This window comes from Pristiophorus japonicus, chromosome 25, assembly GCF_044704955.1.
Source record: "Pristiophorus japonicus isolate sPriJap1 chromosome 25, sPriJap1.hap1, whole genome shotgun sequence".
Lineage (NCBI taxonomy): Eukaryota > Metazoa > Chordata > Chondrichthyes > Pristiophoridae > Pristiophorus > Pristiophorus japonicus.
This window is the reverse complement of record NC_092001.1, coordinates 26646657-26718745: the sequence shown is the minus strand read 5'-3', so window position 1 is coordinate 26718745 and position 72089 is coordinate 26646657. Positions and strand designations below refer to the sequence as shown.

Below are 72089 nucleotides of genomic sequence, written 5' to 3'. Positions count from 1 at the left end.
ACCCACAGCAGACATCACCTCTTTCGAACCCGCAACACACACCCAAAAGATCAACGACACCACCACGGACCAGGAAATCGAACCCATCACACCCAACAGCCCAGCAAGGCCAGACTCACCCAGTTTCCCTGCAGGGCCAACAACACGCCAGCCTAGCGAGGGCACAGCCAATACACAAGAACAGACATTTGTACCGAGGCAGTCCACCAGGGAAAGAAAGGTTCCCGACCACCTCACCTTGTAAAAAGTTTTCACTTTGACTTTGGCGGGGGAGTGATGTTGTGTCTCTGTAAAGCATGCACTCCCATGTTCCACCACCAGGGAGCGCATCCCCTGAAGTTCCAAGGGATCCCAAGAGACTGTTGGATGCTCTAGTTTCAAGTCATTACACTGGAAAGTTTCAGACCGGGCACTTGTTCAGTGTTGCTGGAAGGCCCAGTGACCGGGATATCCTCTACCCGGGGTTTTCCTGCGCCTGTGCTCGGTGTACGGGGAGCTTTGGTCCGGGTCCGAGATAGCTTGCATCATGTGACAATGTACCCCGGACTTCTCTTGTTCCATTTTATCGTCCACAAGTTTTCATTTCAAAAATGTTTCCGCCAACAGGCGCTCAATCCCTCTCCCTGCAAAACGTTCCTTTCACAAACATTTCTCTGACCGGAACTGCACCAAACAACAATGTTCCTTTCAAATTCATTAAAGTCCCCAATTTACACGTCCGCAATTTTAAGGACAATGACTGAAAGCGCATTGCGATCAGAAAATTGCCGGAGCCCCTGTTGTTAATGACAGAGCTTTTGATGGTTGATCTCCGTACACACCTTGGAATTCAGGAGAACCTGTTTCGTGGTTTGAAGTTCGAGATAAACCCACGCGGCGGAGCCAACAGGCGCCTGGCAACAATCAGCGACAGGAAGATGCAACTTAAGCAGGCCCGGCAATCAACGGCATTACCATCGCCGAATCCCCCGCCATCAACAGCCTAGGATCAGCATTGACCACTAACTGAAGTGGATTGACAGGAGTGATGTTGAGAAGCCCGGCTAGCTCAGTCGATAGAACATGAGGTTGTTAATCTCTAGGTCATGGGTTCGAGCCCCACGTCGGGTGAAATATTTTCCTTAAACTTTTATGTTGCTTTCAAGGGAATTAATCTTCTTTTGCACAATGAAAGAAGTGCGAACAGTTTTGGTCTCCATATTTAAGGAGGAATATACTTACATTGTAGGCAGTTCAGACAAGGTTCACGAGGATGCAGGAAGAATGTTCCCGATGACAAGTTGACAAAAATAATTCAAGTCTGTAAGATACCCAATCATTATTTCAATCATTAATCCACCCACAACATTTGAGATACCACAAGGATCCACAGCTTTGCCAAGCCCAGCAAGCTCAATTGGTCAAACATAAAACTCTTAATCTCAAGGTTGGGGTTTTGAGCCCCACGTTGGGTAAATATATTTTGTTGCAAGCCAGTAATGACATGGACTCTTTCACTAATCCACCCCAACTTACAGTAAAACAGTCCCGCATAAAGAATGAGGAATTGTGGGTGACTGCATGGTGATCAGCAGAGAACTTCCTCCTCTCCGATTCCACTAAGGCTCAGCCTCCCACGATCTCCACTCGACAGTACAGGCTGCTGTCCAGATCGATTATACAGAGGCTTGGAATACAAGAGCAGGGAGGTTATTCTTGAACTGTTAGGCCACAGCTAGAGTACTGCATGCAGTTCTGGTCACCACATTACAGCAAGGACGTGATTGCACTGGAGAGGGGACAGAGGAGGTTTTTGAGGATGTTGCCGGGACTGGAGAATTTTAGCTCTGAGCAGAGATTGGAAAGGCTGGGTTTGTTTTCCTTGGAACAGAGAATGCTGAGGGGAGACCTGATTGAGCTGTATAACATTATGAAGGGCCTGGATAGAGTGGACAGGAAGGACCTGTTTCCCTTAGAAAAAGGATCAACAACCAGGGGCACAAATTTAAAGTAATTGGTCGAAGGTTTAGAGGGGATTCGAGGGGAAATTACTGGAACTCACTGCCTGAAAGGGTGATAGAGGCAGAAACACTCAGCACATTTAAAAAGTACTTGGATGTGCACCTAAAGTGCCGTAACCTACAGGGCTACGGACCGAGAGCTGGAAAGTGGGACTGGGCTGGGGAGCTGTTTGTCGGCTGGCACGGACACGATGGGCCGAATGGCCTCCTTCCGTGCTGTAAATTTCTCTGATTCCATGATGAGCAATTAACATTTTAAACCAGTCTCCTAAAACACAGAGTGAGTAAAGTCAGATAGGGGATAAAAATTCCCAAGGGACACATAGGTTAAGATAAAGGAAAAAGGGAAGCTGAGGACAGATAGCGAGAACTCGACACTGCAGAAACTCGAGAGGAGTATAAAAAGAGCAGGGGTGCAGGATCAGAACAGCCACGATATTATTGGATGGTGGAGCAGGCTCGGGGGTCCGAATGGCCAACTCCTGCTCCTTGTGTACTTATGTTAATTGTACGCAATTTACTTGAGGTGTCTAATTCAGAATGTTCATTGTAACATGTAATGAACATGTAACAGTGTAATATCTTCAAGTTTGCAGATGACACTAAACTGGGTGGCGGTGTGAGCTGTGAGTGGGACGCTAAGAGGCTGCAGGGTGACTTGGACAGGTTAGGCGAGTGGGCAAATGCATGGCAGATGTAGTATACTGTGGATAAATGTGAGGTTTTCCACTTTGGGGGCAAAAACACGAGGGCAGAATATTATCTGAATGGCGGCAGATTTGGAAAAGGGGCGGTGCAACGAGAGCTGGGTGTCATGGTTCATCAGTCATTGAAAGTTGGCATGCAGGTACAGCAGGCGATGAAGAATGCAAAAGTATGTTGGCATTCATAGCGAGGGGATTTGAGTATAGGAGCAGGGATGTTTTACTGCAGTTGTACAGGGCCTTGGTGAGGCCCTACCTGGAATATTGTGTTCAGTTTTGGACTCCTAATCTGAGAAAGGACGTTCTTGCTATTGAGGAAGTGCAACGAAGGTTCACCAGACTGATTCCCGGGATGGCAGGACTGACATAAGAGGAGAGACAGGATCAACTGGGCCTGTATTCACTGGAGTTGAGAAGGATGAGAGGGGATCTCATAGAAACATTTAAAATTTGGACGGGCCGGGACAGGTTAACTGCAGGAAGAATGTTTCGATGTTGGGGAAGTCCAGAACCAGGGGACACAGTCGAAGGATAAGGGGCAAGCCGGACTGACATATGAGGAGAGACTGGATCAACTGGGCCTTCATCCATTGTAATTTAGAAGGATGAGCGGGGATCTCATAGAAACATTTAAAATTCTGATGGGAATGGTTAGTGCCAACTTTAGCTCAGCCGTTACTTCGTAAATCTAACTTTGTGAAAAGTTTGAATTTGTCTTAATGTAGTCGCTGCCTGGTGTTTTTGTTGTCATTTTCAATCTCCTTCTTTCACACTGAAACAAATGGTAACCTTATTTGTAAATTAGGAATGCAAGATTTTTAGAGAGCATATTGAAATGCTTCACAAAAACATTCTGATCACGACAGCTACCGGGGTTCGATTCCCAGTTGGTGAAGTAATTTTGCTCGCACCGTTTTTAATTAAAGTGAAGTAATTTAATTAAATTACACAGAGGACCCAAAGCACTTCAGAGTGGTGTCAAAACAAATGAGTTGGAAATTAGCAATAAGGAATGTCAGAAGTTGGATTTGAGTTTCTTGGATGGAGTATAAATAACCATCTGTGCACTGGAACGAGGAAGGGTGAATAATGAATAAGTTGATTCCGGGTTTGAAATGCGGCTTATATCTGCTGGTATTAACCGATAGCATTGTTTAGCAGAATGAAAGAAATGCTAACATGATCACTGAGGGACAGTCGAAACTTCAACAACTTAATTTTAATAATTTGTGAAACTTGAATCATTGAGGAAGTTTTATTACCTTTCTGATTTTACACATTCTCTATTTTAGGAGACTGGTTTTAAATGTTCATTGCACATCATGGAATTAGAGAAGTTTACAGCACGGAAGGAGGCCATTGCCACATGAACAATGAACATTTAAAACCAGCTTTTGTTTCAGAAATAATGTTTCCGCCCGGGCTTGAACCGGGGACCGTTCGCGTGTGAAGCGAATGTGATAACCGCTACACTACAGAAACTGATGCCTAATTCTGTGCCCAGAGAGAAGTGTTCAGCAACAAGCTGAAATATTCAATCCCTCTCTCTGCAAAAAGTTCCTTTCACAACATCTCTCTGACCGGAAGTGCACCAAACAAAAATATTCCTTTCAAGTGAGCAAATTATTTGCGTTTAACTTTTATTTTGCTTTCATGATATAACATCGTTAATGAATCGATAATCTTCTTTTGTACAATGAAAGAAATGCTAACTGACGGAAAGTCAGTTGGTCAATAATTGGTTCTGTGCTCGACATGTTGGTAATGTATCGAAGATGATCCAAAGATCGGTGGGAAAGCAAGTTGTGAGGAGGACACAAACAATCTGCAAAGCGATATCGATAGGCTCAATGGCTGGGCAGTAATTTTTCAGATGGAGTATAATGTGGGAAATATGAGGTTATCCACTGCGGTAGGGATACCAGTCAGGCCATCCTGACTATTCAGTGCTGTGTGTAGCCACCTGCAGGTTGATTTTGAATTTTTGTGTCCTGTCACATGAAATAAATGAGGACAGCAGGCGTATCTCTGCCTGACACCGGGGAAACAGTGAGACAGACTTGGAGCAAGGGTCTGGTTATTGTCAAACAGCAAAGGAAATACTAATTCTGGAAAAAAAATGTCTGAAAGAATAGTGACCCCGACTTGAACACACAACCTTCGGATCTGGAGTCAGACACACTACCGTTGCGCCACGAGGCCTACACAGTGTAGTCGAGATTTTCGTCGAAATGAAGGTTCTGCAATACAAGGGGCTTGGAAATTCGGAGAACCAGTTTCGAGGTTTGAAGTTCGAGATAATCCCATGGCGCGGAGCCAACAGGCCCCTGGCAGCCATCAGCGACAGGAAGATACAACGTAAGCAGTCCTGGCTAGCTCAGTCGGTAGAGTATGAGACTTTTAATTTCAAGGTTGTGAGTTCAAGCCCCACGTTGGCCGATTTATTGTCCTTAAATTTTTATGTTGCTTTCACAGGAAAACATCATTAATTAACCCATAAATTATTTTGCACAATGAAAGAAATGCGAACTGAGGGAGAGTTGATCATTTAATCATTTGATCTGTGCACTGTATCAGAACACATGAACCAGGAGCAGGAGTCGGCAATTTGGCCCTTCGAGCCTGCCTTCTTTTGCACTGAAACAAATTGTCACCGTGTTTTTAAATGAGCAGTGCGAGATATTTAGAGGGCACCTTTCAATGCTTCACAAATCCATTCCTTTCGTTACAGCCACCCGGGATTGATTCCCGGCTTGGGAAGTAACTTTGATATCGCTGTTTGAAATTGAAGTGAGGTCATTTTATTAAGTTCGATGGAAGTCCCAAAGCACTTCAGAGTGGTGTCCAAACAAATGAGTTTTATAATTAAAAACACTGAATGTCAGTAGTGGGATTTGAACCTGCTTTCAGAGGAGACCGCTCGTCCACCTTGACAGTTGGATGCTTCAGTTGCAAGTTATAACACTGGAAAGTTTCAGACCGGTCACTTGTTCAGTGTTGCTGGAAGGCCCAGTGACCGGGATATCCTCTCCCCCGGGGTTTTCCTGAGCCTGTGCTCGGTGTACGGGGACCATTGGCACGGGTCCGAGGTAGCTTACATGTGTAGGCTGCTTGCTGGCTTGAGGTGGTCTCTTACCAGTGTGCTCAATTCTTCAAACGACTTGCTTGCTTGTTTCTCGGGTGCCAGCAGGTCCTTCATTAAAGCCTATGTTTTCGAGCCACAGCTAGTGAAGAGATGGACTCTTCTCTTGTCTGCCTTATTGTCGCCTAACCAGTCTTTGTTTACAAAGCTTTGCTGGAGCCTTTCTATAAAGTCCTCCCAATTATCTCCAGCATTGTATTTTTCACCTGAGCCGTTGGTCGCCATTCTGTGGATTCTGTAATCCCATAACTCGTCGCCACTGTAAAGTCCTGACCCTGTAGTACAGACTCACACGAGGCACATACTGAAGTCAAGGTCACTCAGAACCTGCACCTTTATTACGCAGCTCTCGAATGCCACACTTGCCTGCGACCTGTCCTTATATACCTGTCTGGGAAAGGTATCCAGTGTCTCCTGCAAATACACACCTTGTGGTAAGGCAAGCTTGTGGTTACAGGTCATCTCTGGTTACAGTCATGTATGGCATGGTAAGGTACAGTTATGTACAGTAGTGTGAGATACATGACAGTACTGGTATTCATGGTGATTACAGCAATTATTAATCGTCTCACAGACCTCAATTATTTTTATGTGATGAATTGATCGAGGATTGAAACCAGGTTGGTGCGCCAGATCTTAAACCCTCGACCACCAGGGAACAGTTACGATACATGTCGATATATTTGTATATATTCATATATGAACTTGAAAATCAACGGCTACCTACCTAGACCTCATGGTGCAACGGTAGTGTGTCTAACTTTGTGTCAGAGAAATTGTTCCACAGTGACACCCATTTCATCTTTTGTTCCCTTTTAAACACTAGAAACTGAGACAGGGGAATAAATAGGGAAGCCAAAGCACAGGGATATTGACAAGAGGAAGAGAGAAGGGGAAAAATACTGTCCCCTCTAGAACTAATGCAGAAACCCCTCTGCAGCGCCCGGGGTGACCACCCGCAGCCTGGATACACTAATGTCCCAACAGCTCATTGACTGTCGGAGTGGGACCGTGCGGTGCTTCAGAAGACAGTTCGAAAAAGCAAAGTCACTGATTCCGTCTCATGTGCACCTCCGATCAAGAACAGCAACACACTAAAAATGCTTCAATAATGGTTACAACTTATCTTCATATTTGTTAAACAGTTGGCTCGTTGGTCTAGGGATATGATTCTTGCTTCAGGGTTGATACTTGAATTTTGCGAGAGGTCCCGGGTTCAAATCCTGGACGAGCCCTCAGTTTCGCCAAGAATTTTGAAATTGCATCGAACTTTTGCAAAGAAGGACTTGCATTTCTATAACACCTTTCAGGAACTCATGACGCCCCAAAGCGCTTTCCAGCCGTTGAGTTATGTTTGAAGTGTTGTCGTGTGGGGAAAGATGTGCCCAAATCACCCCACACGAACCGCAACTCTTTGCGAAGGAGTTCGGTGCAAATAATCAGGTGCCTCAGGGACTTGGACTTTCTATGAATGAGTTCTGCTTGTACCTGCGTTCAAGCTTGAAACAGTAACTGGGTTTCCATCTCACGGGAGCAGCGTGTCTCGGTTAGTGAGTCGGTGACCAGATTGATGTGCGCCGCTTTCAATCTTTGAAATTTCACCAAACAAAGAAACGGTGAATCCAACTGTCCCTGTAAGCGACGGATTGAAGGGGTCGTTGCTCCAAACAGAGCTGGAACAGGCACAGTGCAGTAATAGGGTCCGCAACATTAAATGTCAGAGTTATTAAGCAGACAATAATTAAACATACACCTAACAACAGTACTTACACCCAAACCTTGCGAATGTTAGCCGAAGAACTCCAACACGTTACAGTTCCCAGGTCGGTGTACAAATTGATCAAACATTAATCGGATCCGAAACTATCTGTTCCAAAATCCACATTTTATATCTTTTCCTTACCCCTGCTATGTGACAATTGAAACTTTTAATAGTATTACCTAACACAACTGCCCAACTTCTGATGGAAGGTCATTAACCTGAAACGTTAACTCTGTTTCTCTCTCCACAGATGCTGCCTGGCCTGCTCAGTGCCTCCAGCATTTACTCTTTAATTCACCAAACTTATAATCAGAGTATCACTTCCCTTGTCATCTAACTACACTCCTTCCTGATATGTAGCCTTGTCCTACAAACAGGCTCCTTTCGCACGATATAGGCATTCATTGGAATTATAACTTCTTAACGATAACAATTATGTGATGTATGTAACTCTGTAATACTTGCCACCAGAGGGCGCGACTGTTGGAATCCGAATGGTCACCTGCCCACACAGGGCCAGTATAAAAGGTAGGCTGCCATGATGTTCAGGCACTCTGGAGTTGTAACAAAGAAGAATAAGGTCACACTAAGTTTAGGTTACAGTACTCAGCCTCGGGGAGTTCTTCTATACACAACAATTGGCGATGAGTAACAGAATACGAAACTTCACGCAACCATGGCTGCTGTTGGAATATTAGAGAGATCCGTAGAGGGTGATGATTGTGAAGCCTTCGTCGAGCAGCTCGACCAGTACTTTGTGGCCAACGAGCTGGAAGGAGACACTAACATGGCCAAGCACAGGGCGGTTCACCTCACCGTCTGTGGGCCTAAAATATACAGCCGCATCAAGAATTTGCTCACACCGACAAATCCAACGGAGAAGGAATATTCAGAGTTGTGCACACTGGTTTGCGACTTCCTCAAGCCGAAGGAGAGTATCCTCATGGTCAGATGTCGTTTTTACACGCACCATCGCTCCGGGGACCAGGACCTGGCGGATTATGTCACCGACCTGAGACACCTAACGGGACCTTGCGATTTTGCAGCTGCGTTGGGGCAAATGCTGTGGGACTTTTCCGTGCTGGGCATCAGCCACGAGGTCATTCTTCGAAAGCTGCTGGCTGCTGAAACCCGAGACCTGAGCAGGGCCATCGCGATCGCCCAGGCATACATGGCCACGGACGAAAACACCAAACCGATACCTTCTCAACAACGAAGCTCACCCGCAAGTACTGTGCATAAAATGATGTCGCTAGCAGGCCGAACTGCATATGGCAGGTCTTATACGTCTGTGGCTGCAAGACCTGTGATGACTCAGAGTGCGCCATCGGGGGTGAATGTAAATCTATTAGCACCGTGTTGGTGCTGCGGGGGTAATCATCGTGCCCATCCATGTCGATTCAAGCACTATGTGTGCAAAGGCTGCACAACGATGGGCACCTCCTGTGAATGTGCAAACGTGCTGTGACAAACCACGTGGCAGAGGATGATCGATCCGGCATAGATCACGCAGCACAAGCAACTCAACCCGAGGAACAAAGACTCCCAGGTGCCGGTAGGGATGTTACATTTTATTAGGGAGGCTTTGAGTGTGTGCCCGATACGTTTCCTCTGCCTGTAAAATCCAGACCCTTGCAGTACAGACATGCACGAGGCACATGATGAAGTCAAGGTCACTCTGGACCTGCACCTTTATTTCACAGCTCTCAAGTGCCACACTTGCCTGAGACCTGCCTTTAAATACCTGTGTGGAACAGATATGCAGTGTCTCCTGCAAGTGCACCCTGGTGGTAAAGTACGCTTTAGTTACAGGTCATATCTAGTTACAGTAATGTATAGCATGGTAAGGTACAGTTATATACAGTAGTGTGAGATACATGACATAACCCTCCCCCAAGGTCTTATTGTCTTTATAGGTTCAGTCTCTCAGGTGGTCTACGCTCTCGCGTGGAGCGTCTTAGTTGTGGTTTAGTTGTTTGCCTTGGTGCCTGTTTTTCTTTCGGGTGTGATTGCTGGTATCTCGCCTGGGCTGTCTGTTGAGACAGCCCTTTTCTCAGGTTGTTCCCTCTGTCTGTCCACCAGGTGTGGTGTGAGTTCCAATTTGTAGTCTGCCTCTGGTTCTGCAGTGTTATCAGTGAATCTACTTTTTACTTGGTCTACATGCCTCCGGCAGGTTTGGCCATTGTCCATTTGTACCACAGTAGCCTGTTTACTTCCTTATCTGTTACTGTCCCTGCAAACCATTTGGGACCCCGGCCATAGTACAGCACAAACACTTTGTCCTCTATCTCATTCCACCTCCCCCTCGAATTTCGGTCATGGTACTCAGTTAGCTTCCGGCGCTTTGCCTCAACAATTTCATGCATGTCTGGAAGGATTAAAGGGAGTCTCGACTTTAAGGTTCGTTTCATCAATAGTTGCGCGGGGGGAACCCCAGTCAACGAATGCGGACGAGGTCTGTATGTCAGCAGCAGTCGCGGCTCTGCAGCGTGGGACCTTGAATTTTTAGCATTCTTGTTTCACGATTTGTACTGCTCGTTCCGCCTGGCCATTGGAGGCCGGCTTGAACGGGGCCGTATGAACGTGATTTATGCCGTGGTCAACTTTGAAATCTTGAAATTCTGCGCTGGTGAAGCACGGACCATCATCACTGAGCAATATGTCAGTGATTCCATGCGTTGCAAACATGGTTCTAAGGCTCTCCACAGTGGTGGAGGTGGTGCTCGAGTTTAAAATGCTGCATTCGATCCACTTTGAAAATGCATCGACGACTACGAGGAACATTTGCCCATGAATGCGCCCGCATAGTCTACATGCACCAGCGACCACGGTTTGCTGTGCGAGGGCCAGGGGCTTAGGGGGCTTCCTTGGTGTATTAATGCGTTGGGCACAAAAGGTGCACCGCCAGACGCAGAGCTCCAACTCCGCGTCAATGCCAGGCCACCAGACGTGGGATCTGGCTATGGCCTTCATCAGGACGATCCCTGGGTGCTCGCGGTGGAGCTTCCAGACAAACGCCTCTCCACCTCGCAAGGGCATAACTACTCAGCTGCCCCACATCAGGCAGTCTGCCTGTAGTGATAGTTCATGCATGCGCCTCTGGAAAGGTTTGATCTCCTCGGAGCAGGCATCACGAGTCTCTGCCCAGTCAACAGTTAAAACACATCTTTGGACGAAGGATAACGTGGGGTCGCTGGTCGTCCAAGCTCTGATTTGGCGAGCCTTCAAGGGTGAACCTGTGGATTCAAAGGCATTGATTGCCATGACCATCTCACAGTCCTGTTCGTCGGACCCTTCCGTGGTCGCCAGGGATAGCCTGCTAAGCGCGTCGGCACAGTTGTCTGTGCCTGGTCTGTGCCTTATTGTATAGTCGTAAGACGCTAGCATGAGTGCACACCGCTGAATGCGCGCCGAGGCATTGGCGTTTATTGCCTTGCACTTGGATAGCAGGAACGTGAGGGGTTTGTGGTCAGTTTCTCACGCGAACTTGGCCCCGGAAAGATATTGGTGCATCTTTTTGACACCGTACACGCACACGAGCGTCTCCTACTCAACAATACAGTACCCGAGCTCCGCCCGCGAAAGTGACCTTTGAGGCGTAAGCTATGGGTTGTAATTTACCCTCATCATTGACATGTTGTAAAACGCACCCGACCCCATACGCTGACGCATCACATGTGAGAACTAGCTTTTTACCTGGAGCAAAGAAAACCAAAACACTGTTGGAACATAGAAGGTTGCATGTCTTATTGAAGGCGCGTTCCTGGGTGTCCCCCCAAAACCAATCGCACCCCTTCCTGAGTAGCACATGGAAAGGCTCCAGCAGCGTGCTTAAGTTCTGCATAAAGTTTCCAAAGTAATTGAGTAGACCGAGAAAGGCGCACAGTTCTGAGACATTCCAGGGATTGGGTGCCAGGCGAATTGCTTCTGTTTTGGATTCTGTTGGGAAGATTCCATCAGCGGCAATCCTTCTGCCCAAAAATTCAACCTCGGGCGCGAGAAACAGAGACTTGGATTTCTTAACTCTTAGGCCTACCCGATCCAATCGACTTAGTACTTCCTCCAAATTGCAGAGATGGGAGTCGGTGTCCCTGCCCGTGATAAGTATGTTGTCTTGAAATACAACCGTCCCTGGGATGGACTTGAGCAGACTCTCCCTGTTGCGCTGGAATATAGCAGCTGCCGACCTGATGCCAAATGGGCATCCATTGTACGTGAAAAGGCCTCGATGTGTGTTGATGGTGGTGAGTAGCTTAGTCTCTTTGGTCAGTTCTTGCGTCATATACGCAGATGTGAGAACTAGTTTCGAGAAAAGTTTTCCTCCAGCCAATGTGGCAAATAGATCCTCCGCTCTGGACAGCAGGTAGTGGTCCTGTAGGGAGACCCTGTTTATCGTAGACTTATAATCCCCACATATTCGTCCGGATCCATCAGGCTTCATGACGGGGACGATGGGACTTGCCCAGTCGCTTAATTCCACGGGTGAGATAATGCCTTCCCGCAGAAGCCGGTCCAGTTCGTGTTCAGTCTTTTCCCTCATCACATAAGGCACAGCTCTGGCCTTGTGATGGACCGGTCTGGCATCATGTGTGACGTAGATTTTAACTTTCGCCCCTTTGAAGGCTGAAAGAGATGTTCAAAATGACTTGGAAATGTTGAGCAGGAGGTCCGTTCCTCTGACGACATGGTGTGAACATCATCCCATTTCCAATTTAGTTTTGCCAGACAGCTTCTTCCCAACAACGTTGGGAGATGTCGGGGGACAATCCACATGGAAATCGGTTCACTGTCCCTTTGTGTGTGACAGAGAGCATGCCGCTGCCAAGGACTGGGACGATTTCTTTCGTATAGGTCCTTAGTTTTGTGTCGATCCTTGTGAGTATTGGTCTGTTGCTTTTGTGTGGCCACAGCTGTTCAAATTGTTGAACGCTCAAGAGGGATTGACTAGCTCCCGTGTCCAGTTCCATGTTGACGGGTATCCCGTTGAGTAGGACCCTCATCATTATTGGAGGCGTCTTGTTGTAAGAACAGTGGACATTGATCGTGTTGACCCGCTGTATATCGGTGTCCCGGGCACTGTCCCCACCTTCTTATGGTCCGCTTTCCGACCCTTCTGATTCGTATACCAGCCGAGCTACTGTTTTTTTGCACGTGAGCCAGATGCCCTGGAAAGTTGCAGTTTCTGCAAACAGCATGCTGAAATCGACACCCCCTTGTTGAGTGCCTTCCCCCACATCTCTAGCACAGACCGCTTCCATTGTTGCCAAAGGATGAGCTGCGTCTGGCTGATCTCTCTTGAGCTTCTCTCATTCTGAAGATGATTGATCGCATTGTGGGTTGATGAGGTGTGAATGGCCGTTCATTTCGCCCTTCATGGCTTCTGGCGCCACTGCCTGCTGTTGAAAGCCTGCTCTCCTGCCTTTGTCTGTGTGTGGGTGTCGCGGCTTGTTTCAAGCTGTGAACCCCTTGTTCCAATGTTTCGTTAGTTGTCGTACCCGCAGTGTAGATCAACCTTGTTTCTTCTTCTCCTGCCAAGAATGTCTGTATGATCAGTGCTGCTGCCTCTAGGGTCAAGTTCTTGGTCTCTATAAGCTTTCGGAATATGCCTGCGTGGCCTATTCCTTCAATAAAATAGTCTCTCAGTACTTCTCTCCTTAGTTCATTGGAGAACACACATAAACTCGCCAACGTCCGAAGTTCCGCCACAAAGTCGGGTATGCTCTGGCCCACACAGCGTCTGTAGTTGTCGAACCTGTGCCTGGCCATATGTAGGCTGCTCGCTTGCTTCAGGTGGTCTCTCACCAATGTGCTCAACTCCTCAAACGACTTGCTTGCTGGTTTCTCGGGTGCCAGCAGGTCCTTCATTAAGGCGTATGTTTTCGAGCCACAGCTGGTCAAGAGATGGGCTCTTCTCTTGTGTGCCTTATCGTCGCCCAACCAGTCTTTGGTTACAAAGCTTTGCTGGAGCCTTTCTATAAAGTCCTCCCAATTGTCTCCAGCATTATATTTCTCATCTGAGCCGTTGGTACCAATTCTGTGGATTCTGTGATCCCGTAACTCGTCGCCATGTAAAGTCCTGACCCTGCAGTACAGACTTACACGAGGCACATGCTAAAGTCAAGGTCACTCTTGACCTGCACCTTTATTTCACAGCTCTTGAGTGCCACACTTGCCTGAGACCTGCCTTTATATACCTGTGTGGAACAGGTATGCAGTGTCTCCTGCAAGTGCACCCCTGGTGGAAAAGTATGTTTGTGGTTACAGTTCATATCTAGTTATAGTCATGTATAGCATTAAAAGGTACAGTTATATAGAGTAGTGTAAAATAAATGACACTGCTCACCTGGGGCTCGCTTACCGTGTCGAAGTTCTGAGCAGAGCGCTTGCTTAGGCAGTCTCGTGTGGGGCATGTGGGCAATGTGGCCCGCACAGCGGAGCTGGTCGAGTGTGGTCAGTGCTTCAGTGCTGGGGATGTTGGCCTGAGCGAGAACACTGATGTTGGTGCGTCTGTCCTCCCAGGGGATTTGCAGGATGTTGCGGAGATAGCCCTGGTGGTATTTCTCCAGTGATTTGAGATGTCTGCTGTATATAGTCCATGTCTCGGAGCTATACTGCGGGGCAGGTATCACTTCCGCTCTGCACACCATAAGCCTGGTGCCAGATTTGAGGTCCTGGTCTTCAAACAGTCTCCTCCTCTGGTGATCTAAGGCTGTGCTGTATTACTGGAGGCGGTGTTGGACCTCGTCATCGATGTCTGCCCTTGTGATAGTAGGTTCCCACGGCACGGAAAATGATCCACGCTGTCGAAGGTAACACATACAGCCTTCTTAAATATAGCACCCTCATTCTATTCTCTTAAAACAAGTTCTGGAATTCTCGGCTAGCTGTGTAGGTTAGAGCTGCGGTTTTATCCTCAGATAGATTCTATCACAGTGTTTCCGTAGTGTAGTAGATATCACATTCGCCTCACACACGAAAGGTCCCCGGTCCGAAACCGGGCGGAAAGATCTTGAAAACTTGAAAATGAGACGAATGGCTGACTCCTGTTCCTAACTCTTACGTTCTTATGATCTCTTGACCTTTCACAGGAGAACAAACTCTCCTCTGAACATGCATGAGAAAGCTCCAGAAAATATTTTCCCCCGAGGTGCTTTCGCGTGTGAGGCGAACGTGTTAACCGTTACACTGCGGAAACATGTCCACTTTCAGCACCAGATTACCAAAATTAAACCCAACGAGATCGGGATAAAAGTTCCTCACATGCTCAGGGCAAAATATATGATTGCCGGTCTACAAAACAATGAACAAACTTCAGTACCAGGTCAGACGGAAATGTAAAGCGAGCAGGTGGACTGCTGAATCGTACTTTTAAGGAGTTGGTGGTGATAAAACAAATGGGTTCTGCTCAATGATTAAATATAAGAAATGGGACATAAACCGACATTTCCAGAGGAAACAGTGACCTGAACACAGCACCTTAGAGCGCTCGGCCATCCTGAAACTCTTTAGAAGAAATTTCACGCAGCGAGCTTAGTTGACCAAAGCATGACTCGAACCTGCAATTTTCTGATAACTTCGCGGTTATAATCGAAGTCATACGCCTTATCCATTGGGTCATGCGTCCTCTGCCACTCTGAATATTCAGTGGTGCTTCTGGCCACCTGCAGGTTGATTTTGAACTTTTGGGTCCTGTCACATGAAATAAATGAGGGCAGAAGGCGTATCTCTGCCTGACACCGGGGAAACAGTGAGACAGACCTTGGAGCAAGGGCCTGGTTTTTGCCAAACAGCCAAGGAAATAATAATTCTGGAAGAAAAATATCCAAGAGAACAGTGACCCCGAAGTGATTTGAACACACAACTTTCTGATTTGGAGTCAGACACACTACCGTTGCACCATGAGACCTACACAGTAAGCTGGAGATGTTCGTCTATATGAAGGTTCTGCAATACAAGGGGCTTTAAAATCCCTGCCCATTGCCACCAGGTATCACAAGCAGCGGTCACCTGACAGGCACCGTATGATTTCTTCTTAAACTTTTCTCTTGCTTTCACGGGAAACCATCAATAATTAACCCCTCACCTTCTGTTGCACAATCAAACAAATGCTAACTCAGGAACAGTCCATACTTCAATCATTTTTCCTGTGCTTTGCATCTTAACTCGAAAACCATATCGCATTTTAATCACTGTATTTTAGCTTTCTGGTTCAAAGTCTTCAGGGATCTGGGGCAAATTTATTATCAAATTTAACAGCATCAGTTATTCCTATCGTGCACAGAAAATACAATCAGTAGTGAAGGTAATATCCCACCGTGCGTATTTGCAGTTTCAACGCAATAGGATTTCAAATAAATTGAAAGAATTTTACACTGAAAAGATTTGCAAGTGTTACTTGTATTTGTGTCTTTAATTAAACTTTGTGGCGTCTGACTCCCGTTCATGCCTCTGCTGAATAAGAAAGGAGGGTGTAACGTTGACCAGACTGTACTGCCCCTGATATTTGTGAGCTCATCCTTTATATTCAGTGGTTTCTCGCCCTTTGATGGGCTGCAGTGTAGCGGATATCACGTTGGCCTCACACGCAAAACGTCCCCGGTGGATCCGTTTTCTCTCAGTCAATGTTATCCATTTATTGAAGTGAAATAAAGAGGAATGAATAAATAAGGGAGCCCTTTTGCCAGGAGAATAAATAGCAAATAAAAACAGCAAATGCTGGAAATTTCAGCAAGTCAGGCAGCATTTGCCAGGAGACTAAAATCGCCTCTGATTGTTCATCCACATAAAGTTTAAACATAATGTTTCTGCCTGGGATTGAACCAGGGACCTTTTGCGTGTAAAGCAAACGTGATAAACACCACACAAGTTTCAACAGCAAGTTTCAACATCTGGGGCGGAGCCAACAGGCGCCTGGCTGCAATGACCGATAAAAACCTGCGTTGGGCAAAAGCCTGGCTAGCTCAGTCGGTACAGTATGAGACTTTTAATCTATGGGTCGTGGGTCCGCGCCCCACGTTGGGTGATTACATTTATTTTAATTTAATGCAGCTTTCATGGAAAAACATCATTAATGAACCCACAATCTTCTTTTGCACAATTAAAGAAATGCTCATTGAAGGACCTCCATAATTCATGTCTGTGAGATACTCAATCATGATTTCAATCATCATTAATCCACCCACAATATTTGACATACGTCAAGGATCCCACATTTGCCAAGCCCGGCTAGCTCAGTCGGAAGAGCAGGAGACTTTTAATCTCAGGGTCGTGGGTTCAGGGTTGGGCGACTAAGTTTTGTTAAACTTTTATGTTGCTTTCACGCGAAAACATCATTAATTAACTGATCAATTGGTGAGGCTGGGTCCGTTTCCTTTGGAACAGAGTATTTGTCCTCCAGGATCGATAGTTTCCTTGCTGAATCACAATAACCAGACCCTATATCTCCCTCTGGGTGTTCGGAGGTCTCTCGTACATTCCCAGTAGTGTGATCGCCCCTTTTCCTTTCTCCAATTCAATCCATATGGCCTCATCCAAAAATCTGTCTATCTCCACCTGAAATATATTCAATGACCCAGCCTCTGGGGCAGAGAGCTCCAAAGATTCACCACCCTCTGAGAGAAGAAATTCCTCCTCATCTCCGTTTTAAATGGGCGACCCTTAAACCTTCAGGGAATAAGGGGTTATGGGTGGCCTACTCCTACTCCGAATTCTTATGTTCTTATGACCCCTTATTCTAAAACTTTGCCCCCAAGTTCTAGATTCCCCCACAAGGGGAAACATAGAAACATAGAAAATAGGTGCAGTAGTAGGCCATTCGGCCCTTCGAGCCTGCACCGCCATTCACTATGATCATAGCTGATCATTCTCTCAGTACCACTTTCCTGCTTTGTCTCCATACCCCTTGATCCTTTTAGCCATAAGAGACATATCGAACTCATTTTTGAATGTGTGGGTTAAATCCCGTGAAAGCAACATAAAAGTTTAAGGAAAATAATTCACGCAAGGTGGGGCTCGAACGCATGACCTTAAAATTAAAAATCTCATGTTCTGCAGAATGAGCAAGCCAGGCTTGCCCACATCTACTTTGTCAATGATGACCCTCAGGATGTTGATGTGTATAAGGAACATAAGAAATAGGAGCAGGAGTCGGCCATACGGCCACTCGAGCCTGCTCCACCATTTAATAAGATCATGGCTGATCCGATCATGGACTCAGCTCCACTTCCCCGCCCGCTGCCCATAACCCCTTAACCCCTGATTGTTTAAGAAACTGTCTATTTCTGTCCTAAATATATTCAATTTCCCAGCATCCACAGCTCTCTGGGACAGTGAATTCCACAGATTTACTACCCTCTGAGAGAAGAAATTCCTCCTCATCTCAGTTTTCAATGGGCGGACCCCTATTCTAAGATCATGCCCATAGTTCTAGTCTTCCCCATCGGTGGAAACATCCTCTCTGCATCCACTGTTCGTGAAAATACATTGACATAGACTCTGGTAAGGGACGAGAGACAACTTTATTGCTAACAGAGCTCTGGGAGAAGAGTTGAGATCCAGCGATCTCCCCGAGTGCCTTGTGCCGCATGGTTCTAAGCAGTTTACAGGGGGCGGAATACAATCATTTAAATTCATTTACAAAAAACCAATCGATCCATATGGCAACGCAATTCATTTACATTCAACTTTTTAGTCCTAGTGAAAGCTGATAGCATGGTGCGAGTTTGCGGGCCCTTCCTCTTTATCTTCTTTTGTGGTTAGTTATTCTGTTGCAAAGCTTTCGATGAAACAGTGGCCCGCACCTGGCCAGGAGTCACTTGTTGCTGCAGAGTTCATATCAGGGACAGCAGATAGGCTTCTTGGTGCAAAGTTCATTTCGTGGTGGCTTACCCCATCATGCTTTGCTTTGTCTGAAAATCCACTCCAACACCGTCATTGTATTCTCGTAAAACCAGCTCCTGAAGTTTCGGCCAGCTGGGTAGGTTAAAGCTTTGATTATATTCCTAAGATGACTTTCGGCACAACGTTTCTGTAGTGTAGCGGTTTTCACACTCGCCTCACATGCGAAAAGTCCCTGGTTTAAGCCCAGGCAGAAACATTATTTTGGAGGCTATTTTTACTGTAAATAAATTGAACAAAAGTCGCCCAAAGTTCCTTGTCGCATGAGCAGTGAATATTTTAAACCAGTCTCCTAAACACAGAGTGTATAAAGTAAGATAGGGGAGAAAACTTCATCAATGATTCAAGCTCCTTAAATGATTAACAAAAGAACAGAAGAAATAGGAACAGGAGTCGGCCATTCGGCCTCTCGATCCTGCTCTGCCATTCAATAAGATCATGGCTGATCTGACCATGGACTCTGAGTTAAGGGACTCGGGGGCCTGTTCTCTCGCCCGGATAAGGTTCACTTTCTACAGTCCAGCCTCTAAAAGGCACCACTCTGTGCACAGTAGTTTCCGGGTTTGAGTCCTGAGGATGAGTCATCTGCCAAGAGCCACAGATCGAGGTCATGAATGCTTGGCTCACGGAGATGGACTTCTGCAGTGTGACTGTGGTATCCGCTGACAGTAGCTTATGAAGAAGGCCCTCGTGGCCGATTCCGATGACAAAGATATCCCGCAGTGCTTCGGTGAGGTGGTCACCAAAATCCCATGGTGCCGCCAGCCTCCTGAGGTCTGCAGGATATTTCGTGATCTCCTGGCAATCGGGCCGTCGGTGTGTTTAAAACCGCTGTCTGGCTGTGAGGATGCTCTCTTTGGGCTTGAGTTGTTCTTGGATCAGTGTTACAAGCTCCTCATACATCTTGGTCATTGTCTTCGCTGGTGCCAGCAAGTCCCTGACGAGGCCGTAGACGGTGGGCCCACAACTGGTTAGCAGGATAGCTCTGCACTTATCAGCCAGTGTGACCGGGTTGTCACCTGCCAGATAGTTTTCTGTGAAGAAATGGACAAGCCTCTCCACAAAGGCTTCCCAATCATCACCATCGGCGAACTGCTGCAACGTACCAACGTTAGCCATTTTCGTATGAAGGTCCGTAATCGCGTCGCCAATTGTTATACCTTCAGATGCTCTGATAATGCCTCCACGAGACAATATGTAGTGCTTTAACTGTAGTGACCTTAGTCCTTTATTGATAACCACAGAGTGAGGATCACACCTGATGGCTTGCCTTTTATACCAGGCCAGGCACACCTGAACAGGTAAGCTACAAGGCTCGCACTTCAGTGCCCTCTGGTGCACAACTTGCAATAGTACAAGCAATAACCATGTAGGACACATAACAGGTGTCACTGTGGAACCGTTTGTCTCACTCAAAGTTAGACACACTACCATGGGCACCACGAGGTCGAGGTAGGTAGCCATTGACATTCAGGTTCATATAAAAATATATATAAATATATCGACATGTATCATAACTATTCCCTGGTGGTCAAGGGGTTAAGATCCAGCGCACTAACCTGGTTTCAATCCTCGATCAATTCATCGCATAAAAATAATTGAGGTCTGTGAGACGATTAATAATTGCTGTAATCACCATGAATACCAATACCTTCTGTGATAGACCGAGCATACAGACGATCTGGCTTCTCCTGCCCTTTGCCAGGCACGTGTTCGAGGTATAATTTTGTAAACTGGGTGAATTCGCTGGTCGCGGGAAGATGGTATGAGCCTCTGTGGCCCCTCTGTGAGGAAGTGAACACGGTGGCTGGGTGATTGGTGACATTTCTGTAAAAGGCAGCTGAGGAGAAGGATTGAGAAGTTTCAGTGTGGGACAGAAGTTGTTTAAGGTGAGCCAACACATTCCCGATCAGCACAGAGGGAGCTCACTGGTCATTGTACTTTTGGATATTGTTCTTCCAGAATTAATATTTCCTTTGCTGTGTCGAAATAACCAAACCCTTGCTCCAAGGCCTGTCTCACTGTTTCCCCGGTGTCAGGCAGAGATACGACTGCTGCCCTCATTTATTTCATGTGACAGGACACAAAAGTTCAAAATCAACTTGCAGGTGGCCACACACAGCACTGAATCGTCAGGATGGCCGAGCGGTCTAAGGTGCTTTGTTCTGGTCACTGTCGACTTTGGAGATGTGGGTTCATATCCTATTTAATCATTAAGCGGAACCCATTTGTTTTGTCACCACCAACTCCTTAAAAGTACGATTCAGCAGTCCACCTGCTCGCTGAACATTTCCGTCTGAACTGGTGCTGAAGTTTGTTCATTCTTTTGCAGACCATCAATCATATATTTTGCTTTGAGCATGTGAGGAACTTTTATCCCGATCTCATTGGGTTTAATTTTGGTAATCTGGTGCTGAAAGTGGAGATGTTTCCGCAGTGTAACGGTTGACATGTTTGCCTCACACGCGAAAGTACCTCGGGGGGAAATATTTTCTGGAGCTTTCTCATGCATGTTCAGAGCAGAGTTTGTTCTTCTGTGAAAGGTCAAGAGATCATAAGAACGTAGAGTTCGGAACAGGAGTCAGGTATTCGGCCCATTTTGAAGTTTCCAAGATCTTTCCGCCTGGTTTCGGACCGGGGACCTTTCGTGTGTGATGCGAATGTGATAACTACTACACTACGGAAACACTGTGGTCGAATCTATCTGAGGATAAAACCATAGCTCTAACCTACACAGCTAGCCGAGAATTCAGGAACTTGTTTTAAGAGAATAGAATGAGGGTGCTATATTTAGGAAGGGTGTAAGTGCCTTTTCCACGCCTCGGGAACATTTTCCACGCCTCGGGAACCTACTATCAGCAAGGGCAGACATCGATGACGAGGTCCAACACCGCCTCCAGTGTGACAGCACAGCCTTCGATCACCTGAAGAGGAGAGTTTTCGAAGACCAGGACCTCATATCTGGCACCAGCCTTATGGTCTGCAGGGCGGTGGTGATACCTGACCCGCGGTATGGCTCCGAGACATGGACTATATACAGCAGACATCTCAAATCACTGGAGAAATACCACCAGGGCTGTCTCCGCAAGATCCTGCAAATCCACTGGGAGGACAGATGCACCAACATCAGTGTTCTCGCTCAGGCCAACATCCCAAGCATTGAAGCACTGACCATACTCGACAAGCTCCGCTGGGCGGGCCACATTGTCCATATGCCCAACACGAGACACCCTAAGCAAACGCTCTACTCAGAACTCCGACAAGGAAAGCGAGCAACAGGTGGGCAGAGGCAACGTTTCAGACACACCCTCAAAGCCTCCCTGATAAAATGCAACATCCACACCGGCACCTGGGAGTCCTTGTTCCTCGGGTTGAGTTGCCTGTGCTGCGTGATCCGTGCCGGATCGATCATCCTCAGCCACGTAGTATGTCACAGCACGTTTGCACATTCACTGGAGGTACCCCATCGTTGTGCATCCACCAGGTCCTGGTCCCGGAGCGATGGTGCGTGTAAGAATGATATCTGGCCATGAGGATACTCTCCTTCTGCTTGAGGTAGTCCCAAACCAGTGTGTACAACTCTGAACATTCCTTCTCCGTTGGTTGTGTCGGTGTGAGCAGATTCTTGATGAGGCTGTATATATTAGGCCCACAGACAGTGAGGAGAACCGTCCTGTGTTTGGCCACGTTATTGTCTCCTTCCAGCTCGTTGGCCACAAAGTACTGGTCGAGCTGCTCGACGAAGGCTTCCCAACACATAGTGCTTGAATCGACCTTGATGGGCCAGAAGATTACCCCCGCAGCACCAACACGGTGCTAATAGATTCACATTCAGCCCCGATGGCGCGCACTCTGAGGCATCACAGGTCTTGCAGCCACAGACGTATAGGCCCTGCCATATGCAGTTCGGAGTGCTAGCGACATCATTTTATGCACAGTACTTGCCGGTGAGCTTCGATGTTGAGAAGTTATCTGTTGGTGTTATCGTCCGTGGCCATGCATGCCTGGGCGATCGCGATGGCCCTGCTCAGGTCTCGGGTTTCAGCAGCCAGCAGCTTTCGAAGAATGACCTCGTGGCTGATGCCCAGCTCGTAAAAGTCCCACAGCATTTGCCCCAACGCATCTCCAAAATAGCAAGGTCCCGCGAGGTGTCTCATGTCGGTGACATAATCCGCCAGGTCCTGGTCCCGGAGCGATGGTCCGCGTAAAAACGATATCTGGCCATGAGGATACTCTCCTTCGGCTTGAGGTAGTCCCAAACCAGTGTGCACAACTCTGAACATTTCTTCTCCGTTGGTTTTGTCGGTGTGAGCAGATTCTTGATGAGGCTGTATATTTTAGGCCCACAGACAGTGAGGAGAACCGTCCTGTGCTTGGCCACGTTAGTGTCTCCTTCCAGCTCGTTGGCAACAAAGTACTGGTCGAGCTGCTCGACGAAGGCTTCCCACTCATCAACCTCCATGGATCTCTGTAATATTCCAACAGCAGCCATGGTTGTGGAAAGGTTCGAATTCTGTTACTCGTCGCCAATTGCTGTGTACAAAAGAACGCCCCGAGGCTGAGTACTGTGAGCTAAACTTAGTGTGACATTAGTTTTTTTATTACAACTCCAGCGTGCCTGAACAACATGACAGCCAACCTTTTATACTGGCCCTGTACGTGTGGGCAGGTGACCATTAGGATTCCAACAGTCGCGCCCTCTGGTGGAAAGTATTACATAGTTACATACTTCAAATAATTGTTATCGTTAAGAAGTTATAATTCCAATGAATGCCTGAATCATCCGAAAGGAGCCTGGTTTGTAGGACAAGGCTACATATCAGGAAGGAGTGTAGTTAGATGACAAAGGAAGTGATATTCTGATTGTAATTTTGGAGAATAAAAAGAGTAAATGCTGGAAACACTGAGCATGTCAGGCAGCATCTGTGGAGAGAGAAACAGAGTTAACGTTTCAGGTTAATGACCTTCCATCAGAAGTTTGGCACTTGTGTTAGGTAATATTATTACAAGTTTAAATTGTCACGTAGCAGGTGTAAGGAAAAGATTTAAAATATGGCATTTGGAACAGATAGTTTAAAATCGGATTAATGTTTGACCAATTTGTTCACCGAGCTGGGAACTGTAACGTGTTTGAGTTCTTCGGCTAACATTCGCATGGTTTGGGTGTAAGTACTGTTAAGTGTATGTTTAATTATTGTCTGCTTAATAACTCTGACATTTAATGTTGCGGACCCTATTCCTGCACTGCTAGTGTTCCAGCTCTGTTTGGAGCACCGATCCCTTCAATCCGTCGCTTACAGGGACAGTTGGATTCACCGTTTCTTTGTTTGGTGAAATTTCAAAAATTGAAAGCGGCGCACATCAACCTGGTCACCTACTCACTAACCGCTACACACTGCTCCCGTGAGATGGAAGCCCAGTTACTGTTTGAAGCTTGAACGCAGGTACAAGCAGAGCTCATTCATAGAAAGTCCAAATCCATGAGGCACCTGATTATTTGCATTGAACTCCTTCTCAAAGAGTTGCGGTTCGTGTGGGGTGATATGGGCACATCTTTCCCCACACTACAACACTTCAAACATCACTCAACGGCTGTAAAGTGATTTGGGGCGTCATGCGTTCCTGAAAGGGGTTGTAGAAATGCAAGTCCTTCTTTGCAAAAGTTCGATGCAAATTCAAAATTCTTGGTTAAACTGAGGGCTCGTCCAGGATTTGAACCCGGGACCTCACGCAAATTTCAAGTAACAACCCCGACGCAAGAATCATACCACTAGAACAACGAGCCAACTGCTTGATAAATGCGGAGGTAAGGTTTAACCATTATTGAAGCATTTTTAGTGTGTTGCTATTCTTGATCGGACGAGCACATGGGACAGAATCAGTGACTTTGCTTTTTCGACCTGTCTTCTGAAGCACCGCACGGTCCCACTCCGACAGTCAATGAGCTGTTGGGACGTTAGTGTATCCAGGCTGTGGGTGGTCACCCCGAGCGCAGCAGAGGGGTTTCTGCATTAGTTCTGGGTGGGGACAGTATCTTTCCCCTTCTCTCTCCCTCTTGTCTATATCCCTGTGCTTTGGTTTCTCTATTTAGTCCCCTGTCTCAGTGTTAAAAAGGGAACAAAAGATGAAATGGGTGTCACTGTGGAACAATTTCTCTCATACAAAGTTAGACACACTACCGGTGCACCATGAGGTCTAGGTAGGTAGCCGTTGATATTCAGGTTCATATATAAATATATATAAATATATCGACATGTATCGTAACTGTTCCCTGGTGGTCGAGGGGTTAAGATCTGGCGCACTAACCTGGTTTCAATCCTCGATCAATTCATCGCATAAAAATAATTGAGGTCTGTGAGACAATTAATAATTGCTTTAATCACCATGAATACCAATACTGTCATGTATCTCACACTACTGTACATAACTGTACCTCACCATGCCATACATGACTGCAACCAGAGATGACCTGTAACCACAAGCTTACCTTACCACCAGGGGTGCATTTGCAGGAGACACTGGATACCTTTCCCAGACAGGTATATAAGGACAGGTATCAGGCAAGTGTGGCATTCGAGAGCTGTGTAATAAAGGTGCAGGTCCTGAGTGACCTTGACTTCAGTATGTGCCTCGTGTGAGTCTGTACTACAGGGTCAGGACTTTACAGTGGCGATGAGTTACGGGATTACAGAATCAACAGAATGGCGATAACGGCTCAGATGAAAAATACAATGCTGGACAGAATTGGGAGGACTTTATAGAAAGGCTCCAGCAAAGCTTTGTAACCAAAGACTGGTTAACGACAATAAGGCAGACAAGAGAAGAGCCCATAACTTGACCAGCTGTGGCTCGAAAACATACGCTTTAATGAAGGACCTGCTGGCACCCGAGAAACCAGCAAGCAAGTCGTTTGAAGAATTGAGCACATTGGTAAGAGACCACCTAAATCCAGCAAGCAGTCGACACATGTAAGCTAACACGGACCCATGCCAAAGCTCCCCGTTTCCCGAGCACAGGCTCAGGAAAAACCCGGGGGAGAGGATATCCCGGTCACTGGGACTTCCAGTAACACTGAACAAGTGCCCGGTCTGAAACTTTCCAGGCTGTTGATGGCGGGGGAATTCAGCGATGGTAATGCCGTTGATAGCCGAGCCTGCTTAAGTTGCATCTTCCTGTCGCTGATTGCTGCCAGGCGCCTGTTGGCTCTGCCCAGTGAGTTTAGCTCCAACTTCAAACCACGAAAAAGGTTCTCCTGAATTCCAAGGTATTTACGGAGATCAACCATCAAAAGCTCTGTCATTAACAACAGGGGCTCCGGCAATTTTCTGATCGCAATGCGCTTTCAGTCCTTGTCCTTAAAATTGCGGACGTGGAAATTGGGGAGTTTAATGATTTTGAAAGGAACATTGTTGTTTGGTGCAGTTCCGGTCAGATAAATATTTGTGAAAGGAAGTTTTTGCAGAGAGAGGGATTGAGTGACTGTTGGCAGAAACATTTTTGAAATGAAAACATGTGGACGATAAAATGGAAGAAGAGCAGTCCGGGGTACATTGTCTTATGATGGAATCTAACTCAGGCCCCGACCAATGCTCCCCGTACACCGAGCACAGGCTCAGGAAAACCTCGGATAGAGGATATCCCGGTCACTGGGCCTTCCAGCAACACTGAACAAGTGCCCGGTCTGAAACTTTCCAGAGTAAAGACTTGTAACTAGAGGCTGTAGGTCGGTGCCCCTCAGACTGTGAGGAGGACCGCTCTCCTTTTTGCAGCACTTCCTTCTCCGTCCAGCTCATTGGCTACAAAGTACTGGTCCAGCTGTTCGACATCGGCTTCCCAGTCCTCACCCTCAGAGAACTTCTCCATGATGCCTACAGTTTGCTGCAAGTTTGTGTTGGATTCGTATACTCGTCGCCAGTTATTGTCTTCCTAACACAGATGATGCTGCATAGAGGGAGATTAAAGTAACAGTGACCTCAGTCTTTCATAAGACACTCCAGAGTGAGAAACTGGCCAGAGGGGCCGGCTTAAATTCAGTGCTCCCAAGGGGTGCTAGGATCCCTTGGGACTTCAGGGGATGAGCTCCCTGGTGGCGGAACATCGGAGTGCATGCATTACAGATACACAACACATACATTGCCTCAACTTTGATTTCTGCCAACATCCCTCGTGTTTAACCTTCGCCGCACCTCCCTCCGCCACGATCTCTCACCATTCCTCCACCACGACCTCTCACCGTTCCTTCACCACAATCTCTCACCGTTCCTCCACCACGATCTCTCATCACTCCTCCACCACTACCTCTCACCGTTCCACCACCACGATCTCTCGTCACTCCTCCACCACGACCTCGCACCGCACCTCCACCACGACCTCTCACCGCTCCTCCACCACGACCTCTCACCGTTCGACCACAACGATCTCTCACCGCTACTCCACCACGACCTCTCACCGCTCCTCCACCACGACCTATCACCGCTCCTCCACCACGACCTCTCACTGTTCCTCAACCACGATCTCCCACCGTTCTTCCACCACGATCTCTCACCGTTCCTCCACCACGACCTCTTAACGTTCCACCACCACGATCTCTCACCATTCCTCCACCACGATCTCTCACCGCTCCTCCACACTGTCCTTCCTGCTCCTCCGCTGTACCACGGTCCAGCCGATGTTCCTGCCCATGCACCAAACGGCGACCTGTATTTTGATGACGTGCGGCAGAGCAAGTCTTCAGCCGTCCTGGTTAACCCTTGCCACTGTACCAAGACCTCGCTCTGTCAAGCCCGTGTGGTGGCTGGTGTACAATGGTCGCACCACGTTAACACAATCCACCCACAGGCACCTTCCACCCTTTGATTGGAGTTCAGGACTGGAACATCGGGTCCTTCATTGAAACACCTGTGAACCCATGTGGAAGTAAGCCTTCCTCGGTCGAGGACCCGCCTATGATGATGATGATGATGATGTGTGGGACCTTACCAAATGCCTGCTGAAAACCATCAGATTAAATCTATAAGACCCGTCCCTTGATTCAGTTTTCACTGACCTTGCCTTAGGAAGGCTATATTGGCTTTGGAGGGAGCACTGTGTCAGTTTCCCAGCATTATACCTGGATTCCAAGGTTTAAGTTAAGATATGAGATTACACCCACTGGAAATTAGAGGGTCGAGCAGTGATTTGATCAAAATTTTCAAGATAATAAGGGAACAGATAGAATAGATAGAGAGAAATGATTCCCGCTGGTTGGGGAGTCCCAGACTTGGGGCCATAGTCTAAACATTAGAGCCAGACGTTTCAGGAGTGAAATTCGGAAACATTCCTACACACACAAAAGGTGTGAGAGGTTTGGAACTCCCTTCTGCAAAGGACAGTTGGTGCGGGGTCAGTTGTTCATTTTACATCGCATTTTGACCAAAAGTATTCAGGAATATGGGCCAAAGGTGGGTATATGGAGCTTGGTCACAGATCAGCCATGATCACATTGAATGGCGGAACCGGCTCGAGGGGCAGAATGACCTCCTCCTGTTCCTGTGTAACAGGCTCGAGCAGCTGAATGGACTCCTCCTGTTCCTGTGTCACAGGCTCGAGGGGCTGAATTGGCCTCCTCCTGTTCCTGTGTAACAGGCTGAAGGGGCTGAATGGGCCTCCTCCCGTTCCTGTGCAACAGGCTCGAGGGGCTGAATGGGCCTCCTCCTGTTCCTGTGTAACGGACTCGAGGGGCTGAATGGCCTCCTCCTGTTCCTGTGTAACAGGCTCGAGGGGCTGAATGGGCCTCCTCCTGTTACTGTGCAACAGGCTCGAGGGGCTGAATGGACCTACTCCTGTCCTGTGTAACAGGCTCAAGGGGCTGAATGGGCCTCCTCCTGTTCCTGTGTAACATGCTCAAGGGGCTGAATGGGCCTCCTCCTGTACTTGTGCGTAAGGTCTGGGAAACAAAGGGAGGTGATATGAGAAAACATAAACTAAATGGTCTTGTGTTAAAAGGGAAACAGAAGGATTGAGTGATTTACACAGATAAATCTTTGAAGCTGGGTAGATAAGTTGCTCAGTTGTTTAAAAAGAATACAGGGCCCTTGGCTTTATATGTAGAGAAATAGAGGACACCAGCGAGGAAGTTATACCATACCTTTTCAATCCCGGTTTGGGCCTCAGTTGGAGACCTGTTTACAGTTCTGAGCACCACAATTTGGGAAGGATATCAAGGCATTGGAGAGAACGTAAGAAATATACAAGAAACATTTTCTGTTGTTGTTGAAGACACAAACACAGGCATTCATCGAGAATCAACCTGCAGGTGACCACACATAGATTAAAGAGAGCCAGAGAGACTGACAGAATCGGGAAACACGGGCAAATACACAAGAGATATTGACAAGGACTGAAAGCACTTTGCGATCAGAAGATTGACGGCCCAGCTGTGGTTAATGACACGGCTTTTGAAGATTGATCTCCGTACACACCTTGAAATTCAGGAGAACTTGTTTCGTCGTTTGAAGCTCGAGATAAACCCAAAAGACGATGCCAACAGGTGTCTGGCAGCAATCAGCGACAGGAAGATGCAACTTAAGCAGGCCCGGCTAGCTCAGTCGGTAGAGTATAAGACTATTAATCTCCGGGTCGTGGGTTCGAGCCCCATGTTGGTGAATTATATTCCTGAAACTTTTATGGTGCTTTCACAGGAAAACATCATTAATGAACCCATAATCTTCTTTTGCACAATGAAAGAAATGCGAACTGAGGGAGAGTTGATCATTTAATCATTAATTCTGTGCTCTGTATAAGAACACAAGAAACAGGAGCAGGAGTCGGCCATTTGGCCCTTCGACCCTGCCTTCTTTTGCACTGAAAGAAATTATAACTGTGTTTTTAAATGAGCAGTGCGAGATATTTAGACGGCACATTTCAATGCTTCACAAAACCATTCCTTTCGTTACAGACACCCGGGATCGATTCCCGGTTTGAGAAGTAACTTTGATATCACCGTTTGTATTTGAAGTGGGATCATTTTATTAAGTTCGATGGATGTCCCAAAGCACTTCAGAGTGGTGTCCAAACAAATCAGTTTGTAATTAAAAACACTGAATGTCAGGAGTGGAATTTGAACCCACGCCTCCATACAAGACTGCGACCTGAACGCAGCACCTTAGACTGCTCGGCAATACTGACTGTGAGATGTTCCAGTTACAAGTTATTGCACTGGAAAGTTTCAGACCGGGCACTTATTCATTGTTACTGGAAGGCCCAGTGACCGGAGTATCCTCTCCCCCAGGGTTTTCCTGAGCCTGTGCTCGGTGTCCGGGGAGCTTTGATCCGGGTCCGAGGTAGCTTGCATCATGTGACTATGTACCCCAGACTGCACTTGTTCCATTTTATCGCACATTCGTTTTTGGTTCAAAAATAGTATCAAAAGTGGGACATGAACCCACATCTCCAGAGAAGACATTGATCTGAACACAGAACCTTAGACCGCTCGGCCATCCTGATTATTCAGTACTGTGTGTGGCCAACTGCAGGTTGATTTTGAACTTTTGTGTCCTGTCACATGAAATAAATGAGGGCAGCAGGTGTCTCTCTGCCTGACACCGGGGAAACAGTGAGATAGACATTGAATTGCGTTCAGGTTTAATCACAGCAATATCCGCAGTCAGGAGATGAAAAGGACGAAGACCTGAAAAAACACAAGAAAAAAGCGAAGAAATGTCAGCAATTGTGGTCAACTCTTTAATGTGTTTCCTGCTCGTTTAGTGTTGCGATGCTGACAGAGGGAGCCCGGATTCAGAAAGTAACTCTTTCATTCAAAATCTTTAAAACAATGACATGCAACTAATCAAACTCTGTGTCGGGGGATGGGGATGGGTGAAGATTATTTGTTTTATTCCGCATTCATTAACCGACAGCGTTGTTTTGTAAAATTGTTACTGAGGGACAGTGGCAACTTCAGTAACTGAACTTTAATTATTTAAGAATTTTGAATCATTGATTAAGTTTTCTCCGCTATCTGACTTTACACACTCTGTATTTAGGAGACTGGTTTAAAATGTTCAGTGCTCATGCAACAAGGAACCTGGGGCGACTTTTGTTCAATTTATTTCACAGCAAAAATAGTCTCCAAAATAACCTGTTCACCTGGGCACCTTTCGCGTGTGAAGCAAACGTGATAACCATTACACTACTGAAACACTGTAGTTAAAGAAATCTTATGTATATAACCAGAGCTTTAACCTACACAGCTGGCCGATACTTCAGGAGCTGGTTTTACGAGAATAGAATGACGGTGCTATATTTCGGAAGGCTGTGAGTGTGGCAGGAATTGACCTCGTGTTTCCCAGACTTTACACATAGGAACAGGAGCTGGCCATTTTGCAGCGAGTGGTTAGGATCTGGAATGCACGGCTTGAAAGGGCGGTGGAGGCAGACTCAATCTTATCTTTCAGACGCGAGTTGGATCAGTGTCTGAAGGAAACAAAATTGCAGGGCTACGGGGAAAGGGCGGGGGAGTGGCACTCGCTGAGAGTCGGCACGTGCTCGATGGGCCGAATGGCCTTCCGTGCTGTAACCATTCCATGATTCGATAAGTTAGTGGCACATTTCATAGTGTGGGTGGGAGTACAACATTGCAAAGGGACATGGATTGAGTCGGCAAAACTAAAGGCATCTGATTCAGGAGATTCGCGGGGAGTGGAGATTTCGGAGTTCAATGACTTTGAAAGGAACATTTTTGTTTTGTGCCGTTTCGGTCAGAGGTTTTCTATGAAAGCAACATTAAATGAAAATAAATGCAATCGCCCAACCTGGGGCTCGAACCCACGACCCTGAGATTAAGAGTCTCATGTTCTACAGGCTGAGCTAGCCGGGCTTCTGTCCAGCATCGGTTTTTATGACTCATTGCAGCGAGGCGCCTGTTGGCTCCGCCCCAGATGTTTCAACTTGCTGTTGAGTAACTGCCAGGGTCTTCTTGAATAGTGGACCAGGCTCGAGGGGCCGAAAGGCCAACTCCGGCCCCTAATTCTTCCGTGTTTATGCGGAGCTCCTTCTGGGTAAACGAGCCAGAGGAGGACGGCGGAAACGTTACAAGGACACCCTCAAAGCCTCTCTGGTAAAGAGCGACATCAGCACTGACACCTGGGAGACCCTGGCCGCAGACCGCCCGAGGTGGAGAAAGTCCATCTGGGAGGGCGTTGAGCTCTTTGAGTCTTGACGCAAGGAGCATGAAGAGACCAAGCGCAGGCAGCGCAAGGAGCACGCGGCAAAACAGTCCCACCGACCTCTTCCCTCGACGTATATCTCTCCCACCTGTAACAGGTTCTGTGGCACTCGTATCGGACTGTTCAGCCATCAAAGGACTCACTTTGGGAATGGAAGCAAGTCCTCCTCGATCCCGAGGGACTGCCTCTGATGGTATCTATGATTTGCGTGTGAGGCGCACGTGTTAACCGCTACACTGCGGAAACGTCTCGACTTCCAGCACCAGATTACCAGAATGAAACCCAATGGGATCGGTAGAAAAGTTCCTCATATGCTCAGGGCAAAATATATCATGTGACAATAGAATTTTATGAAATAATTAATGATGTTTAAATCAATGCTTCTTTTTTTTTTGCACAGGAGATGCATAAAGATGTTTAAAATAGATGAATTATTTTTATATAAGGTTTTGAATTAAAAGTACAATTTCCCTGAACGGGAATCGAACCAGGGCAGCGGCGGTGAGAGCGCCAAATCCTAACCACGAGACATCACGGAACCTCGTTTGGAAAGCGATGCAGTGGTTGCGTCGAGGTTCATCCCGAGCAGCTCCGTAACACAGGACTCTGTGCTCTGTGGGCTGTTCCCAGGGACACACACCGAGACAGACATCATCTGCTGCTGCAGGGCCATCAACTCGGTCAAAGACGCTCTTTGGTCTTGCCGAAATTTGCTGGTCTTCCAGAGCAAGAAGATGTCCACGTCTGCGTGTTGCAGACTGGCGCAATCCAAGATCCAGGAGTACGTGGTGAGGGACGCAATTAAAATTGGTGTCGTTGCCGCAAAGGCACGGTGGGGAAGGTTCTGCAATACAAGGGGCTTTGAAATCCCCGCCCAATCCCACCAGGTATCACAAGGAGCGCTCACGTGACAGGCACCGTATGGTTTGTTCTTCAACTTTTCTCTTGCTTTCACGGGATACCATCATTAATTAACCCTTCACCTTCTTTTGCACAATCAAACAAATGCTAACTCAGGAACAGTCCATACTTCAATCATTTGTCCTGTGCTTTGCACCTTAACTCGAAAACCATATCCCATTTTACTCACTGTATTATAGCTTTCTGGTTCAAAATCTTCATTGCCGATGACACCACGAATCTGGGGCAACTTTTATCAAATTTCACAGCACCGGTTATTCCTACCGTGCACACAAAATACAATCAGTAGTGAAGATAAAATCCCAACGTGCGTATTTTCAGATTCAACGCAGTTGCATTTCAAATAAAGTGAACGAATTTTACACTGAAAAGATTTGCAAGTGTTGCTTGTATTTGTGCCTTTAATTAAAATTTGTGGCGTCTGACTCCCGTTCATGCCATTGCTGAATAAGAAAGGAGGGTTTGACATTTACCAGACTGCACTGCCACTGATATTTGTCAGCTCATCCTTTATATTCCGTGGTTTCTCGCCCTTTGATGGGCTGCAGTGTAGCGGATGTCACGTTGGCCTCACATTGAGTAATGTTGAGGGGGATGACTCATCAAGGGAGGGCAGCAGCAGCCAAGTTTATGGCAGCGTGGCTGGCTCTGCTGCACAGGAGGGCAGGAAAAAGAGTGCGACAGCGATAGTGATCGGGGATTCGATTGTAAGGGGAATAGATAGGCGTTTCTGCGGCCGCAACCGAGACTCCAGGATGGTATGTTGCCTCCCTGGAGCAAGGGTCAAGGATGTCTCGGAGCGGATGCAGCATATTCTGAAAACGGAGGGTGAACAGCCAGTTGTAGTGGTGCACATTGGCACCAAAGATTTAGGTAAAAAAAGGGATGAGGTCCAACGAGATGAATTTAAGGAGCTAGGAGCTAAATTAAAAAGTAGGACCTCAAAAGTAGTAATTTCGGGATTGCTACCAATGCCACGTGCTAGACAGAGTAGGAATCGCAGGATAGCTCAGATGATTACGTGGCTTGAGCAGTGGTGCAGCAGGGAGGGATTCAAATTCCTGGGGCATTGGAACCGGTTCTGGGGGACGTGGGACCACTACAAACCAGACGGTCTGCACCTGGGCAGGTCCGGAACCAATGTCTTAGGGGGAGTGTTTGCTAGTGCTGTTGGTGAGGAGTTAAACTAATATGGCAGGGGGATGGGAACAAAAGCAGAGAGACAGAGGGAAACGAAATGGAGACGGAAACAAAAGACAGAAAGGAGATGAGTAAAAGTGGAGGTCATAGAAACCCAAGGCAAAAACCAAAAAGGGCCACTGCACATCAAAATTCTAACGGGTCAAAGTGTAATAAAAAGGCAAGCCTGAAAGCTCGGTGCCTCAATGCGAGGAGTATTCAGAACGCAGGAGAGGGCTCTGAGCTAGTTAGAGTGGGTGAGAGCGCAGATAAACAGGATCCCAAGAAAGAATGCAAAAGGCAGGAGGCAACAGAGAAGAGTAGCACTGGGGTAAGTGTAAACCACAAGGTAATAGGAAGGGACAATGTGTATGAATATAAAGAGGCTGCAGGCGTGGTCAAAACTAAAAATCATGGTTTAAAAACTAGTATTAAACACTCTACCTAAACGAACGCTGCATTCAAAATAAAGTAAATGAGTTGACGGCACAAATCATGACAAATGGGTATGATCTGGTGGCCATTACATAAACGTGGTTGCATGGTGGCGAAGACTGGGAATTAAACAATTCTGAAAGATAGACAAGAAGGGAAAGGAGGTGGGGTAGCTCTGTTAATAAAGGATGATATCAGGGCAGTTGTGAGAGATGAAATTGACTCTAATGAACAAAATGTTGAAGCATTGTGGGTGGAGAATAGATATAGTAAGCGGAAAAAGTCACTGGTAGGCGTAGTTTATAGGCCCCCAAATAATAACTTGACGGTGGGGTGGGCAATAATCAAGGGAATAATGGAGGCATGTGAAAAAGGAACTGCAGTAATCATGGGGGATTTTAACCTCCATATTGATTGGTCAAATCAAATCGCACGTGCCAGCCTGGAGGAGGAATTCATAGAATGCATACGGTATTGTTTCTTAGAACAATACGTTACAGAACTTACAAGGGAGCAAGCTATCTTAGATCTGGTCCTGTGCAATGAGACAGGAATAATAAACGATCTCCTAATAAAAGATCCTCTCGGAATGAGTGATCACAATATGGTTGAATTTGTAATATAGATTCAGGGTGAGGAAGTAGTGTCTCAAACGAGCGTACTATGCTTAAACAAAGGGGACTACAGTGAGATGAGGGCAGAGTTGGCGAATGTAGACTGGGAACACAGACTAAACGGTGGCACAGTTGAGGAACAGCAGAGGACTTTTAAGGAGCTCTTTCACAGTGCGCAACAAAATTATATTCCAGTGAAAAAGAAGGGCAGTAAAAGAAGGGATAACCTGCCGTGGATAACCAAGGTGATAAAGGAGAGTATCAAATTAAAAACCAATGCGTATAAGGTTGCCAAGGTTAGTGGGAAACTAGAAGATTGGGAAAATTTTAAACGACAGCAAACAATGACTAAGAAAGCAATAAAGAAAGGAAAGATAGATTACGAAATTAAACTTGCGCAAAACATAAAAACAGATAGTAAAAGCTTTTACCGATACATAAAACGGCAAAGAGTGACTAAAGTAAATGTTGATCCCTCAGAAGATGAGAAGGGGGATTTAATAATGGGAAATGTGTAAATGGCTAAGATCTTAAACAATTATTTTGCTTCGGTCATCACAGTGTAAGACATAAAAACCATGCCAGAAATTGCTGCTCACAGGAATGTGGGAAGGGAGGACCTTGAGACAATCACTATCACTAGGCGGGTAGTGCTGGACAGGCTAATGGGACTCAAGGTAGACAAGTTCCGTGGTCCTGATGAAATGCATCGCAGGGTATTCATCCATCTTGGGAAAAAAAACAGTAAAAGGGAATATTATTTGAATAGGGAGAAAGTAAAACATGCTGCGTTGCAGAGGGACCTGGGGGTCCTTGTGCATGAAACCCAAAAAGTTAGTATGCAGGTGCAGCAGGTAATCAGGAAGGTGAATGGAATGTTCGCCTTCATTGCGAGAGCGATGGAGTACAAAAGCAGGGAGGTCCTGCTGCAACTGTATAGGGTATTGGTGAGGCCGCACCTGGAGTACTGCGTGCAGTTTTGGTCACCTTACTTAAGGAAGGATATACTGGATTTGGATGGGATACAGAGACGATTCACTCGGCTGATTCCGCAGATGAGGGGGTTACCTTATGATGAGGTAACTGGGTCTTTACTCGTTGGAGTTCAGAAGGATGAGGGGTGATCTCATAGAAACATTTAAAATAATGAAAGGGATAGACAAGATCGAGGCAGAGAGGTTGTTTCCACTGGTAGGGGCGACGAAAACTAGGAGGCACAGCCTCAAAGTACGGGAGAGCCAATTTAAAACCGAGTTTAGAAGGAATTTCTTCTCCCAGAGGGTCGTGAATTTGTGGAATTATCTGCTCAAGGAAGCAGATGAGGCGAGCTCATTGAATGTATTCAAGTCACAGATAGATATAACTTTTACCACTAAGGGAATTAAGGGTTGCGGGGAGCGGGCGGGTAAGTGGAGCTGGCTCCACGGCCAGATCAGCCATGATCTTGTTCAATGGCGGAGCAGGCTCGAGGGGCTAGATGGCCTACTCCTGTTCCTAATTCTTATGTTTCTTATATTTCTTATGGAGTAGGCGTCTACTACAACCAAAAACATTTTTGACAGGACCTGCGTAGTTCTCATGGATGCGTGCCCAAGCCTTGGTGGGCCAGGACCAGGGGCTAAGGGGGGCTTCCCTCGGCGCATTACCCAGCTGGACAAACGTGTTGCACCTGCGAACACAAAGTTCCAGATCTGCGTCTATCCCTGGACACCAAATGTGTGACTTGGCAATTGCCTTCCTCATGACAATGCCCGGGTGCTCATTGTGGAGTTCTCTGATGAACACCTCTCTGCCCATCTGGTTTCTACGCGGTTTCCCCACAGTAGGCAATCGGCCTGAATCGAGTGTTCATCCCTGCGCCTGTGAAATAGTTTAACTTGCTCAGGGCATGCCCTGTACATGGCTGGCCAGTCCCCATTAAGGACACATTTCTTGACTAGAGACAATAGCGGGTCTCTATTTGTCCAGACTTTAATCTGTCGGGCTGTCACGGGTGAGCCTTCGCTTCCGAAAGCTTCAACAGCCATGACCATCTCAGCACCATGGTCGGTAGCCCCCTCAGTGGTGGCTAGTGGGAGCCTGCTGAATGCATCGGCGCCGTTTTCGGTGCCCGGTCTGTGCCGAATTGTGTAGTCATAGGCGGCTAACGTGAGTGCCTACCTCTGTATGCGGGCCGATGCGTTTGCATTTATGGCCTTGTTGTCGGCCAAAAGGGACGTTCGGGGCTTGTGATCTGTCCCCAGCTCAAATTTCCTGCCAAACAGGTACTGGTGCATTTTCTTTACCACATATACACTTGCGAGTACCTCCTTTTCTACCATCCCAGAGCCCCTTTCTGCCTGGGACAGATTTCTGGAGGCCTAAGCGAACGGCTGTAACTGACCCTTGGCATTGCCATGCTGCAACACACACCCGACACCTTAGGACGACTCATCGCACGTGAACACAAGTTTCTTACATGGGTCATATAGTGTAAAGAGATTGTTAGAACATAACAAATTGCGTGTTCTATTAAAAGCCCTTTCCTGGCTGTCCCCCCAGACACATTCGCGACCTTTGCATAGGAGCACGTGTAGTGGCTCTAGCAGCGTGTTCAATTTGGGAAGAAAGTTACCAAAATAGTTCAGGAGCCCCAGGAACGGATGCAGCTCCGTCGTGTTACGGGGTCTGGCTGCTCTCTGGATCGCTTCCGTTTTGGAGGCAGTCGGGCTGATCCCATCTGCTGCTACCCTCCTTCCAGGAATTCTACCTCTAGAGCTAGGAAGACGCACTTCGCCTTTTTCAGTCGCAGCCCGATTCGGTCCAGTCTGCGTAGCACCTCCTCCAGGTTGTGGAGGTGTTTTTCAGTATCGTAACCCGTGATGAGGACGTCGTCCTGAAAAACCTCCGACCCTGGAATCGACTTGAGGAGGCTTTCCAGATTTCATTGGAAGATCTCGGCAACCGAGCGAATCCCGAACGGACATCTGTTGTACTCAAACAACCCCTTGTGTGTCGTGATGGTGGTCAGCTTCTTCGACTCACTCGCCAGCTCCTGGGTCATGTAAGCTTTGGTCAGGTCTAATTTTGAAAAAAGTTTGCCACCGGATAGCGTCGCAAAGAGGTCCTCCGCTATCGGGCGCGGGTACTGGTCTTGGAGTGACATGCGATTGATGGTGGCCTTGTAATCACCACATATCCTGAACGACCCATCCGCCTTGAGCACCGGCACAATCGGGCTCGCTTAGTCACTGAATTCGACTGGCGAGATGATGCCTTCTCTCAGCAGGCGGTCCAATTCGCCTTCTATCTTTTCTCGCATCACGTACGGCACCGCCCTGACCTTGTGGTGTACTGGCCTGGCGTCCGGGTTTATGTGAATCACTACCTTGGCCCCCATGAAATTGCCAATGCCGGGTTGAAATAATGAGTCAAATTTGTCCAGGATGTGTGAGCATGATACTCGCTCCACAGAGGAAATTGCATTGACATCGCCCCATTTCCAGTTCATGACAGCAATCCAACTTTGTGGGTCACGACTACCGCGGCGCTGCCTAGCACCGAAATGATCTCCTTTGTGTATGTTCGGAGCTGTGTATCAATCCGCGATAATTTTGGCCTCCTGGCCTTGGACGCCCACAACTTTTTGAGCTATTTGATACCCATCAGGGACTGGCTGGCCCACGTGTCTAATGCCACTGATACTCGGATGCCATTGAGGAGCACTTTCATCATTATCGGTGGCGTGCTTGTATATGAACTATATACGTGCTCCACATGAACTCGCTGAACTTCAGCTTCCAGCGATTTCCCCCAGTGTCCATTTCTGCAGTTTCTGCAGGTATTTTGCTCATCTCTGCAAACTCCGGCTGAGTGTGTGCCTTCACGCCTCCAACATGAGCTGCTGTTGGAAAGAAAAGGTCTCTTGCAAGTCGATCGTCACTGACTGCCCCGTGATTGTCCTTGAGTGCACCATGAACAGTTGTTGATGGCCCCATTACTGGCCGCATTGTCGCTTGCAATGACGTGAATCGCCGTTCAGCTTGCCATTGTCTCTGTCGAACTCCCCCTCTGGGTTTGGCTACATATTGGGGCATGCCTGACTGCCCTTGGCTGCCTGGACAACTGTGTGATGCTTTAACAATGTTGAATCTCAGTCCCAACCATTGCTTAACACAGTACATCTCGTCTGTTCTGCTAGTGGCCATGCTCGCGTGGTTTAAATCCCAGTTTCTCGTCGCCATTGATACGTCCTTACTCGACAGTGTAAATGCACACGAGGCCCATGCTTCAGAGAAGTTCAGTCTGTGACCTGTCCTTTATTCCTTAGCACTCAAGTGATGGAAGTGGGTGGAGCTTCCCCTTTTATACCTGAAGGTCCAGGTTAGGAGTGTCTCCCACAAGTTCACCACCTACTGGTCATTATTCTCACAGTGTACAACTGAGGTCAGATTATACATGGGTTACAATGCTGGTTGAATACATGACAGTCCCGGCCTCATTCACTCTGGAGCTGGGGAGGAGCGATAAGTCGATGGGTTGTTTGCCGCTTCGATCTGCTGTTGTGAAGTGAGGTGGAGATGCAGGATCCTTTAATAATCTCTCACAACTCAACTGAAAGCAGCCGGAACGTGCAGCTTTGAGAGGGGCTTTCTGCACCCTCAGGGCTGGAAACGGGCGGGAGTGAGAGACACTGTGTCGAGATTGACTGTGTACAGAACTGTACAGAGAAACTAGCCCATGTAACAGGGCTGTGAGACACTGCATTTTGTTAATAGTATAGTATTAGGCAGTCCCTCGTACCGGGGATGACTTGTTTCCACACTAAAAAGGGATAGGTTTACAGGTGTTTCGATGAGGGAACTGACAATGTAGGTCCCGAACTACATCCTGAACGGTGGAAGATGCCTGTGGGTGGATTGTTTTAACGTGGGGTGACCATTGCACACCAGCCACCAAACCGGCTTGACAGAGCTAGGTCTTGCTCCAGTGGCAAGGATTACCCAAGACGACCATAGGCCAAGCTCTGCTGCATGGACCTAGTGTGTACACATGCGCCGACTATCCATAGATCGCAGTGTGGGCTGGCCCGTGCTGTCCCTGGGCCCTCGGCTCTCCTGAGCCCCGATTACGACGCTCCTGGGCCCCGATTTCTCACCGCTCCTCCGCCCCGATCAAAAATGGAGCAGTCAGAAACAGGACATCAATTAGTCTCTCTTGTCTTGGAGACATAGAAACATAGAAACATAGAAAATAGGTGCAGGAGCAGGCCATTTAGCCCTTCTAGCCTGCACCGCATTTCAATGAGTTCATGGGTGAACATGAAACTTCAATACCCCCTTCCTGCTTTCTCGCCATACCCCTTGATACCCCGAGTAGTAAGCACTTCATCTAACTCCCTTTTGAATATATTTAGTGAATTGGCCTCAACTACTTCCTGTGGTATTGAATTCCACAGGTTCACCACTCTCTGGTGAAGAAGTTTCTCCTCATCTCGGTCCTAAATGGCTTACCCCTTATCCTTAGACTGTGAACCCTGGTTCTGGACCTCCCCAACATTGGGAACATTCTTCCTGCATCCAACCTGTCCAAACCGGTCAGAATTTTAAACTTTTCTATGAGGTCCCCTCTCACTCTTCTGAACTCCAGTGAATACAAGCCCAGTTGATCCAGTCTTTCTTGATAGGTCAATCCCACCATCCCGGGAATCAGTCTGGTGAATCTTCGCTGCGCTCCCTCAAAAGCAAGAACGTCCTTCCTCAAGTTAGGAGACCAAAACTGTACACAATACTCCAGGTGTGGCCTCACCAAGGCCCAATACAACTGTAGCAACACCTCCCTGTCCCTGTACTCAAATCCCCTCGCTATGAAGGCCAACATGCCATTTGCTTTCTTAACCGCCTGCTGTACCTGCATGCCAACCTTCAATGACTGAAATACCATGACACCCAGGTCTCGCTGCACCTTCCCCCTTCCTAATCTGTCACCATTCAGATAACAGTCTGTCTCTCTGTTTTTACCACCAAAGTGGATAATCTCACATTTATCCACATTTATACTTCATCTGCCACGCATTTGGCCACTCACCTAACCTATCCAAGTCACTCTGCAGCCTCATAGCATTCTCCTCGCAGCTCTCACTGCCACCCAACTTAGTGTCATCCGCAAATTTGGAGATACTACATTTAATCCCCTCGTCTAAATCATTAATGTACAATGTAAACAGCTGGGGCCCCAGCACAGAACCTTGCGGTACTCCAGTAGCCACTGCCTGCCATTCTGAAAAGTACCCATTTACTCCTACTCTCTGCTTCCTGTCTGACAACCAGTTCTCAATCCACGTCAGCACACTACACCCAATCCCATGTGCTTTAACTTTGCACATTAATCTCCTGTGTGGGACCTTGTCGAAAGCCTTCTGAAAGTCCAAATATACCACATCAACTGGTTCTCCTTTGTCCACTTTACTGGAAACATCCTCAAAAAATTCCAGAAGATTTGTCAAGCATGATTTCCCTTTCACAAATCCATGCTGACTTGGACCTATCATGCCACCATTTTCCAAATGCGCTGCTATGACATCCTTAATAATTGATTCCATCATTTTACCCACTACTGAGGTCAGGCTGACCGGTCTATAATTCCCTGTTTTCTCTCTCCCTTCTTTTTTAAAAAGTGGGGTTACATTGGCTACCCTCCACTCGATAGGAACTGATCCAGATTCAATGGAATGTTGGAAAATGATTGTCAATGCATCCGCTATTTCCAAGGCTACCTCCTTAAGTACTCTGGGATGCAGTCCATCAGGCCCTGGGGATTTATCGGCCTTCAATCCCATCAATTTCCCCAACACAATTTCCTGACTAATAAAGATTTCCCGCAGTTCCTCCTCCTTGCTAGACCCTCTGACCACTTTTATATCCGCAACGTTGTTTGTGTCCTCCTTAGTGAATACTGAACCAAAGTACTTGTTCAATTGGTCTGCCATTTCTTTGTTACCCGTTATGACTTCCCCTGATTCTGACTGCAAAGGACCTCCGTTTGTCTTTACTAACCTTTTTCTCTTTACATACCTATAGAAACTTTTGCAATCCGCCTTAATGTTCCCTGCAAGATTCTTCTCGTACTCCATTTTCCCTGCCCTTATCAAAGCCTTTGTCCTCCTCTGCTGAGTTCTAAATTTCTCCCAGTCCCCAGGTTCGCTGCTATTTCTGGCCAATTTGTATGCCACTTCCTTGGCTTTAATACTATCCCTGAGTTCCCTAGATAGCCACGGTTGAGCCACCTTCCCTTTTTTTATTTTTACGCCAGACAGGAATGTACAATTGTTGTAATTCATCCATGCGGTCTCTAAATGTCTGCCATTGCCCATCCACAGTCAACCCCTTCAGTATCATTCGCCAATCTATCTTAGCCAATTCACGCATCATACCTTCAAAGTTACCCTTCTTTAATTTCTGGACCATGGTCTCTGAATTAACTGTTTCATTCTCCATCCTAATGCAGAATTCCACCATATTATGGTCACTCTTCCCCAAGGGGCCTCGCACAATGAGATTGGTAATTAATCCTCTCTCATTACACAACACCCAATCTAAGATGACCTCCCGCCTAGTTGGTTCCTCGACATATTGGTATAGAAAACCATCGCTTATGCACTCCAGGAAATCCTCCTCCACCGTATTGCTTCCAGTTTGGCTAGCCCAATCTATGTATATATTAAAGTCACCCATTATAACTGCTGCACCTTTATTGCATGCACTCCTAATTTCCAGTTTGGAGCCCTCCCCAACATCACTACTCCTATTTAAATCTGTACACAACTCCCACGAACGTTTTTTGCCCTTTAGTGTTCTGCAGCTCTCCTCATAATGATTCCACATCATCCAAGCTAATGTCTCTCCTAACTATTGCATTAATCTCCATTTTAACCAGCAATGCTACCCCACCTCCTTTTCCTTTTATTCTATCCTTCCTGAATGTTGAATACCCCTGGATGTTGAGTTCCCAGCCCTGATAATCCTGGAGCCACGTCTCCATAATCCCAATCACATCATATTTGTTAACATCTATTTGCACGTCAAATATCAACACTTGTTTGAAATATCAAAATATTAAACTCCAGCCTAGTTGAAGGGTTATTAACATCAGCAGAAACAAACACCAACTTTGTTAATATTGAATCATTAATGTCAATTAATCCATTTTTTCCAATATTTAATTGAACAATGTTCAAAATGCTTTCACCCAGATTCAAACCGGGGAATTTTCGCGTGTTAGGCGAAGGTGATAACCACTACACTGCAATTGACACAGTGCTCGGAACATAACCAGAGCTTTAACCTACACAGCTGGCCGATGCTTCAGGAGCTGGTTTTACGAGAATAGAATGACGGTGCTGTATTTCAGAAGGCTGTGAGTTTGGCAGGAATAGATCTAGTGTTTCCCAGACTTTACACATAGGAACAGGAGCGAGTGGTTAGGATCTGGGATGCACCGCTTGAAAGGGCGGTGGAGACAGACTCAATCTTATCTTTCAGATGGGAGTTGGATAAGTGTCTGAAGAAAAAACAATTGCAGGGCTGCGGGGAAAGGGCGGGGGAGTGGGACTTGCTGAGAGTCGGTACGGGCTAGATGGGCCGAATGGCCTTCCGTGCTGTAACCATTCCATGATTCGATAAGTTAGTGGCACATTTCATAGTGTGGGTGGGAGCACAACATTGCAAAGGGACATGGATTGAGTCGGCAAAACTAGAGGCCTCTGATTCAGGAGATTCGCGGGGCGTGGAAATTCGGGTGTTTAATGACTTTGAAAGGAACATTTTTGTTTTGTACCGTTTCGGTCAGAGAAATGTTTGTGAAAGGAATTTTTTGCAGAAAGGGATGCAGCATTTAACCTTCTGCCTTAACACTTCTTTCTGGGTGTCAGGTCACATTTCGTCTCAATGTTATTCTTCCAGAATTGCTATAAGAACATAAGAACATACGAATTAGGAACAGGATTGAGCCATCGAGCCCCTCGAGAGCCTGCTCCAACTTCCCCAACATAGGGAACAATCTACCGGCATCTAACCAGTCGTGTTCCATCAGAATCTTGTATGTTTCGATGAGATCCCCTCTCATACTTCTAAACTCCAAAGTATAAAGGCCCAGTTGATCCAGTCTCTCCTCATATGTCAGTCCAGCCATCCCGGGAATCAGTCTGGTGAACCTTCGCAGCACTCCCTCAATAGCAAAAACGTCCTTCCTCAGATTAGGAGACCAAAATTTAAAACAATATTCCAGGTGAGGCCTCACCAAGGCCCTGTACAACTGCAGTAAGACGTCCATGCTCCTCTTCTCATATCCCCTAGCTATGAAGGCCAACATATCATTTACCATTTTCCTGCCTGCTGTACATGTATGCCAACTTTCAGTGACTGATGAACCATGACACCCAGGTCTCGTTGCACATCCCCTTTTCCTCATCTGCCACCATTCAGATAATATTCTGTCTTCACGTTTTTGCCCTCGAAACGGATAATCTCATATTTATTCACATTATACTGCATCTGCCATGATTTTGCCCACTCACCTAACCTGTCTAAGTCACCCTGCAGTCTCTTAGCGTCCCCCTCACAGCTCACACCGCCACCCAGTTTAGTGTCATCTGCAAACATGGAGATATTACACTCAATTCCTTCATCCAAATCATTGATGTACATTGTAAAGAGCTGGGGTCCCAGCACTGAGCCCTGCGGCACTCCACTAGTCACTGCCTTCCATTTTGAAAAGGAACCTTTTATCCCGATTCTCTGCTTCCTGTCTGCCAACCAGTTCTCTATCCACGTCAGGATATTAGCCCCAATACCATGTGCTTTGATTTTGCACACCAATCTCTTGTGTGGACCCTTGTCAAAAGCCTTTTGAAATTCCAAATACAACACATCCACTGGTTCTCCCTTGTCCACTCTACTAGTTACATCCTCAAACATTCCAGAAGATTTGTCAAGCATAAATCCATCCCTTTCGTAAATCCATGCTGACTTGGACCGATCCTGTCACTGCTTTCCAAATGCGCTGCTGTTTCATCCTTAATAATTGATTCCAACATTTTCCCCATGACTGATGTCAGGCTAACCGGTCTATAATTACTCGCTTTCTCTCTCCCTCCCTTTTTAAAAATTGGTTTTACATTAGCTAACCTCCAGTCCATAGGAACTGATCCCGAGTCAATAGACTGTTGGAAACTGATCACCAATGCATCCACCATTTCTAGGGCGACTTCCTTAACTACTCTTGGATGTAGACTATCAGGCCCCAGGGATTTAACATCCTTCAATCCCATCAATTTCCCACCTCATAAGGATACCCTTCAGTTCCTCCTTCTCACTAGACCCTCGGTCCCCTAGTACTTTTGGAATGTCATTCGTGTCTTCCTTCGTGAAGACGGAACTGAAGTATTTGTTCAACTGGTCTGCCATTTCTTTGTTCCCCATTATAAATTCACCTGAATCCGACTGCAAGGGACCGACAGTTGTCTTCACTAATCTTTTTCTCTTCACATATTTACAGAAGCTTTTGCAGTCAGTTTTTATGTTCCAAGCAAGCTTCCTCTCTTAATCCATTTTCCCCCTCCTAATGAAACCCTTAGTCCTCCTGTGTAGAATTCTAAATTTCTCCCAGTCCTCAGGTTTGTTCCTTTTTCTGGCCAATTTATCTGCCTTTCCTTGGTTTTAACACTATACTTAATTTCCCTTGTTAGCCACGGTTGAGCAACGTTCTCCGTTCTATTTTTACTCCAGACACGCATATGCAATTGTTGAAGTCACCCGTGTGATCTTTAAATGTTTGCCATTGCCTATCCACCATCAACCCTTTAAGTATCCTTGGCCAGTCTATTTTGCCAATTCACACCTCATGCCGTCAAAGTTACCTTTCCTTAAGTTCAGGACCCAAGTTTCTGAATTAACTGTGACACTCTCCATCTTAATGAAGAATTCTACCATATTATGTTACTCTTCCCCAAGGGGCCTCGCACAACAAGATTGCTAATTACTCCCTTCTTATTGCACATCACCCAGTCAAGGATGGCCAGTTCTCCTCTTGGTTGAGAAAACCATCAATAATACACTCCATGAAATCGTCCTCCACCACATTACTACCATGTGGTTAGCCCAATCACTGTGCAGATTAAAGTCACCCATGATAACTGCTGTGCCAACACTGCACACATCCCTTCTTTCTTGTTTTATGCTGTCCCCAACCTTACCACTGCTAACCAGTGAGTCAGACATTGCAGCAAGGGTCTGGTTATTATGAAACAGCAATTGCTAAAAGAACAGTGACCCCGACATGATTTGAACACGCAACCCTTTGATTGAGAGTCAGACGCACTACCGCTGCAACATAAGGTCTACACACTAGTTAAGGAATCTTCTGCAACATAAGGGGCTTTAAACTCGCCGCCCATTCCCACCAGGTATCACAAGCAGCACTCACCTGACAGTCACCGGATGGTTTGTTCGAAAACTTTTCTCTTGCTTTCACAGGAAAGCATCATTAATTAACCCCTCACCTTCTTTTGCACAATCAATCAAATGCTAACTCAGGGACACTCCATACTTCAATCATTTGTCCTGTGCTTTGCATGTTAACTGTTAAACCATATCCCATTTTTTTCACTGTATTTTAGATTTCTGGTTCAAAGTCTTCATTGCCGATGACACCACGAATCTGGGGCAAATTTTATCAAATTTAACAGCACCGGTTATTCCTGCCGTGCACACAAAATACAATCAGTAGTGAAGATCAAATCCCACCGTGCGTTTTTTCAGATTCAACGCAGTAGGATTTTAAATAAAGTGAAAGAATTTTACACTGAAAAGATTTGGAAATATTACTTGTATTTGTGTCTTTAATTAAACTTTTTGACGTCTGACTCCCGTTCATGCCACTGCTTAATAAGAAAGGAGGGTTTGACGTTGACCTGACTGCACTGCCCCTGATATTTGTGAGCTCATCCTTTATATTCAGTGGTTTCTCGCCCTTTGATGTACTGCAGTGTAGCGGATATCACGTTGGTCTCACACGCGAAAGGTCCTCGGTGGATCCGTTTTCTCTCACTCAAAGTTATCTATTTATTGAAGTGAACTAAAAAGCAATTACGGAATAAGGGAGCCCTTTTGCCAGGAGAATAAATAGCAAACAAAAACAGCAAATGCTGGAAATCGCAGCAGGTCAGGCAACATTTGCAGGGAGATTAAACTCGCCTTCGATTGTTCATCCACAGCAAGTTTAAACATAATGTTTCTACCCAGGACCAAACCAGGGACCTTTTGCGTGTAAAGCAAACGTGATAACCACTACACTACAGAAACCTCTGGCACAACAGTTCCAACAGAGGGGAGCTGACCAGTGAGCTCCCTCTGTGCTGATCGGGAATGTGTTGGCTCACCTGAAACAACTTCTGTCCCACACTGAAAGTTCTCAATCCTTCTCCTCCGCTGCCCTTTACAGAAATGTCATGGATCACCCAACCACCGTGTTCACTTTCACATTTTCACAGTGGGGCCGCAGAGGATCCTACCGTCTCCCCGCGATCAGCGAACTCACATAGTTTACAAAATTATACCCCGAACACGTGCCTGGCAAAGGGCAGGAGAAGCCAGATAGTCTGTAAGTTCGGTCTATCACAGAAAGTATTGGTATTCATGGTGATTACAGCAATTATTAATCGTCTCACAGACCTCAATTATTTTTATGCGATGCATTGATCGAGGATTGAAACCAGGTTAGTGCGCCAGATCTTAACCCCTTGACCACCAGGGAACAGTTACGATACATGTCGATATATTTATATATTTTTATATATGAACCTGAATGTCAATGGCTACCTACCTAGACCTCGTGGTGCCCACGGTAGTGTGTCTAACTTTGATTGAGAGAATTTGTTCCACAGTGACACCTGTCATGGTTCTACATGGTTATTGCTTGTACTATTACAAGGTGGGCACCAGAGGGCACTGCAGTAGGAGACTTGTAGCTTACCTGTACAGGTGTGCCTGGCCTAGTGTAAAAGGCAGTCCACCAGGTGTGATCCTCAATCTGTGGTTATCAATAAAGGTCTAAGGTCACTACAGTTCAAGCACGACACATTGTCTCATGGAGTCATCATCAGAGCATCTGAACGTACAACAATTGGCGACGAGATTACGGACCTTCACACGAAAATGGCTAACCTTGGTATGTTGCAGCAGTTCGCTGATGGTGATGATTGGGAAGCCTTTGTGGAGAGGCTCGACCATTTCATCGCAGCAAACGACAGCGGATACCACAGTCACACTGCAGAAGGCCATCTCCGTGAGCCAAGCATTCATGACCTTGACCTGTGGCTCTAGGCGGATGACTCATCCTCAGGACTCAAACCCGGCAAGTACTGTACACAGAGTGGTGCCTTTTAGTGGCTGGACTGTAGAAGGTGAACCTTCTCAGTGGAGAGAGAACAAGCCCTCGAGTCCCTTAACTCAGAGTCCATGGTCAGATCAGCCATGATCTTATTGAATGGCAGAGCAGGATCGAGGGACCGAATGGCCGACTCCTGTTCCTATTTCTTATGTTCTTATGTTAATCATTTAAGGAGCTTGAATCATTGATGAACTTTTCTCCACTATCTGACTTTACACACTCTGTATTTCGGAAATAGGTTTAAAATGTTCACTGCTCATGCGATAAGGAACCTGGGGCGAATTTTGTTCAACTTATTTCACAGCAAAAGTAGTCTCCAAAATAATGTTTCTACACGGGTTCAAACCGGGGACCTTTCACGTGTGATTCTCCACAGTGGTGGAGGTTGTGTTCGAGTTTAAAATGGTGCATTCGATCCACTTTGAAAATGCATCTACAACTACGATGAACATTTTGCCCATGAATGGGCCCGCATCTCTACGTGCACCCGCGACCACGGTTTGGTAGGCCAGGGGCTCAGTGGATCCTCCCTGGGGGCATTGCTGAGTTGGGCACAAATACTGCACCTTCCAACGGAGAGGTCTAAGTCCGCGTCAATGCCAGGCCACCAGACGTGGCATCTGGCTATGGCCTTCATGAGAATGATCCCCTGGTGCTCGCGGTGGAGCTCCCGGACAAATAACTCTCTGCCTCGCAGAGGCATGACTACTAAGCTGCCCCACATCAGGCAGTCTGCTTGTAGTGAAATCTCATTCATGCTCCTGTGAAAGGGTTTTACTTCCTCGCGGCAGGCATCACGAGCCTCTGCCCAGTCACCGGTTAGGACATATCTTTTTACTAAGGATAACGTGAGGTCGTTGGCCATCCAGGCTCTGATTTGGTGAGCTGTTATGGGCGAACCTGTGGACTCAAAGACATTGATTGCCATGAAAATTTTACAGTCCTGTTCGTCAGACCCTTCCGTGGTCGCCAGGGGTAGCCTGCTGAGTGCGTCAGCACAGTTGTCTGTACCTGGTCTGTGCTTTATGGTATAGTCGTAGGACGCCAGCATGAGTGCCTACCGTTGAATTCGCGCCGAGGCGTTGGCGTTTATTGCCTTACAGAAACTTTTGGTACAACAGACCCAACAGAGGGGCGCTGACCAGTGAGCTCCCTCTGTGCTGATCCGGAATGTGTTGGCTCACCTTAAACAACTTCTGTCCCACACTGAGGGCCCAAGTTTCAGGTGGAGTTGCTCCTAGTTTTTTGGAGCAACTAGTTTAGTTTGGAGAATGTTAGAAATTGCAATTCTCGGATATTAGTTTGCTGCAGTTCTACTGAGTTAGTTGAGGTTGGCTTCAGGTAAGGTATTTTTTTTCAAAAGTGGGTGTGTCCAGCCACTCAGGCCTGTTTTGCAAGTTTCGGCAGTGAAAACTTCCTACAAGCTAACTAAAGCTGGAGTAAGTGCCCACTTTTGTAAGTTCAGAACAACCTTACCTAGAGGTAAGCTCAGTGCAGGCACAGCCAGAGAGGGGGTGAGAATTAAACACAAAAAGGACTGAAGCATTAAACACATCACTTAAAATGTCCAAAAACCTCTTTTGATGATATCTTGCCTTATATCTGCTAAATGAGGATAGTGCTTCTATTTTTATAAATATACAAGTGTAGCCTCCCGGCTGAGGCAGGCACATTCCGGCTGCTTTCAGATGAGCTGTGAGAAATTATTCAACGGTCCGAGGGTCCTGTAGCCCCCCGCAATAGGATATCCTCTCCCCCGGGGTTTTCTTCAGCCTGTGCTCGGTGTACGGGGAGCTTTGGCCCGGGTCCGAGGTAGCTTGCATCCCAGGGATGGACAATAACGCTCTGAGCTCTGGAACTGGGAAGAGCGAATAACGAATGAGTTGTTTGTGGGTTTGAAATGCGGCTCAGATCTGCTGGTATTAACCGAGGCAGGGGCTGTGAGACATTGCATTGTGTTGAGGTTTAATCACCGCAATATCCGCAGTAAGGAGATGAAAAGGACGAAGAGCTGAAAAAACACAAGAAAAAATCTAAGAAATGTCAGCAATTGTGGTAAACTCTTTAATGTGTTTCCTGCTCGTTTAGTGGTGCGGCGCTTACAGAGGGAGCCCGGATTCAGAATTTAACTCTTTCATTCAAAATCTTTAAAATAATGACATGCAACGAATTAAACTGTGTGTCGGGGGATGGGGGTGGGTGAAGATTATTTGTTTTATTCGCCATTCATTAACCGACAGCGTTGTTTTGTAGAATTGTTACTGAGGGTCAGTGGAAACTTCAATAACTGAACTTTAATTATTTAAGGATTTTGAATAAATGATGACGTTTTCTCCCCTATCTGACTTTACACACTCTGCATTTAGGAGACTGGTTTAAATTGTTCAGTGCTCATGCGACAAGGAACCTGGGGCGACTTTTGTTCAATTTATTTCACAGCAAAAATAGTCTCCAAAATAATGTTTCTGGCCGGGTTCGAACCTGGGACCTTTCGCTTGTGAAGCAAACATGATAACCGCTACACTACAGAAACGCTGTGGTTGAAGTAGTCTTAGGAATATAACCAGAGCTTTAACCTACACAGCTGGTCGGTACATCAGGAGCTGGTTTTACGAGAATAGAATGACGGTGCTATATTTCGGAAGGCTGTGAGTGTGGCAGGAATTGATCTCGTGTTTCCCAGACTTTACACACAGGAACAGGAGATGGCCATTTAGCAGCGAGTGGTTAGTATCTGGAATGCATGGCTTGAAAGGGCGGTGGAGGAAGACTCAAGCTTATCTTTCAGACGGGAGTTGGATAAGTGTCTGAAGGAGAAACAAATGAAGGGCTACGGGGGAAGGGCGGGGACACGCTGAGAATCGGCACGGGCTCGATGGGCCGAATGGCCTTCTATGCTGTAACCATTCCATGATTCGATAAGTTAGTGGCACATTTCATAGTGTGGGTGGGAGCACAACATTGCAAAGGTCATGGATTGAGTCGGCAAAACTGGAGGCATCTGAGTCAGGAGATTTGCGGGGTGTGGAAATTCGGGAGTTTAATGACTTTGAAAGGAACATTTTTGCTTTGTGCCGTTTCGGTCATTGAAATGTTTGTGAAAGGAATTGTTTGCAGAAAAGGATGCAGCATTTAACCTTCTGCCTTAACACTTCTTTCTGGTTGTTAGCTCACATTTCATTTCGATGTTATTCTTTCAGAATTGCTATTTTTTTGGCGTTTCACAATAACCAGACCCTTGCTCTAAAGTCAGTCTCACTGTTTCCCCAGTCTCCTGTTGATGTTAGCAGCAATGAACATTTTGATCCAGGCCCCGAAAGCACAGTGTGTAAAATGGTTTATGGTTTCATAGTTCACTTGCAGAGCACAGAAGAAATTATTCAATTATGGAGTTCCTTCAGTTAGCATTTCTTTAATTGTGCAAAAAAAGATTGTGGGTCAATTAATGATGGTTTTCCATGAAACCAACATTAAATTAAAAGAAATGCAATCGCCCAACATGGGTCTCAAACCCACGACCCTGTAATTAAGATTTTCATGTTCTACCGACTGAGCACGCTGGGCTTCTGGCTAATGCTGGATTTTATCGCTCATTGCAGCCAGGCGCCTGTTGACCACCGCAGCCTGGATACACTAACGTCCCAAAAGCTCATTGACTGTCGGAGTGGGACCGTGCGGTGCTTCAGAAGACAGGTCGAAGAAGCAAAGTCATTGATTCCGTCCCATGTGCTCCTCCGATCAAGAATAGCAACATACTAAAAATGCTTCAATAATGGTTACACCTGAACTCCACATTGGTCAAGCAGTTGGCTCGTTTGTATAGGGTTATGATTATAGCTTTGGGGTTGTTACGTGAAATTTGCGAAAGGTCCTGGGTTCAAATCCCGGACGAGCGCTCTGTTTAACCACGAATTTTTAAATTGTATCGAACTTTTGCAAAGAAGGACTTGCATTTCTGCAACACCTTTCAGGAACTCATGACGCCCCAAAGCGCTTTGCAGCCGTTGAGTTATGTTTGAAGTGTTGCAGTGTGGGGAAACATGTGCCCAAATCATCCCACGCGAACCGCAACTCTTTGTGAAGGAGTTCGGTGCAAAGAATCAGGTATCTCAGGGACTTGGACTTTCTATGAATGAATTCAGCTTGTACCTGCGTTCAAGCCTGAAACAGCAACTGGGCTTCCATCTCACGGGAGCAGCGTGTAGCGATTAGTGAGTAGGTGACCAGGTTGAGGTGCGCCGCTTTAAATCTTTGAAATTTCACCAAACAAAGAAACGGTGAATCCAACTGTCCCTGTAAGCGACAGATTGAAGGGATCGGTGCTCCAAACAGAGCTGGAACACGCGCAGTGCAGTAACATGGTCCGCAACATTAAATGTCAGAGTTATGAAGCAGACAATAATTAAACATACACTTAACAACAGTACTTACACCAAAATCTTGCGACTGTTACCCGAAGAACTCAAACACGTTACAGTTCCCAGCTTGGTGTACAAATTGATCAAACATTAATCGGATTCTAAACTATCTGTTCCAAATGCCACATTTTATATCTTTTCCTTACCACTGCTACGTGACAATTGAAACTTTTATTACCTAACACAACTGCCCAATTTCTGATGGAAGGTCATTAACCTGAAACGTTAACTCTGTTTCTCTCTCCACAGATGCTGCCTGGCCTGCTCAGTGATTCCAGCATTAACACTTTTTATTCTCCAAAATTAAAATCAGAGTATCACTTCCCTTGTCATGTAACTACACTCCTTCCTGATAGGTAGCCTTGTCCTACAAACAGGCTCCTTTCGCACGATTCATGCATTCATTGGAATTATAACTTAACGATAACAATTATGTGATGTATGTAACTCTGCAATACTTGCCACCAGAGGGCGCGACTGTTGGAGTCCTAATGGTCACCTGCCCACACGTACAGGGCCAGTATAAAAGGTAGGCTGCCATGTTGTTCAGGCACTCTGGAGTTGTAATAAAGAAGACTAAGGTCACACTAAGTTTAGGTCACAGTACTCATCCTCGGGGAGTTCTGCTGTACACAACAATTGTTGACGCATAACAGAATACGAACCTTCACACAACCATGGCTGCCGTTGGAATATTAGAGAGATCCGTAGAGGGTGATGATTGGGAAACCTTCGTCGAGCAGCTCGACCAGTACTTTGTGGCCAACGCGCTGGAAGGAGACACTAACGTGGCCAAGCACAGGGCGGTTCTCCTCACCGTCTGTGGGCCGAAAATATACAGCCTCATCCAGAATCTGCTCACACCGACAAAGCCAACGGAGAGGTATTATTCAGAGTGGTGCACACTGGTTTGGGACTATCTCAAGCCGAAGGAGAGTATCCTCATGGCCAAATATCGTTTTTACACGCACCATCGCTCCCGGGACCAGGAACTGGCGGATTATGTCACCGACCTGAGACACCTCGCGGGACGTTGATTTTAGAGCTGCGTTGGGGCAAATGCTGTGGGACTTTTACATGCTGGGCATCAGCCACGAGGTCATTCTTCGAAATCTGCTGGCTGCTGAAACCCTAGACCTGAGCAGGGCCATCGCGATCGCTCAGGAATGAATGGCCATTGACGATAACACCAAACAGATATCTTCTCAATATCGAAGCTCACCGGCAAGTACTGTGCATAAAATGATGTCGCTAGCAGGCCGAACTGCATATGGCAGGGCCTATACCTCTGCGGCTGCAAGACCTGTGATGACTCAGAGTCCGCCATCGGGGGTGGATGTGACTCTATTAGCACCGTGTTGGTGCTGCGTGGGTAATCTTCGGGCCCATCAATGTCGATTCGAGCACGACGTGTGCAAAGGCTGCACAACGATGTGGTACCTACAGTGAATGTGCAAACGTGCTGTGACATACCACGTGGCAGAGGATGATCGATCCGGCACGGATCATGCAGCACAGGCAACTCAACCCGAGGAACAAGGACTCCCAGGTGCCGGTGGGGATGTTGCATTTTATCAGGGAGGGTTTGTGGGTGTGCCCGAACCGTTTCCTCTGCCCACTTGGGGCTCGCTTACCGTGTCGGAGTGCTGAGTAGAGCGTTTGCTTCGGGAGTCTCGTGTTGGGCATGTGGACAATGTGGCCAGCCCAACGGAGCTGGTCGAGTGTGGTCAGTGCTTCAATGCTGGGGATGTTAGCCTGATCGAGAATACTGATGTTGGTGCGTCTGTCCTCCCAGGGGATTTGCAGGATCTTGCGGAGACAGCCCTGGTGTTATTTCGCCAGTGATTTGAGATTTCTGCTGTATATAGTCCATGTCTCGGAACTATACCACGGGGCAGGTATCACCACCGCCCTGCACACCATAAGCTTGGTGCCAGATTTGAGGTCCTGATCTTCAAACACTCTCCTCCTCAGGTGATCGAACGCTGTGATGGCACACTGGAGGCGGTGTTGGACCTCGTCATCGATGTCTGCCCTTGCTGATAGTAGGTTCCCGAGGCGTGGAAAACGGTCCATGCTGTCGAAGGCCACACGTACAGCCTTCCTAAATATAGCACTCTCATTCTATTCTCTTAAACTAAGTTCCTGAATTCTCGGCTAGCTGTGTAGGTTAGAGCTGTGGTTTTATCCTGCGATAGATTCTATCATAGTGTTTCCATAGTGTAGTAGTTATCACATTCGGCTCACACACGAAAGCTCCCCGGTCCGAAACCGGGCGGAACGACCTTGAAAACTTGAAAATGGGCCGAATGGTTGACTCCTGTTCCTAACTCTCACGTTCTTATGATCTCTTGACCTTTCACAGGAGAGCAAACTCTCTTCTGAACATGCATGAGAAAGCTCCAGAAAATATTTCCGTCCGAGGTGCTTTCGCGTGTGAGGCGAACGTGTTAACCGTTGCACTGAGGAAACATCTCCACTTTCAGCACCAGATTACCAAAATTAAACCCATTGAGATCGGGATAAAAGTTCCTCACATGCTCAGGGCAAAATATCTGATTGATGGTCTACAAAAGAATGAACAAACTTCAGCACTAGGTCAGACGGAAATGTTAAGCGAGCAGGTGGACTGCTGAAAATCACCTTTAAGGAGTTGGTGATGACAAAACAAATGGGTTCCGCTTAAAGGTAAGAAAAGTCACAAGTGGGATTCGAACCCACACCTTCAGAGAAAACTGCAATTTGAACACACCACCTTAGACCGCTCGGCCATCCTGACTATTCAGTGCTGTGTGTTGCCACCTGCAGGTTGATTTTGAACTTTTGTGTACTGTCACATGAAATCAATGAGGGCAGCAGGCGTTTCTCTGCCTGACACCTGGGAAGCAGTGAGACAGACCTTGGAGCAAGGGTTTGTTTATTGTCAAACAGCAAAGGAAATATTAATTCTGGAAGAAAAATATCCAAAAGAACAGTGTCCCCAACGTGATTAAAACACGCAACCTTCTGATCTGGAGTCAGAAACTGTACCGTTGCACCATGAGACCGACACATTGAGCTGGAGATGTTCGTCTATATGAAGGTTCTGCAATACAATGGGCTTTAAAATCCCCGCCCATTCCCAACAGGTATCACAAGCAGCGCTCACCTGACAGTCACCGTATGGTTTGTTCGAAAACTTTTCTCTTGCTTTCACAGGAAACCATCATTAATTAACCCCTCACCTTCTTTTGCACAATCAAACAAATGCTAACTCAGGGACACTCCATACTTCAGTCATTTGTCCTACGCTTTGCATCTTTACTCGACAACCATATCCCATTTTAATCACTGTATTTTAGCTTTCTGGTTCAAAGTCTTCATTGCCGATGACACCAGGAATCTGGGGCAACTTTTATCAATTTTAGCAGCACCGGTTATTCCTACAGTGCGCACAAAATACAATCAGTAGTGGAGATAAAATCCGACCGTGCGTATTTTCAGATTCAATGCAGTCTGATTTCAAATAAAGTAAAATAATTTTACACTGAAAAGATTTGCAAGTGTTACTTGTATTTGTGTCTTTAATTAAACTTTGTGGCGTCTGACTCCCGTTCATGCCACTGCTGAATAAGAAAGGAGGGTTTGACGTTGACCAGACTACACTGCCCCTGATATTTGTCATCTCATCCTTTATATTCAGTGGTTTCTCGCCCATTGTTGGGCTGCAGTGTAGCGGATAGCACGTTGGCCTCACAGGCAAAAGGTCCCCGCTGGATCCGTTTTCTTTCACTCAAACTTATCTATTTATTGAAGTGAAATAAAGAATAAGGGAGCCCTTTTACCAGGAGAATAAATAGCAAATGCTGGAAATCTCAGCAGGTCAGGCAGCATTTGCCAGGAGACTAAACTCGGGATCGAACCAGGAACTTTTCCCGTGTGAAGCAGACGTGATAACCACTACACTACAGAAACCTCAGTTGCAATAATCCCAACAGAGGGGAGGTGACCAGTGAGCTCCCTCTGTGCTGATCGGCATTGTGTTTTGGCTCACCTGAAACAACTTCTGTCCCACACTGAAAGTTCTCAATCCTTCTCCTCCGCTGCCCTTTACAGAAATGTCAGGGATCACCCAGCCACCGTGTTCACTTCCACATCCTCCCAGTGGTGCCACAGAGGCTCCTACCAACTCCCCGCGATCAGCGAACTCACCCAGTTTACAAAATTAAACACGAAATATGTTCCTGGCAAAGGACAGGACAAGCCAGATAGTCTGTAAGCACGGTCTATCACAGAAAGTATTGGTATTCATGGTTGTTACAGCAATTATTAATCGTCTCACAGACCTCAGTTATTTTTATGCGATGAATTGATCGAGGATTGAAACCAGATTAGTGCGCCGGGTCTTAACCCCTCGACCACCAGGGAACAGTTATGATACATGTCGATATATTTATATATATTTATATATGAACCTGAATATCAACGGCTACCTACCTCGACCTCGTGCTGCCCACGGTAGTGTGTCTAACTTTGAGTGAGAGAAATTGTTCCACAGCGACACCCATTTCATCTTTTGTTCCCTTTTAAACACTAGAAACTGAGACGGGGGAATAAATAGAGAAACCAAAGCCCAGGGATATAGACAAGAGGAAGAGAGAACGGGAAAGATACTGTCCCCAACCAGAACTAATGCAGAAACCCCTCTGCTGCGCTCGGGGTGACCACCCACAGCTTGGATACACTAACGTCCCAACAGCTCATTGACTGTCAGAGTGGGACTGTGCGGTGCTTCAGAAGACAGGTCGAAAAAGCAAAGTCACTGATTCCGTCTCATGTGCTCCTCCGATCAAGAATAGCAACACACTAAAAATGTTTCAATAATGGTTACACATTATCTCCACACTTGTCCAGCAGTTGGTTCGTTGTTCTAGGGGTATGATTCTTGCTTCGTGGTTGTTACTTGAAATTTGCGAGAGGTCCTGAGTTCAAATCCTGGACGAGCCCTCAGTTTACCCATGAATTTTGAAATTGCATCGAACTTTTGCAAAGAAGGACTTGCATTTCGACAACACCTTTCAGCAACACATGACGCCCAAAAGCGCTTTACAGCCGTTGAGTTATGTTTGAAGTGTTGTCGTGTGGGGAAATACGTGCCCAAAGCACCCCACATGAACCGCAACTCTTTGCGAAGGAGTTCGGTGCAAATAATCAGGTGCCTCAGGGACTTGGACTTTCTATGAATGAGTTCTGCTTGTACCTGCGTTCAAGCTTGTAAAAGTAACTGGGCTTCCATCTCACGGGAGCAGCGTGTAGCGGTTAGTGAGTAGGTGACCAGTTGATGTGCGCCGCTTTCAAGCTTTGAAATTTCACCAAACAAAGATCCGGTGAATCCAACTGTCCCTGTAAGCGACGGATTGAAGGGATTGGTGCTCCAAACAGAGCTGGAACACACGCAGTGCAGGAATAGGGTCCGCAACATTAAATGTCAGAGTTATTAAGCAGACAATAATTAAACATACACTTAACAACAGTATTACACCCAAACCTTGCGAATGTTAGCCGAAGAATTCAAACACGTTATAGTTCCCAGCTCGGTGTACAAATTGATCAAACATTGATCGGATTCTAAACTATCTGTTCCAAATGCCACATTTTATATATTTTCCTTACCCCTGCTTCGTGACAATTGAAACTTTTAATAGTATTACCTAACACAAGTGCCCAACTTCTGATGGAAGTTCATTAACCTGAAACGTTAACTCTGTGTCTCTCTCCACAGATGCTGCCTGGCCTGCTCAGTGTTTCCAGCATTTACTCTTTTTATTCTCCAAGCTTATCATCAGAGTATCACTTCCCTTGTCATCTAACTACGCTCCTTCCTGATATGTAGCCTTGTCCTACAAACCAGGCTCCTTTCAGATGATTCAGGCATTCATTGGAATTATAACTTCTTAACGATAACAATTATGTGAAGTATGCAACTATGTAATACTTGCCGCCAGAGGGCGTGACTGTTGGAGTCCTAATGGTCACCAGCCCACACGTGCAGAGCCAGTATAAAAGGTTGGCTGCCATGTTGTTCAGGCACTCTGGAGTTGTAATAAAGAAGACTAAGATCACACTAACGTTAGCTCACAGTACTCAGCCTCGTGGAGTTCTTCTTTAAGCAACAATTTGCGACGAGTAACAGAATACAAATCTTGACGCAACCATGGCTGCTGTTGGAATATTATAGAGATTCATAGAGAGTGAAATAAATGAGGGCAGCAGGCGGATCTCTGCCTGACACCGGGGAAACAGGGAGACAGACCTTGGAGCAAAGGGATATGGATTGAGTCAGCAAAACTAGAGGCATCCGATTCAGGAGATTCGCGGGAAGCGGAAATTCGGGAGTTTAATTACTTTGAAAGGAACATTTTTGTTTTGTGCTGTTTTGTTCAGAGAAATGTTTGTGAAAGGAATTTTTTGCAGAAAGAGATGCAGCATTTAACCTTCTACCTTAACACTTCTTTCTGGGTGTCAGGATCACATTTCGTTTCAATGTTATTCTTCCAGAATTAATATTTCATTTGCTGTTTGATAATAACCTGACCCTTGCTCCAAGGACTGTCTCACTCTTTCCCCGGTGTCAGGCAGAGATACGCCTGCTGCCCTCATTTATTTCACGTGACAGGAAACAAAAGTTCAAAATCAACCTGCAGATGGCCACACACAGCACTGAATAGTAATGATGACCGAGTGGTCTAAGGTGCTGTGCTCAGGTCACTATTTCCTCTGCAGATGGGGTTTGAATCCTATTTCAGACGTTTCTTATATTTAATCATTCGGCAGAACTCATTTGTTTTGTCACCACCAACTCCTTAAAAGTGTGATTCAGCAGTCCACCTGCTCGCTTAACATTTCCGTCTGACCTGGTGCTCAAGTTTGTTCATTCTTTTGTAGAACGACAATCATATATTTTGCCCTGAGCATGTGTGGAACTTTTCTCCCGATCTCATTGGGTTTAATTTTGGTAATCTGGTGCTGAAAGTGGAGAAGTTTCCCGAAGTGTAAAGGTTAACACCTTCTAGTTTTTTGAGTTCTTGCTCAACTTTCTCCTTGAGTGCACATTGTACGGAACGAGGCTTGTTGTAAACAAATCTAGCATCCTTCTGTACCCTGATACTCGCCTTGAAGCCTTGGATCGGACTGCCCGTTTCGCAGAACACCTTTGGATACTTCTTGATAACCTCATACTTTGATGAAAATCTCGCTTCCACACAGAAAATCTTACTCCAATCCAGCTTCAGTGAGCTTAATCAATTTATTCCTTGTAAGGCAGACTTGTCTCCTTTCACTACCATTAGAGGCAAGTTCTGAAATTGATCTTTATATTTCACCGGTACAGTGATACGACCTACCACAGGAATTTATTCTCCCTAGTAGCCTCGCAGCTCTATTTTGGGTTTCTCCAGTTGGAAATCACGCAATTTGTCGCGGTACAATGACTCCGGTATTACACTCACGGATGCACCCGTGTAAATTTCCATTGGTATCTTGAATCCCGCAACAACTATGTGGATTTTGATGCTTTCCGAATCGCTGTCCGTTAACCACGTGCTCCTGATGATGTGTAACTCTAACATCTCCTCGTCCTGTTGTTGTTCTTCCATACTATGTAGTCTCTTGTGATTTCTACTCATAGCTTTGAACGCTAGACTCATAGATTTAAAAACAGGTTTACCCTTCAGTCGGCATGCCTTCGCAAGATGCCCAGGCTTTCTGTAGAAGAAACACTCTGCCTTCACGTGTGGACAACTTTGAGCAATGTGTTGTCTCAGGCACCTACAGCAGACGCTCTGGTAGAATTCCCAGTTTTTGAGGCTTTGGGCTCCCTTCAAATGCTCTGATAATGACTCCACGAGACAATGTGTCGTGCTTGAACTGTAGTAACCTGAGTACTTTATTGATAATCACAGAATGAGGATAACACCTGGTGGCCTGCCTTTTATACTAGGCCGGGCACACCTGAGCAGGTAAGCTACAAGTCTCCCACTGCAGTGCCCTCTGGTGGCACACCTTGTAATAGTACAAGCAGTAACCATGTAGAACACGTGACAGGTGTCAAGTGGAACCGTTTCTCTCACTACCGTGGGCGCCACGAGGTCTAGGTAGGTAGCCATTGACATTCAGGTTCATATATAAATATATATAAATATATCGACATCTATCGTAACTATTCCCTGGTGGTCGAGGGGTTAAGACCCGGCGCACTAACCTGGTTTCAATCCTCAATCAATTCATCGCATAAAAATAATTGAGGTCTGTGAGACGATTAATAATTGCTGTAATCACCATGAATACCAATACTTTCTGTGACAGACCGAGCTTACAGAATATCTGGCTTCTCCTGCCCTTTGCCGGGCACGTGTTCGGGGATTAATTTTGAAAACTGGGTGAGTTCGCTGATCGCGGGGAGACGGTAGGACCCTCTGTGGCCCCACTGTGAGGATGTGGAAGTGAACTCGGTGGCTGGGTGATCCGTGACATTTCTGTAAAAGGCAGCGGAGGAGAAGGATAGAGAACTTTCAGTGTGGGACTGAAGTTGTTTGAGGTGAGCCAACACATTCCCGATCAGCACAGAGGGAGCTCACTGGTCAGCTCCTCGCTGTGGGGGCGGTTGTATCAGAGGTTTCAGTAGTGTAGTGGTTATCGCGTTTGCTTTATACGTGAAAGGTCCCTCGTTCAATCCCAGGGAGAAACATTATGTTTAAACTTGCTGTGGATTAACAATCGGAGGCGAGTTCAGTCTCCATGCAAATGCTGCTTGACCTGCTGAGATTTCCAGCATTTGCTGTTTTTATTTGCTCTTTACTCTCCTGGCAAAAGGGCTCCCTTATTCATTAATTGCTCTTTATTTCACCAATAAATAGATAACTTTGAGTGAGTGAAAACGGATCCACCGGGGACCTATTGCGTGTGAGGCCAACGTGATATCCGCAACACTGCAGCCCATCAAAGGGCGAGAAACCACTGAATATAAAGGATGAGCTGACAAATATCAGGGGCAGTGCAGTCTGGTCAATGTCAAACCCTCCTTTCTTATTCAGCAGTGGCATGAACGGGAGTCAGACGCCACAAAGTTTAATTCAAGTCACAAATACAATTAACACTCGCAAATCTTTTCAGTGTAAAATTCTTTCACTTTATTTGAAATGCTACTGTGTTGAATCTGAAAATACACACGGTGGGATTTTATCTTCACGACTGATTGTATTTGGTGATCACGTTAGGAATAATCGGTGCTGATAAATTTGATAAAATTTGCCCCAGATTCGTGGTGTCACCGGCAATGAACACTTTGAACCAGAAAGCTAAAATACAGTGAGTAAAATGGGTTAACATGCATAAGAACATAAGAAATAGGAGCAGGAGAGGGCCATACGGCCAGTCGAGCCTGCTCCGCCATTTAATACGATCATGGCTGATCTGATCATGGACTCAGGTCTACTTCCCTGCCCGCTCCCCAAAGCACAGGCCAAATGATTGAAGTATGTCGTGTCCCTGAGTTAGCATTTGCTTGATTGTGTAAAGAAGGTGAGGGGTTAATTAATGATGGTTTCCCGTGAAAGCAAGAGAAAAGTTTTCGAACAAACCATCCGGTGACTGTCAGGTGAGCGCTGTTGTTGTACCTGGTGGGAATGGGCGAGGATTTTCAAGACCCTTGTATTGCAGAACCTTCATATAGACGAACATCTCCAGCTCACTGTGTCGGCCTCGTGGTGCGACGGTAGAGTGTCTGATTCCAAATCAGAACGTTTTGTTGTTCAAATCATGTCTGAGTCGTTGTTCTTCCAGAATTAATGTTTCCTTTGCTGTCTGGCAATAACCAGACCCTTGCTCCAAGGTCTGTCTCACTGTTTATTTATTTAAAAAAAAAATATTTATTTATTCGTTGCCAATCTTTCCAATTCTTTGGCAGATCATCTTGTCAGATTACAAACGCCAGATGTCACCTTGGGCCCATGCAAGGATCACTGTGCGCCAATGCTCTTAGCCAAAAGGCCGAGAACCAAAGCACCGTTCCTGGAAGTAGTGCAATACCAGATTCGTGCCATGGAGGTAGACGGTGGGTCATTCGTCAAGCCACCCCACCCACCTCCTATTTTCCCCTGTGTCAGGCAGAGATACGCCTGCTGCCCTCATTTATTTCATGTGACAGGACTAAAAAGTTCATAATCAACCTACAGGTGGCCACACACAGCACTGAATAGTCAGGATGGCCGAGTGGTCGAAGGTGCTGTGTTCAAGTCACTGTCTCCTCTGCACGTGTGTTCAGCTTGAATTCCAATTCTGATAATTATTATCATTAAACGGAACACATTTGTTTGACAACACGGCCAAGTCCTTCAAAGTCGGGTTCAGCTGCTCGCTTAACATTTCCGTCTGACCTGGTGCTGGAGTTTGTTAAAGAGAGTCAATGCAGAAGATTCACCCTTTCACCTTATTCCTGAGCACCACCTTCTTACCTGAGGCTAAAAAGTCTTAAGCCGTGCATTACTGATCCTAACCACTCGCTGCTAAATGGTCAGCTCCTGTTCTGATGTGTAAAGTCTGGGAAACACGAGATCAATTCCTACCACACTCACAGCCTTCCTAAAGCGAGCACCGTCATTCTATTCTCGTAAAACCAGCTCCTGAAGTATCGGCCAGCTGAGTAGTTTAAAGCTCTGGTTATGTTCCGAGCATTGTGTCAATTGCAGTGTTTCCGTTGTGTAGTGGTTATCACATTCGCGTGACATGTGAAAAGTCCCCGGGTCGAAACCGGGCGTGAACATTGTTCAATTAAAGATTAGAAAAAATGAAATAATTGACATTTAAGTTCAATATTAAGAAAGTTGGTGTTTGTTTCTGCTTAATGATTAAAAACAATAAACACCAGAAGTGGGAATTGAACCCTAGTCTTCAGGTTAGATTTCGAACTGAACACAGCACTTTAGACCGCTCAGCCATCCTGACTACTCAGTGCTATATGTGGCCACCTGCAGGTTGATTTTGAACTTGTGTGTCCTGTCACATGAAATAAATGAGGGCAGCAGGCGTATCTCTGCCTGACACTGGGGAAACAGTGAGACAGACCTTGGAGCAAGGGTGTGGTTATTGCCAAACAGCAAAGGAAATATTAATTCTGGAAGAACAATATCTAAAAGAACAGTGACCCCGACGTGATTTGAACACGCAACCTTCTGATCTGGAGTCAGATACGCTACCATTGCGCCACGAGGCCTACACAACGAGTTGGAGATGTTTGTCTATATGAAGGTTCTGCAATACAAGGGGCTTTAAAATTCCCACCAGGTCGCACAAGCAGCGCTCACCTGACAGTCACCGTATGGTTTTTATCTTAACCTTTTGTGTTGCTTTCACGGGAAAGCATCATTAATTAACCCTTCACCATCTTTTGCACAATCAAACAAATGCTAACTCAGCGACACTCCATACTTCAATCATTTGTCCTGTGTTTTTTGTAATGTTTCGAATGACTCGACAGACTTGTTACTGTAAACTTACTCGGCTGTAAACCTGGTTCAACTTTATTTAATCCCAAAGTGCCCACGTGACATGGTACTCGCACTGATATACCAGGGTCAGCGCACACGCGCGTACAGTCCGATGACCTCCGACAGTGGCGGCCCATGGTATCTAGTGACCCCAAGCATCAATACATGACACTTTGCATGTGTCTGTTGAACCATGTCCCATTTTACTCACTGTATTTTAATGGGCGGGGATTTTAAAGCCCCTTATATTGCAGAACCTTAATATAGACGAACATCCCTTAAATACTGTCTAAATCTCGTGGTTCAACGGTAGTGCGTCTGATTCTAAATCATGTCGGGGTCACTGTTCTTCTAGACTTGTTGTTTCACAATAACCAGACTCTTTGCTGCAATGTCTGTCTCACTGTTTAGTAGTGGTAAGGTTGGGGACAGCATCAAACAAGAAATAAGGGATGTGTGCAGTGGTGGTACAGCAGTTATCATGGGTGACTTTATTCTACATATTGATTGGGCTAACCACATGGCAGTAATGTGGTGGAGGAGGATTTCCTGGAGTGTATTTGGGATGGTTTTCTCGACCAATATGTTGAGGAACCAATAAGAGAGCTGGCCATCCTAGATTGGGTGATGTGTAATGAGAAGGGACTAATTAGCAATCTTGGGGAAGTGTAACATAATATGGTAGAATTCTTCATTAAGATGGAGAGTGTCACAGTTAATTCAGAAACTACGGTCCTGAAATTAAGGAAAGGGAACTTGGACGGTCTGAGGTGTGAATTGGCTAGAATAGACTGGCCAAGGATACTTAAAGAGTTGACAGTGGATAGGCAATGGTAAACATTTAAAGATCACACGGGTGAACTTCAGCAATTGTATATCCCTGACTGGTGTAAAAATAGAACGGAGAACGTTGCTCAACCGTGGCTAACAAGGGAAATTAAGGATAGTGTTAAAACCAAGGAAGAGGCAGATAAATTGGCCAATAAAAGGAACACACCTGATGGCTGGGAGAAATTTAGAATTCAACAGAGGAGGACTAAAGGTTTCATTAGGAGGGGAAGCTTGCTTGGAACACAAAAGCTTCTTAAATATGTGAAGAGAAAAAGATTAGTGAAGACAAACGTACGACCCTTGCAGTCGGATTCAGGTGAATTTATAATGGGGAACAAAGAAATGGCAGACCAATAGAACAAATACTTCGGTTCTGTCTTCAAGAAGGAAGACACGAATTACCTTCAGAATTTACTCGGGGACCGAGGGTCTAGTGAGAAGGAGGAACTGAAGGATATCCTTATTAGGCGGGAAATTGTGTCAGGCAAATTGATGGGATTGAAGGCTGATAAGTCCCCAGGGCCTGATAGTCTGCGTCCCAGAGTATTAAGGAAGTGGCCCGAGAAATAGTGGATGCATTGGTGGTCATTTTCCAACATTCTATCGACTCGTGATCAGTTCCTATGGAATGGAGGGTAGCTAATGTAACACCACTTTTTTTAAAAAGGAGGGAGAGAGAAAACGGGTAATTATAGACCACTTAGCCTGACATCAGTCGTGGGGAAAATGTTGGAATCAATTATTAAAGATGAAACAGCAGGGCATTTGGAAAGCAGTGAAAGGATTGGTCCAAGTCAGCATGGATTTGTGAAAGGGAAATCATGGTTGACGAATCTTCTGGAATTTTTGTGGATGTAACTTGCGGAGTGGACAAGGGAGAACCAGTCGATGTGCTGTATTTGGACTTTCAAAAGGCTTTTGACAAGGTCCCACACAAGAGATTGGTGTGCAAAGTAAAAGCACATGGTATTGGGGGTAATGTACTGACGTGGATAGAGAACTGGTTGGCAGACAGGAAGCAGAGAGTCGGTTAAACTGGTCATAGAAACATAGAAAATAGGTGCAGGAGTAGGCCATTCGGCCCTTCTAGCCTGCACCGCCATTCAATGAGTTCATGGCTGAACATTCAACTTCAGTACCCCATTCCTGCTTTCTCGTCATACCCCTCGGTCCTTTTCAGAATGGCAGGCAGTGAATAGTAGAGTGCCGCAGGGCTCAGTGCTGGGACCACAGCTCTTTATAATATACATCAATGATTTGGATGAAGGAATTGAGTGTAATATCTCCAAGTTTGCAGATTACACTAAACTGGGTGGCGGTGTGAGCTGTTAAGGGGACGCTAAGAGGCTGCAGGGTGACTTGGACAGGTTAGGTGAGTGGGCAAATGCATGGCAGATGCAGTATAATGTGGATAAATGTGAGGTTATCCATTTTGGGGGCAAAAACACTGGGGCAGAATATTATCTGAATGGCGGCAGATTAGGAAAAGGGGAGGTGCAACTAGACCTGGGTGTCATGGTTCATCAGTAATTGAAGGTTGGCTTACAGGTACAACAGGCAGTGAAGAAGGCAAATGGTATTTTGGCCTTCATAGCTCGGGTATTTGAGTATAGGAGCAGGGAGTCCTTACTGCAGTTGTACAGGGTCTTAGTGAGGCCTCACCTGGAATATTGTGTTCCGTTTTGGTCTCCTAATCTGAGGAAGGACGTTCTTGCTGCTGAGGGAGTGCAGCGAAGGTTCACCTGACTGATTCCCGGGATGGCTATACTGTCATATGAGGAGAAACTGGATCAACTGGGCCTTCATTCACTGGAGTTTCGAAAGATGAGAGGGTATCTCATAGAACGTATAGGATTCTGACGGGACTAGACAGGTTAGATGCGGGTAGATTGTTCCCGATGTTGGGGAAGTCCAGAACCAGGGGACATAGTCTTAGGATAAGTGGTAGGCCAATTAGGAAGGAGATGTGGAGAAACTTCTTCACTCAGAGAGTTGTTAACCTGTGGAATTCCCTGCAGAGGTGTATGAGAAGCTTTGGCTGATATTTGGCCGGACCCCAGCACACAAATATCAGCATTTAATGTTTTGTAAATGTCTTGGTTCCTGCAACAAGGTGGCCGCATATGCGCCATGAACCGTCCAAGATGGCGGCCAGTGACCCCGCTGACCCGGGCCTGTCACCACGGTGCCATCCCAGACCCCTGTGGACTGTGATTGGGGCCTGGGACCTAAAGCAAGTGTTTATGAGGATCACCAGCCCACTTCCGGCTCGAATTCCTGCCCCACACCGACAACCGACCGTCTCCTGTCCAATATCATCTGGGCTCCACCAATGTAACAAACAGGGTGGATAAAGGGGAACCAGTGGATGTGGTGCATTTGGACTTCCAGAAGGCATTGACAAGGTGCCACATAAAAGGTTACCACACAAGATAAAAAAAGCATGGGTTTGGGGGTAATATATTAGCATGGATAGAGGATTGGCTAACTAACAGAAAACAGAGAGTCGGGATAAATGGTTCATTCTCGGGTTGGCAATCAGTAACTAGTGGGGTGCCACAGGGATCAGTGCTGGGACCACAACTATTTACAATCTACATTAACGACTTGGAAGAAAGGACCGAGTGAAATGTAGCCAAATTGTTGGGGTGGAATCTATATTAAAGATTATGACTCAGAAACCCATCTGATCAAGTGGAAAACACACAAGTTTATTATATGTATAGAGAGACTCGGCCGAGTTGGAGATCAGTCTAAAAGCTCAGCATCCTGTTGCCCCCGAACTCGCCGGCTGGGCCCGGCCGTTCCATATTTAATCTCACAACCCACAAGCACGTGCATCATTGTGGTTACAATGGAAGAATAAAAACCTTTCACAATAAAGTACATGGGACCCTGAGGTCAGCGTTTAGGGCATTTGGTTCCTCCTTATCAGAAAAAAAACATGCATACATCTGTTTGCACTGCAACCATACTTTGTCCAACTTGTTCTTTCCCCATGACTCAGAATCAGCAGACTTCATTTGACCATTTCAACATCGCCAGAATACATAAAGCGGGGTTTCTATAAATTCCCACTACACTGATGATTGAAAGATGGGAGGAAAAGCAATGTGTGAGGAGGACACAAAAAATCTGCAAAAGGACATAGGCAGGCTAAGTGAGTGGCCATAAATTTGGCAGATGGAGTAAAATGTCGAAAAGTGTTAGGTCATGCACTTTGGCAGAAAAAAAAATCAAAGAGCAAGTTATTATTTCAATGGAGAAAAATTGCAAAGTGCTACAGTACAGTGGGACCTGGGGGTACTTGTGCACGAAACAAAAGTTTAGTATGTAGGTACAGCAAGTGAACAGGAAGGCCAATGGAATCTTGGGCTCTATTGCAAAGGGGATGGAGTATAAAAGCAGGGATGTCTTGCCACAGCCATACAGCGTATTATTGAGGCCACGCTTAGAATACTGCGTGCAGTTTTGGTTTCCACATTTACGAAAGGAGATACTTGCTTTGGAGCCAGTTCAGAGAAGGTCCCTAAGTTGATTCCGGAGATGAGATGTTGACTTATGAGAAAAGTTTGAGGAGCTTGGGCCTCTACTCATTGGAATTCAGAAGATTGAGAGGTGATCATATCGAAACGCATAAGGTATTGAAGCAGCTTGCCAAGGTCGATGCAGAAAGGATGTTTCGACTGATAGGGGAGACTAGAACTGGGAAGCATAATCTTAGAATAAGGGATCTCACATTTAAAACTGAGAGGAGGAACAATTTCTTCTCCCAGAGCATTGTAAATCTGTGGAATTCACTGCCTCAGAGAGCTGTGGAAGCTGGGCAATTGAATAACTTTAAGAGATTGACAGTTTCTTAACCGATAATGGATTAAAGGTTTATGGGGAGTGGGCAGGGAGGTGGACCCGAGTCCTATTAAGCCATGATCCTATTAAACGGCGGAGCAGGCTCGATGGACCGTATGGCCTACTCGAGCTCCTATTTCTTATGTTCTTATATTACCCTCCCCTAAAGTGCTGACTCTGGCTGGATTCAGTTCCAATCACTGGTTCCCCTCTCCTCCCCTGAAGGTGCTGATTCTGTCTGGGTTTAGTTCTGCACTCACTGGTTCCCCTCCCCTGAAGGTGCTGAATCTGGCTGGATTCAGCTCTGCACTCACTGGTTCCCCTCCCCTGAAGGTGCTGACTTTGTCTGGGTTTAGTTCTAACTCACTGGTTCCCCTCCCCTGAATGTGCTGACTCTGGCTGGGTTCAGTTCTACACTCACTGGTTCCCCTCCCCTGAAGGTGCTGACTCTGGCTGGATTCAGTTCTGCACTCACTGGTTCCCCTCTCCTCCCCTGAAGGTACTGACTCTGGCTGGGTTTAGTTCTACACTCACTGGTTCCCCTCCCCTGAAGGTGCTGACTCTGGCTGGGTTCAGTTCTACACTCACTGGTTCCCCTCCCCTGAAGGGACTGACACTGGCTGTGTTCAGTTCTACACTCACTGGTTCACCTCCCCTGAAGGTGCTGACTCTGGATGGGTTCAGTTCTACACTCACTGGTTCCCCTCCCCTGAATGTACTGACACTGGCCGGGTTCAGTTCTACTCTCACTGGTTCCCTTCCCCTGAAGGTGCTGACTCTGGCTGGGTTCAATTCCAGACACAAACATCATTCACTTTGTTCCTGCACCAAGATGGGCGCGCATGCGCTGTGCTACTCACTGAATCAAGATTGTGGAGCGTTGAACCAGCCTTCCTGTATGAAGGTGGCCATCGTTCGCCTGGGCCTGTGACCGGTAGAAAGCCCCGAAGCTGCAACCGCCAATATTCCGGTTACTGTTCCGGGCTTGCGGCGGGCACCGGTTGTTTATGAAGCCGCTCCGACTCCCCGCTGGCCCATTAGTCCCTTCCGCCCCCCTAAAAAGGATATTTCTGAGGAGCCCATCCAAATATTGTCTCCTCCGCCATTACACGCACCGCGCATGCTCCAAACACTGCCAGGGCCCGCGCCTGCGCATTGAGCTCCTGTAGTCTGGGTGTGGCACATTCTCCCCCGCGGAGCATGCTGGATACATCAGATCATGAGGCACAGGAGCAGGAGTGGGCCACCGGGTCCCCCGAGCCTGCTCCCTATTCAATAAGATTTGATGGAACAGTCCAGAGGGAGCTTTACTCTGTATCGAACACGTGCTGTACCTGTTCTGCAATGTTTGATGGGACAGCATACAGGGAGATTCACTCTGTACCTAATCAAAGCAGTAACTAACCTGGGAGTGCTTGGGACACGCTAGAGGGAGATTTAATCTTTATGTAACCTGTGCTGCATCTGCCTGGGAATTTCCTGTGAGACAGCATCTAACCTGTGTTGCATCTGCCCTGGGAATCGTTAATGGGACAGTGTAGGAGGAGCTTCACTCTTTATCCAACCAATGCAGTATCTACTCTAGAATGCTTGGGGCAGGGTAGTGGGAGATATACACCGTACCTAACCTGTGTTGTGCCTGCCCTTGGAATGTATGGTGGGACAGTTTTGAGGAAGCTTTACTCGGTATCTAAGCAAGGCAAGTATATCCTTCCTGAGATAAGGAGACCAAAACTGTGCACAGTACTTCAAGTGTGGTCTCACTAAGGCCCTGCACAAATGTAGAGTGAGATTTGAGAGGGTTACCCTTTATCTAAATTAAGCTGTACTTGCCCGAGAAGTGTATATTTGGAAAGTGTAGAGGAGCTTTACTTCGTATCTCACCAATGCAGTACGTACCCTAAAAGTGTTTGATGGTACAGTGTAGATGGAGCTTTACTTGTATCTGAGTCAGGATAAATCGGTAATTTTTCTCTTGGCAAACTAGCTCCAGCATTATCATAGGCATCAGTGCTCAGTCCTAAATCTATATTAATGACTTGGCTGAAGGGACCGAGTGTATTCTAGCAAGGTTTGCTGATGATACAATGATGGGTGGGAAAGAAACATGTGAAGAGGACACAATAATCTGCAAAGGGATATAGACAGGCTAAATGAGTGGGCAAAAATTTGGCAGATGGAGTGTAATGTGGGAACATGTGAGGTTATCCACTGGGGCAGAAAAAAATATAAAAGCAAATTATAATTTAAATGGTGAAAAATTGCAAAGTGCTGCAATACAGTCACAACTTGGGGTCCTTGTGCATGAAACACAAAAAATTAGTATGCAGGTACAGCAAGTAATCAGGAAGACAAATGGAATCTTGGCCTTTATTGCAGGGTGGATAGATTATAAAGGCAGGAAAGTCCTGCTACAACTGTACAGGATATTGGCGAGGCCACACCTAGAGTACTGCATACAGTTTTGTTCTCTCTATTTAACGAAGGATATACTTGCTTTGGAGGCTGTTCAGAGATGGTTCACTAGGTTGATTATGTTGATGAGGGGGTTGATTTATAAAGATAGGTTGGGCCTGTACCCATTGGAGTTCAGAAGAATGAGCGGTGATCTTATCGAAACATATCAGATAATGAGGGGGCTCGAAAAGGTGAATGCAGAGAGAATGTTTGCACTTGTAGGGAAAACTAAAACTCGGGGACATCGTCTCAGAATAAGAGGCCATCTATTTCAAACTGAAATGAGATGGAATTTCTTCTTTGAGAGTTGTAAATCTATGGAATTTCTGCCCCAGCGTGCTGTGGAGGCTGGGCCATTGAATATATTAAAGACGTAGATGGACAGATTTTTGGGGGATAAAGGAATAAAGTGTTATGGGAAGCGGGCAGGGACCTGGAGTTGAGCCCAAGATCAGATCAGCCATGCTTTTATTCAATGGCAGAGTGGGCTCGAGGTACCAAGTGGCCTGCTCCTGCTCCTATTTCTTATATTATAATCTACCCTGTGCTGTACCTGCCCTGGGGTTGTCTGTGGGGACAGTGTAGAGAGAGCTTTACTCTCTATGTAATCCGTGCTGTACCTGCCCTGGGATTGTATGTTGGGACAATGCAGAGGGAGAGATTACTCTCTATTTATCCCGTGCTGTACTTGCCCTGGGAGTGTTTGATGGAACTGTGTAGATGGAGCAT

General features: G+C 46.3%; 7 non-coding genes across 7 annotated transcripts; 2 read left to right on the top strand and 5 right to left on the bottom strand.

The window, feature by feature from the left end:
* Positions 1-4113: 4113 nt before the first annotated feature.
* trnav-cac (transfer RNA valine (anticodon CAC)) lies at positions 4114-4186 on the bottom strand. Its single transcript has one exon. It is a non-coding gene; the product is annotated as a tRNA-Val (tRNA).
* Positions 4187-5070: 884 nt separating this feature from the next.
* On the top strand, positions 5071-5145 carry trnak-uuu (transfer RNA lysine (anticodon UUU)). The gene has a single exon. It is a non-coding gene; the product is annotated as a tRNA-Lys (tRNA).
* A 13485-nt stretch (positions 5146-18630) lies between these two features.
* Positions 18631-18703, top strand: trnav-cac (transfer RNA valine (anticodon CAC)). The gene has a single exon. It is a non-coding gene; the product is annotated as a tRNA-Val (tRNA).
* Positions 18704-31287: 12584 nt separating this feature from the next.
* Positions 31288-31360, bottom strand: trnak-cuu (transfer RNA lysine (anticodon CUU)). The gene has a single exon. It is a non-coding gene; the product is annotated as a tRNA-Lys (tRNA).
* Positions 31361-47123: 15763 nt separating this feature from the next.
* trnav-uac (transfer RNA valine (anticodon UAC)) lies at positions 47124-47196 on the bottom strand. Its single transcript has one exon. It is a non-coding gene; the product is annotated as a tRNA-Val (tRNA).
* A 3547-nt stretch (positions 47197-50743) lies between these two features.
* trnav-cac (transfer RNA valine (anticodon CAC)) lies at positions 50744-50816 on the bottom strand. The gene has a single exon. It is a non-coding gene; the product is annotated as a tRNA-Val (tRNA).
* Positions 50817-63877: 13061 nt separating this feature from the next.
* trnaw-cca (transfer RNA tryptophan (anticodon CCA)) lies at positions 63878-63949 on the bottom strand. Its single transcript has one exon. It is a non-coding gene; the product is annotated as a tRNA-Trp (tRNA).
* Positions 63950-72089: the final 8140 nt, after the last annotated feature.